Source organism: Girardinichthys multiradiatus, chromosome 24 (assembly GCF_021462225.1).
Source record: "Girardinichthys multiradiatus isolate DD_20200921_A chromosome 24, DD_fGirMul_XY1, whole genome shotgun sequence".
NCBI classification, from domain to species: domain Eukaryota; kingdom Metazoa; phylum Chordata; class Actinopteri; order Cyprinodontiformes; family Goodeidae; genus Girardinichthys; species Girardinichthys multiradiatus.
In genome coordinates, this window is record NC_061816.1 from 18,355,916 (window position 1) to 18,428,004 (window position 72,089).

The following is a 72,089-nucleotide window of genomic DNA, read 5'->3' on the forward strand; positions in this document are numbered from 1 at the left end:
GAAATAGAGTATGAAAGAACGTCCATCTGTCCGTCCATCCATCCATCTTTTTGTTCATTCATCCTCATTATGTGTGTTTTTTTTCAGATTTTTTTCTGGCACCAAACACCAACTGAAAGCCTGATTCAATATTTGTCAGAAAATCCTTATTTTTTCATTTTATTTAAATGTTAATTGCATATTTTTGCAAGAATTTTACATTTTATAGAGAACGTGTGAAATACATTTAGCAAAATATTTGTTTCAAGGAAACAACCACAACGGTGTTAAAATACAGGGGTCAAAAATGTTATGTTTGGCATCAAAGTTGCAATAGAGATCAATAGTGTTTTTGTTCAGTTTCATTTTTTGCGGTAATTTAATCAACATAAGAGATTCATTTTGCATGCATACAAAAACAGATGACACCTTCAACAGCAGTTGACTGTTTCAATGTTTTACACTTTATTTCATTTTTTTTTTTTTTTGCCCATCTAAGTTGCATTGCTACAGACATTATGTTGCACCAGAATTACAAAAGGTATGCTGGGCACACTAGCAACATTGTGCATCAGCAGAAAACACTGTTCCAGTAATAATGTATTATGGTAGAAGCATCATAATCCTTGGTTGTTTTTCTTCAGATGAAACTTTTTTTGGTAGTTTTTTTGGTCAAGGTGAATGAAATCATTCCAAAAATCCAAAACAATTTTGACCTAAAACTTGGGTTTTCTGGAAGAAAGTTGTAGAAGAAGGGATAAGTCAGTTTTCTCCATCACAGTCCATATCCAAATCAGCAACAGTTTTGGAACTAACCAGAGTCCAGAAATAAAACTTGGCAAAAAAATAAAAAAAAATCTGCACAAGAGATGATACATTTGGGAAAATTTGCATGGAAGAGTCGACAAATATCACCAGCTCAAGTTAATGGATGCTAACAAACTGCTATTAAGACAGAGTGATGAAATTTAAATCAGAAGCCCTTTCAGCAAAGTATTAGTTTTGTGGCGTCCAAACTTATGCAACAAGATTAATCTTCTCCTTTTTTAAATTTTTTTCCCCCTCTAACAGATTTGTTCGTATTTTCGTATAGTTATATAGGATATATGTTACGTCGTGGTGTGACTTTTTAAATCGTAATAAATGGAATTTCAATAGTGTTCTGTATGCTTTTTAGATCCTTTTCACCTAATATAACTCCTTTAATTCTCTTACAGCTTTTGGTTTGGGTTTGACAGGCAAAGCTTGTTAGTTGCCCCCCACCCCCGGCCTCTCTCTATCTCTCTCACTCCCTCTCTCCCCTTACTGGCGTGAGCGCATGCGCACTGGGGAGCGCACTGGTCAGTCTGAGAAGCAGCTGTTCGGGGCTGGTGAAATTCCAACATGGCAGTGGTCGTGGTCAGTGTTTCCTGCGTTAACTTGGGATGGTTTCAGCTCCAGCGCAGCCCGGCTTAACCTCGACACCCGGCAGTAGCCCCTCCTCGGGATCGATGCGACCCCAACCCACCCCTGCGTGAGGGGTCAACCTGTCGCCGAATAAGAACAAATATTTATAAAAAGGAGGAAAACACACAGGTAAGGGAGGACGGTCCGGCTAGGCATCCGCTGCGGCTGCAATTAGAACAGGGAAGCGAGCGCGCGTCTAAAGAGAGACTAGAAGCGGGGTGCGCACGCGACTTAATTCGGAATAACGCACGTGCGGTTAGCTATTTAAGAAGTTTCCACGTGCCTCAGGTGCGCTAAATGCTTGTATTTTTTTTTCTTTCTTCCTTTTTTTAAAGGGGTTAACCTGTGCCGCGGCTAAATTGGAGGACATAGACGTCTAGACTTGCTGGCCGTGTTCTGTGTGTGTGTGTGTGTGTGTGTGTGTGTGTCGGCTGCGCAGCTCGCTCACACCGGACTTAAAAGAAGGGGATAAATATCTCTTAAGTTGTGTTTGGCAACAGAGGCTAGACCTGCGTCCATGAGGCTGCAGCTGCTGCGGCGCGGTCACAACAAGTTGCACCGCTCTCTCCGCATCAAGTCTGGGCATTTTGAGGGCGTCATGGGTAGATTTAACTCCAACCTGCGCCGCACCAGTTGATTTCATTTTTCCTCCTTCGCCGCTACCTGCTATCCCGGGCTCCTGTGTCTAATCAGATGTATGTAGGTTAGGTGCCTCCTGTTGAGTTGCAAGGGCCCACTTCATACAGGGCTGCAGCTAAAACAGTAAATAAATGTATAGATTTTACCCCTTATTTATTTTTAATTACGCATTCTTTGTTGTTTTGTCTTGAAATTAATTCTAGTGGTCTTCTTTTTTACAGCACGACATGATCAGCAGCAGCAGCGTCTATGGTAAGGATGATCATTTAATTCTTTACTTGTTTTTGTTAAATTGTATAAAAATGTGTGACTTCTCAGCTGTAAGAAAAAAAGATTTTTTTTCCACTCATAGTATTTATAGAAAAATGTATTCCGGCCATACAGGCTTAGGTTGTGGACAAATCTTTTAATTAATAATTGGTGGCTACAGTATGTGTGCTGCTTTTACATTTCAGATGGCAGTTTACAGTTTGCTCATTTTTTTTTTTTTTTTTTATAAAGAAGAAAGCCTGTTTTGGGAAATTGGACACTTTTTTTTTTTTCAAATCCTCACACCTGGATGTAAAAAGAGATATTTCGCTTCATTATTGTTTCAAATCATCTAAATTACTTATACCAGGTGAATTGCATTGAAAGAGGCCTTGGTCTCTGCAAAGAATTTAAATTTAATCTGTTTTATTTCACTCAGCCTTTGCTCACTTATCATTCAAAACAATGGAGGATTAGTAGTAACATTTACAAATCAGATTGCAGGTGCAACATTCTATAGAAATCTGTATAATTATTACCCGTAGATATTTTGTGTGTGCGCTTCTAAAGAATCTTGTTGATGCTTTTGATCCGGCCGCGCTGCCCGCCTGATAGTGAGACTGCTGTACTTTTGGTTTGCAGCAGCTATTAGCTGGGACTCGACCTCTCACCTTTGATCTCACTTTCTCTGCACACACAAACATATTTATTTGCTTCTTGACACACGGTCTCTCTTGCTCGCACCTGCTGCTGCGCTCCTGTTTGTGTGTTGCACCTAAGCAGCACCACATTTCCCGCACTGCATGGTCGTCCTCGCACTCTTTATGGAAAGCCGAAAAGGTGCCATTTATGGGCTTGTTTTCTTTTAAGCTTGAAAAATAGCATAATCTTCAGGGTATGAGAAATCAACAGGTTAATGGTGAATGATTAAAACTGTTGCTGTGGAAATGTATATGGAGGTGTTGGAGATTTCTGAGATGCAGGATTTAAAAAAAAATAAATTTAATTGTTTGCAAGATTTGCATGGTCTGGTTTCAGATACCAAGGTGTTAACATGTTCTTACCATTCCTGCAATTTAAAGTCATTTTAATGAGATGCCAGTAAGCTGGAATGACTATAGTTTCTGTGCACTGCAGATCAGCTGGATAAGAGAAGCCTACTACACTTTTTCCTTACGTAGAAGGGAGAAAAGTTTGGCTGTTTGTAAATATTACTGGTTGCGACAAACGTAGACAGACATGGAGTGGAAGCTAGAAACATGGAAGTGGCAGCATCATGCTGTGGGGCTGCCATGGATTACTTGGCTAGCCATGAGCAGCATGTCATGTATTTGTCAAGTAGCTGATTGTGTTTATTGTATATTTTTGCTTGATACCAAAATATCCCCCAAAAAAATGTTAATTTATTATTATTGTAAAAATCAATATTTTTATATCAGCCGCTTTATTGTAAATGAAAGCAGTCAGATCATGTTGTACATTTTGTTTCTCAAATATTGGGTGAATATTTTCACTTAATTTTATAAGACCATGAGAATCTCATACCAGGCCATGACTAGTGGGGTACAACAGGCTTTTACGTGAATAATCAGATTTCAGTTTGTTCCTTTAACTTTGACCCTCCTTAGCTCAAGATCTTACATCTGCTGTGTGCGAGTGTAACACTGACAGTGGCAATAATCCCCGTCATTATACGAATAACGTATTGCCTCACATCTCTGGCAAACCTCCAGTACAGTTAATAGGGACAGAGGGGATAATAGGGAGTGAAGAAAAAGTGCTGCCTTTATTTATCTAAATGCAGACCCTCAAATGAACAGAGAGAGCCGGGCTGCCGCGAGGGTGCCTCAGCTTCTCCCAGAGGGGCCGTATAAATAAATTATCCTGACACTTTCTATCACTCCGTAATGTTTACCATTAAAAGCTGTTTCACCATCCCGGAGTCACTGGTGTGCGATGTCGCCAGCCCCGCGGGACTTGTGGCAGTCGTGGGGAAATATTGTGTTTTAGTTTATTTTTTATTTTTTGACACACACACACACTGATAGAAGTGAAGCCTCGTCTGTGTCCGTATCAGTGGATTTCACCCGCCTTAGCATCCTGACAAAGGGCCCCTTCAAACGAGATCCAGGCAGGGTTGTCATCTTTTAACAAATATGTTAAGTGTTATCTTTTGTGCTCTCGGCTTCCCGAGCCGAACCCGGACCCCATGGGAGCCCGGCGCATGCAAATAGAACAAATCCCTCTCGGAGCTGTCTGTCTGTTTCACTCTCCTCCATCTCCCCCACCTTCCCCCTCCTTGATTCCCCATCTTTTTTTTTTCCTCCATGTTTGCTCGACAGTGTGTCAGCCTGTCTTGTCTCCTCGATGTTTCCCTCTTTGTCCACTTATTTCCTCCTCTCTCCGTCCCAGAAGACAGAGCCTGGGCTTTGTGTCAGCTAACTGTAGCGAGGCTTGCCGTTAGCCCCCTCCTCAATGATCTAAGTTCTCTTTTCCAGAGATGGCAAGCAGCTGTCGGTAACACCACTGCTTTTGCTTCTTCGTAGATGAGCAAACGCCAGTTCCAGAAAATCCTTGACACCATGATCCTCTCTGCTTCCCCCTCTCTCCTCGCAACGCTCCTTGGGTTTTATTTAGTTTCCTGTGTGTTTGTTTGTCATGACAGGCTCTTTTTTTCCCTTCTTTTTAAACCATTTCCACACAGTTCTCTGATTTCGATTCATTCCTCCTTCACCTCTCTCTCTTAGTGCTGACAGGTCAAAATCTGATGGCTGTACTTAAAGCTCAGGGTATCTGCACCAGTCTGAGTCCAGGATAAAATAATGCTGTCAGCTTACCTTGGAGCTCCATGCAACCTCTGATGATTGGTGCCAAGATAACGCTTTTATACTTGAGAAATCTGGCCATTTTTATTGAAATACAGCTATAAGAATTTCCAAAAACAGAGGAAAAATTGTGAAAAGGATTTAAAAAAAGAAAAAGAAAAAAAAAAGGAAGCAGAACTGCAGTCAGTCGAGATTTCTATAATTTTGATTGAAATAAAATGGATCTGAGATCACCAGATTCCTACATTTTTTTCTCCATCCTGCTTCCCAACCACAAAATGAATTCCCATGTTAATTTCCAGCAATAAAACCATTATCTGCCTCTCTTTGAACTCCTGATTCCTTCCGAAAGGTTTGAAGTTTCCCGTTTTATGTAACGTGTAAATTTTGTAGGGTTTTAATGAAGTCAAAGCCGTGGATATTTTTTTTTCCTCCCTCCTTCCATCTTTTGCGAAGGGCTGCCCTCTTTTCTGAATTTTAAACAGACCCCCGCTCACCTCCCTTTTACTCTTCAGCAGCAGTCTTCGGATTCCCTGGTAGATATTAAAACATTTAGCTGGTGAAAGTGTTAAATATGCTAAAATGTTTAAGAAAGAAAAAAATCTTACACATTGGAATATTTCACGCCATGACTCCTCAATAGACATGGCAGCAAAGAGCTTTATCCTTTACAATGTGGCTTAAAATGAGAAGGTGCCGTTTCTAATTAGGTTATTGCCATGCAGTTAAATTATGCATTGATATGCGTAGGAGCTCGCCAGTCATTTGGCCTGACCACAGAAGAGGCCGTCGAGTCTTTTCTCTTTTTTTTAAAGAGGATGTACAGGAAAAGACAGAAAGCAAGAAAAGAGATGAGTTTAATCTCTGCAGCTTTTAGCAGCTTTGGAATATGTGATGAACAGCAAGCTTCGGGGACATGGTGGCTGTCTGCCGATGCCCCCACTCGCATCTGATGCTCAGTTTTAATATCCTGATTAGCGTGTAAAGAGGGAAAACTTGTGCGAGTGGTACAGTAAGCTGGTCACTCTTCTCTTTCTCGCTGTTTTTACAGCTAAAGAGTTTGTTTTTGGCTTGATGAACATCGGCAGATTGTTCTTGTGGATTTGTGTGCTTGATTGAACCTGAACGGGTGCCTTTTTTGGCTATTTTCGGTTGGCCAATCATTGTTTCGTCTAAAACTCACACAAAACTTTAAGTGTTGTTGGGTGATAGACTTCTTGATGTTGAAGACTTCTCTATGTTTTTAACAAGACAGTTTTGACACATTGTAATCCCTTTGTCTTTCCTACATTATAAATAAAACCACTTTTCTCTGTTCATCCACATTGCACGGAAGGCAAAGTTGTCTTTTTTATGTATTATCAACTGTATTTTTCTCAGGACGAAGGTCATTTAAAGTCGAGGATGGCATTGTCAGAGAAGTTAGTTTTATTGAATTTAAACTACAAAAAACATCAACCAGTCTTTAAATTTGATTAGTTTTGCTTCATAGATGACTTTGAATAAGAAGCAATCAGTTCTTAAAAGTAGTTTATTTTACTTATCCATTACCTAACTTCCATCTATCTTAAAGTATTATTCTTACACATGGACAAATTAAATTCTCTCAATATAACTTTGTTAAACATACTACTTTATTACACAGAAATTTCAAGAGAAATGTCAAAATTGATCATATCTAAATGTTTACATCTAAAACAGAACAGCTACAGCTTTCCTCACTGCTTTAAAAATGTATTACTGTACTAATAATGTTACCTCTAATATTTATTTATTTTGATGCTAAGCATGAATATAAAGTCTGCTCCGAGTGTTAAAACAGCATTGCATTAAAAAGGGTGGCATCTCCGCAGCATGATGCTACAACCACAGTGTTTTTTACCGCATGTGGAAAATCTTCCAAACAGCAGAATTTGACTCTCTTGCATGCTGTCTTTCAGCCTTCTGACTGGCAGTGCACAGAAACAAGTTGGAGAGGGGCATTTTCGTATTACACCATGCTCCGTAAAGTTAGAGAAAACTCCAGTCAGTGCTGCATTTTCTCTGGCTCATTGAAAGAAATCAAGAAACGGTATGATTGAAAAAGTTTTACCGTTATGAAACTATACCTGCTTCAAACCTTGGCAAACTGTGATCCCATTAACCAACCTATGCCTAGGCTCTGCAATGACAATGCTTTGCTGCATATAGGCTGCAACAGACCATCCAAATTGCAATCTTTTGCATTTTTCAAACAAAACATTTCAAAACTGAGGATATTTTGAAATAGAGCAGAATAGCCTGAGAAATATAATTTTTCCATTTTTAATGATTCACAATCTCTATAGTCCTGAAGCCAGTCCTTTTGGGAAAGAGAGGCGTTAGTATTCATACATGTAATTATGTTGTTGCGCTATGTAAGTGTGTGTGTGTGTGTGTGTGTGTGTGTGATGGGCAAGTTTCCCCACAGGAAACAGGCGAGAGCATTAGGATGTTGCTTGTATGACTCCACTGGCAGGACGGACACATGTGGTACATAGCTAATGATAGCACGCAGCGCATAATGAGATCCTACTCTCTGTCTGTCTCCTCTACCTGGCATCATGCATTAACCATACAAGAGGAAGAGGAGGCACGCATGGTATTGACTTTTGAGTGGGTGTCTGCTTGTCCGTTGCTGGGTTTGGTTTAGCACTTGGAGGTCAGCATGGCTGCAAGCGCCGCGCATTTATAACAAGTTATTTTTTCTTTTTTGGTTGTGTTTTCTAGTTTTATTTATGCATCTATTTATTTCTGTCTCTCCTCATCTACACCTCCTGCGCTCTGTTAAATGGTTGTAAATTGATTTTGGATGCGATGCAATGTGTACACTTAGCAAGCCAAATGGGTTCAGTTTGCGGGTTATTTTGTGTGGTCGGAAGATTATGTTATTAATGTATTCCTCACACTGTAATCCACAATACGTTGTGTGAAAGAGGGGAGGCACTGGTAGCGGTTCATCTTCTTACCCAGTAACATATATTTATCCTCTTCACTACACAATCCTTTAGGCTGCTCAAATCCCCCAGGGGGTCCCAATGACATCCCTACTAATGTGTGCTTTGGAAACCGAGTGCTATTGTATCCCTTAAATCTCACAAAGCACTGTATGATTTGCCCATTGTCGCTAAATCGCTTTGCTTGTGCCAAGTACTTGCATCTCACAGAGGCTTAATGCTTTGAGGGTTTCAGGGACAGTTTCGAGTTCCTCTTTTGTTGCTTTCGGGGAAAAGTGCCAAGACTGCTGCGCTGAATATTGTTTTGAGTACGAGGGAGGGAGGAGAAGGAGGGCCACTGCCAAGCGATTGCATTGAGCCCCGTGAATGGGCCATTCATATTTAGGAGAATCACCCAGATGCCATATTGTTGGCTCAACAACGCTAAATATTCTCCAACAAGGATCGGATTGTAACAGGTTTTTGAATTGTGAAATTGTAGAAAAAGGATGTTGGAGGAACTGGGTGGAGGGAAATAAACCCTCTATCGGAAAAGGGTAAAAAGTAAAGTAGAGACCTTTTTTTTTGTGCAACAGTGTTCTTTTTGGGACAAATGTTTTTGTTTAAGAAGCAGAGACATGGGCCAGTATGAGACTCTCACAGTATGATTAGCTGGATTAAAAATAGAGTATAAACAGGTAATTTAAAAACAAAAATATATAACATGAGATAATTGATTTTATTTGAAAAGGTTATTCATGCTTCTTCTAAAATAACCTATTGACTGAAAGAATTATCAATTCAACCTTTATTCTAATCTCTATATAGACTGAAGCAAAAATATAAAATATACACAGTGTATATTTTACACTGCGACCCTCCCCACTTGCTGCAACATGATGGCAACAAAGGTGGAAGGGGGCAGCTCTGCATCACTCTATGCTCCATACAGCAGGACACTTTCTACGGTCTAAAGTCATTTTTATGAGACACCAGAGAAAAAGACCTGAGTGACCTGTAACCTGACCTGTAACCTGAGTTACTTTTTAAAGACTTTAGCTTTTCCCTCCTCGATGTGCCGCTGCACACTTCCTGTCAGCTAGCTTAAAGAAGGCAGCTATGCTTATTTGTCACTTACAAAAAAGAAAAATTCCGCTGTAAAAAAACAAAAAAATCACTATGAGGAAGCTAAAGAAACATGGTGGTGGAAGCATAATGCTGTGGGGATGCCCTTATAAAGTTAAAGATGAGCAGCATGCCTGTTAAATAGTCTACAATAAATAAAAGAAATAAAACTAAATAAATGGTATAAGTAATGTTTTATACTGTAATTATGTTATTTTAGAAGCAGTAGGGACACTTAAATATGACGATACTGTGAAAATCAGGTATTTTTTTACACAATACTTACATGACTATTTTCCAATTTTTATTTTTAGGCTGATTTGTGGAGGGTGTCGCCATACATTAGAGGTATAGGTCCTGTGTAAGTGTAGACAGGACTCTAGGCAGACTCTAGACACAAATGTCAGGCTGTATCTCCTAGTAAAATAACAGAAATGAGGGTGTGTCGCCAACCTTTGTGACGTCGAGGTACGGGTGAGATCTGACACCCGGCTCAGCAAGCTGGGACAATATAAAGTTTACGGTGTTTTCTTGAAAACCAAGGCCATGTTAAGCAACCCTAAAGTAGCCACAATACTGTCTCGGAACTGCTCTTGAGATCTTGGCAAAATGTCATTGTGTTCCTTTATGTCTTGCATACACTGGGTATTAATCATGGCTGGATCTGCACCTGAGAGGCTGATCAAATTTATTGTTTGGCTGCACGGGACAGTAATGGGTGTTTAATTACTCAATAAAAGCCCTTTTATAGATTCCCAGGCCTCCTGTGTGTTGAGCAAATGGTATTGATCTGTCTCCGGGCTGCAACACGATAGCCTGTGAAGGAGAATTAGAGCCGCTAGCCTGCTACTTTTCTCATTCATTAGTTGCATTAGCCAGAGGGTGGTTAATACACGGCGTTGTTGTTAATACCAACGTCTCGCAGGCTTTTTTTGTGTTGTAAAGCTCTCTGCAGCTCATTTAGGCAAAAATAGATTAGATGAGTGATAATGTTGTGAAAAGTGATTAAATAATTTCCTGGAGAGTCATTTTCTGTAAACTGTGCTGTCAGTACAGGTTTGTCCCTGCAGTAACTACCGTGCAATCCACATGACTAAATGCGACAATGCCCTTTACCTGAGCTGTGAGCTATATTAGTTGGGCTGCCTTCTAGTCTGCATGTTTAATCCCACCACTTCCCCTCCCTCTAATCTGTAATCTGACTGCTCCGCCTCCTCCTCTTTCTCCTCATAAACCTAATTTTGGAGCTCTGTCCTCCGGCTCAACTTGCAGTCTCAACTCTTACAAGCAGAAAAAAGCCGAGTGATAATGACAGCCAGCCTTGGTGTGTTTCCTTGTGTTCGTTTTTTTTTTTTTTTTTTGTTGTCTGTGTATTTATTAAAACAGACAATTGTTCTACTCGTATTGCAGGTCTGCATGGTGCTTACTTTGTCCTGTTGGTATTTTTATTTTTTTTGCCTAACTGCATCTGCCTTGCATCCATTGTTCTTTTATGTTCAGAGCACATTGCTTCCTCTGTGAACCAGCCCCACTCCTCTTGATGCACAGCGAAACCACTGCAACATCTCCCTTGATGTGCCTATATCAAATGAACGTGGCCTATTACAGACGTGGCGGAGTCAGTTGGGTGGCTTTGTGGACAAAAAAAGGGCCCACAAGGGACCATGAAAGAGACATTGTCTGACACAGACCATACAGTTGCTTTGTAGATAAATGGATTTTCATGCTTATCAAGTGGGACAGTAACATGAGTGAAAACTGTGGAGAATGTGGAATTATACTCTCTGTTCGCTTGTACACATGGAGAACCGGAGCTTTAAGAGTGTGTGGTCTCGCTTTGTTTTGGAGTACGTTTTTATTTTGTGCTGGCTGCTAAAATCAAATGCTGTTAACGCACATCGTGCTTTGACTAAATAATCCTGAAACATCTGCTGCATATCATACGTTAGTTTGCAGGTCTATGTGGATCTTGAGTTCTTTCAGTATCATTGTATAGAAAGAGAAAGGAAATAAAGCAAACAAGATAACTGATCACAGTAACAAATGTAGCTTGCTTTTAATACCAGCTTGTTTATTAATCCCAAGTGGATAGCTTAATTAAATCTGTAAAAGTGTGACTGAAACAAAGTGAGAACATAATGTCGAAGAATATAAATAAACTCCCACTGTTTTAATTTCCAGATGAAAATAAAAAGCTAATTAGCAAGTCAAAGCCTGGCTAATTAGATTGTTAAACCAAAAAAGGCCAGTTTTGGTTTTTTGAAGTTTGGTGTGTTGAAACGTTTTGATTAAGAGTGTTTTGATATATTTACATAAAGTAACACTTTTCTTGATAACAATAATTTGGGAATATTTATCAACCACAAGATTTTAAGCCTTATTTTCTACATTTGGCTCTGATGAATAGGATATTTACTCTTGATGGTTATTATTATTATTATAATACAATAAAATTACTACAACGTACATACAATATAAATATGTATTTATCTTAATTTCTAGTTTTTTACAAACAGCTCTTACTCCACATTAGCAACATAAACAATGTAGCATCTTCAAGCAAATTAAGACAACTACAGTCTGTTAAAATATGAAATTCTGAGGTAATTTATGTATATAATTTATATTAAAAACTGCGAAAAGTTATGATCCCAAAAAGTTAATTTCAAAGACTTTTCAGAAACTGTCATGAAATGTTCAAGAAGTGGTCTTAGATAAATAAACTTTTTATGCGGGGGACAATAAATGTTAGTTATTTGACTTGTAAAAGTCACTTTATTCAGCAATATTCTACATTTTGTAATGTAGAATACATTTGTACCCTAAAAACAACAAGATATAATTTTACAACATTTTAAAGAAAACGGTTAAATTATGAAATTAAGATAAAAAAAATTCCAATTTTTGCTCAGGCTAATTCAGCATGTGCTCACACATCAAATCTGTTCATTTATTGTGTATAAATTCTTTTAAAACAGAAACTAAAAACTGTTTGGTCTATTAAACTCGTGCTCTGGAAATTGCAAAAGCAAATGAAAAAGCTATTTTTAACGGGATAGTGCAGCTAGTAGCGTAATCGCCAATCAAACGGTTAGAGATGCTGATGATGATATACTAATTCAGTCGTTGATCCGGAGTGTGCTGACAACATCAGCGCAGTCTTTCACAGGAACCACCGCTCCAAAGAGTCATCGAGTTGGACTGATTTGTCCGACGTCATCCCTTTTTAAAACACGAAGATCACGGTCCTGTCTCAAGCCGTCAAGACGAAGCTAGCTAGCCTGGCACCCAGTTTGTGTGGTTCTCTTTCTTTGGACATGGCTGAGCTGCAGCTTAACGTCTCCAGACTAAATAGTGTGCCATATAGAGCTTAGAGTATTCATGTGCACTAGTACAAATTATGCAGCAACACGTGATCAGGAGCCTGCTATTTCTTTACTATTTTTGGAAAATGAGGGAATTCATCAAAGTAAGTGCAGCTGTTCTGTGAAGGCCTCAGAGGTTTTTGAGATAACATTTTTAAAACAAACAGGGACACAGCAGGACAGGTCAGAGAGAAAGCTGTGGAGAAGTTTAAAGCAGGATCAGGTTTTAAAACAATATCTGAGGCTTTAAACATTTTAGGGATCACTGTTCAATCCATCATCGGAAAATGGAAGAAGCCACGTTTGCAGGAGAGCAGTGGTAACTCTGGAGAAGCTGCAGGGATTCACAGCTCAGGTGGGCGAATCTGTTGACAGGAAAACTTGGTCGTGCACTCCACAAATCTGGCCTTTTTCTAGAAGAGTGGCAAGAAGGAAGTTTGCCACAAGCCCCTCAGGGAACATTCGATAAGTGGGAAAAAAAAGTGCTTTGTTCAGATATGTCCAAAATTGAATGTTTAAGCCTTAATGCAAAACACCATATGTAGCAGATAGCAAACACTGCACATAACCCTGAAAACACCATCAACGGTGAAACATAGTGAGTGCATCATTATGCTGTTGCATTTATTTTTAGCAGGGACAAAGCAGCTGGTCAGAGTTGATGGGAACATAAAGCTAAATACAGGAAAACCCTGGAGGAAAACCTGAGGCTGCTAATGACCGAAGTCTGGTGTGGAGGTTCGCCTTCCAACGGGATAACAACCCTAAACATGCAGCCAGAGCTACAATGGAATGAAATAGATCAAAGCACATTTGTTTTTTAGAATGGCCCAGTTAAAGTCCAGCGCTAAATCCAATTGGAAATTTTTAGCACCACCTAAAAGTTGACGTTCACAGACACACTCCATGGCAGGGACATATTCCAAAAGGGTTGCAGCTGTAACAAAGATTTTATTTTCTTATTCATGTTAACATCAAAACAATTTAGGAAAACAAGGTTTTTAATAAAACTAAAAGTATCTTTTTCCTTTCACTTTAAGCAAGCTGCCACTTTTTTCTAATGTCTCATAAAATTTGAATAAATCATATTGATGTTTGTGGTTAAGAAAAAAAATCAAAAGTTCAAGGAGTGTGAATAATTTTGGCACTTTGTATATTTACCTATACTACAGTGTTATTAAAAGCATGGACCGTCAGTTATCACTACAGAATTTGTGGTTTTAATTAGCAATGTTACTTTAATCAGCATTTCTGTTTGCTAATGTTGACCTTTCTGGGTACAGAATCATTTTGCATGTACAAAAAAAAGAAACGAGCCTGAGCAAAGCTAGCCAGGCTACAGAAAGAATTAACCTCTGGTCCCAAACATATCTAGAAATATGCAAGCTTGCCCACACACAGCCACACATTAAACACTGTTCACATTCTGTTGCCTGTGGGGCGCGAATGAGAAGCGATGTCTACTCGATGCAGAGCCAGTGATCTAGGTAATCTGCTTGTGCTATGGGACAGGTCTATTGGTCCACAAATCAATTGGCTTCATGTCCGTACCATTAGGCTAACATGGTGCTGCTGAGGCGCTGAGAGCAGTAAACAGCCTGTTTAATTCCCCTGGACACAGGCCAAGTGGATACTCCTCCTGCTTCCTCCTGATCCCTTTGCTTTTCTTTCCTTTTTCCACCCCTCATTCTATCATCCTCTTACACTCCTTCCTCCTCTCCACTTCAGTCAATGCGGTTATTCTCAGTGGACGAGTGCTTACAGGAATATTGCTTGGAGGGATTGTGTGAGTGTATGTGTGTGTAAAGAGGAAAGATTTTGGCCAATGAACCCTTGTTGTGCTCTGTCCTCCAGTACTGTGTCTATACTGAGTAAGTGATCCCTTGGGATGCAGAACACACATCCAGCATCCCTCCCTATCTCTCCTTCTGTGTCTCCATCTCCCTATCACTGTATGTGTTTGTCCGAGCCTTTGTTTCTATCGGTATATCTGCTTGGCATTCTGTTTCTGTCTCTATTTCTCTTCTCTTTATATATTTCCTACACATTGTGTTTTTCTCTCTAGCTCCAGACAGAGACGGAAAACAAGTAAAGTAATGCGAAGGGGCTGCATCAAACACAAACACTCTCACGACTACAAAATGCAAATTTACATTTGGGCAACAAGAAGCTTAAAGTGCACAGCTAAACCAAATAAAACATCCGTGTCCCCTTGTCCGCTCTTGGTGTTTTCCCTGTATGGCTGTGATTAATGACTTAGCTTGTATAACGTCAGCTGGTCAATTTAAGCTCTTCTATGTTTTGCTGTGCATATATTTTGCAGCTGATCTGCCACAGTGTGTTGACTGAGCTAGTGTGTCTTGACAGATGTGTGTTTGGCAGGAGCGACTCTAGTTGGTCATATTTGCTGCTCAGTGTTGCAGATTGACCAATGAGGGAAGAGGTCTGTAGCAATGTCTAACTTTTGAAGGGAGTAACAACCTAATGTGGGGCTCCAAATTGTGGTTATTCAATGATACGTGTTTGAATCAGGACTGCACCATGTTAAGATATTTATTTGCAAAATCGATTTTGATTACAAAACAACCCACATTTTTCCTGACTTGTTTGTTTCTTAACCAGAACACAGTGTTCCCACCTCTCTGTTAGTTTTAGTGTGCCGGCCTTTAAAAATATAGATCAAGTGTGGGTGTCAAGGGCAGTTAGTCCATTCCATTGGCCTAATATATGATCAATGTGTGAATGCAGAAAAAAATCCAGCCAAACACTGTTCAGCAGGCCCTTCTGCTGTTGGAATATTGCACACACTGACAATCTGATGACTGTTACGTATCACAGTGTCGTATATTGTGCAGCTCTACTGCACAGTGGAGTTTGACCAAATTATCTGCACCCAAACCTTCCTTCAAAGCTTCACAAGAAGAGCCTTAGACATGTGCTTGGAATATCAAACGTCACAGTTTAAAGTTTATTAAAATAGATTGCGGGATTTCCTTTGCTTGTAAAAACAGCAGGTTGAGTTATGTGTTCATGTCCTAAAATGTTTTCTTATTCAGTCTTAAAGACCACCAATAAATAACCTAGAATCTGTGCTTTGTGGATGATGAGCAATGCAGTGCAGATATAAATAAATTGGTTATATTTGTTTATTTAATGTTGCAGCAGTTGGAGTAGTTGTAAAACCGTGGCCTCCATACAGATTTCATGTCATGACTACTGTGTACAAATTCATCATTGTTTGGAAAAAGATTTTTATTTTAATGCTATTTGTAGTCACTGCCATATACCAACCCTCGTACATCTCCTGTATTACATCATATCTTTTATAAGTCCGAGAAATTGTGTGATATTTTTGGCTCAGAGCTGCTCAGACCAAATGAAATTCACGCCGATGCATAACAGGTTAGTCTTGGGTTAACAATACAGGCTGGACTGAGCGTCGGCATCATTTGAAGTTCTGCTGACCGGTAAAGTCTAACAAATGACAGTGTGAAAATTTGTATTGAGGTTCCAGCTTTGCCATAACGTTTCCCAGTTGCTAGGAGACGCTGCAACCCTTGGACACATCTGGCCAGCTGTTAGCACAGGTTGTTGACAACAGTCGGGGCATCTAAGCGGCTTGATATTGTTTACAAAATGACAGTGTTTTTAGACTGAATGTCAATCAGCTTGCTGATAGCGATGTATAAGGTTTTCAATGCTAGAAGTAAAGAAGAAATAAGTGTGATCACTACCAGTTTTTCTATTTTTATGTGGGGGGGGGGAATATAAGAAGTCTCCAAAATGTAAATATTAGAGCTTGAATTTCTGTCTGTTCTGTTAGTTCTTAACTCCTCAGCCTTGACTCATCTCCCCTTTGGGACCTCTGCAGAGGAACAAAATTCATCTCGGAACAGGCCAGCACAGTCAGTTGTTATCTTATGTCCTAACTCCTCTCTTTAATAAATACAACCTTTTTTCCTGCATGCACTTTTCCTCCAACTTACTACCTGATCATATTCTGATCTTCTTTCCGGTGCACAGTATGCCTATTAAGAGTCAAGGTTCAGTCAGAGAAGCAGCACAGAACAATACATTACAGAAGGTACCAGTCGGCTTAACAAAAAGCACACTACATTGTACAACATCAGGCTTTACACATCCACACTGTTATCAGAGTCCTGGGACATGAGGGAAATTGCAAAATAGTATTAAAATCAGATTTACTTTTACTTCTGTGTGGAGAAAGCCTTCTCTCCTGAAGGGATATGTTGCTGTTGTAGTCTATAATGGGTCTGACTTGGCTACTACCCTTTACCCTATTGGCACACCCAAATCTGGATTTGTAGTGAGAAAATTGTTTTGAAAACATGAATAAATGTGATTTAAGTTTTTTAAAGCTAAAAAAATGGTCTGAATTTATAACATTATATTATCTGTTATTAACCCACATCATCCTCACTACTGTGTCATTTCTATCATCACATTGTCCCTGTCCCTCCTCCTAGGTTTTAGAATACTGGTCATAAGATGTATATCAGGTGTGGGCATCAAATAAACTAAACACCATATATTATCTATATTAGTTGCAGGGAGTTTTAACCCTTTTCAGGATGATAGATGTCAATTATTGTTTTCCTTATCTTTGACAGGAATAATACTTTTTGAGGTATTTTAGCCAACTTCATGTTGTCAGACAGGTTCTCTTTAATGCATGGCACCTGAAGACGGTATGCTGTGGACACTCCTATTAACGTAATGCTTTTTTCAAACTATTGTGGAAAATATTTTTTGGTCAATTTTGAAATCAGTTATTCAAAATCATGACTCCTTGAGTTTGAATAAACAATGTATGTATTGCACCTGAACTGTGAATTACCTTGAACACAAGCATTTCCCTGATATGTTCTTGTTAATCTTCCCTAAAAATAACCGACAAATTATTTATTTAAATATAACATTAACAATTTCTGGAAAACAAAATACTGAGCTGAAAAGTTCTGTCAGAGCTGCAAAAAATATCAATATCTTTAAAAATATAATTAAGTGCAATTTTAGAGCTAGTATTGCACTACGTAATCTAACTGGTGTCCTGAAGTAGCATTTTCAAGCTGTTCTTTGTTGTATTATTTTGTTTGGTTTTTATGGTCAGTATTTATGTTTGAATGACTTGACTGCAGATATGTGAAGTCAGGGAAATACAATCTATTGCCAAAACATATCACACATTCTTGGGTAATAGATCACTCTGTTTGAATTTCAGTCAGCTGTCCAGATTTGTTGTGTTACTGAGTGGTGCAGACACCACTGAGTAGTGAATGCTGTGTTTTAAATCTGCATCTGTGTCTTTAAATCTAAAATGTTCCAAAACAAATGAAATGACTCCCTTTGTTTGTTTGCTGATTTCTGCTGCAACTGCTGCTCATTTTGCCCCTTTGCCATTATCATACCTTTTACAGATTTGGTCGTTGCATGGACGAGTTTTTCCAGGTACAAAATGGCGCCACACCGGGATGTTTCTTAGCCCTAAGCAGGTCATTTTATCCCTCCTTCTCCTTTTTATTTTATTTCGGATGACTTTTCAGAACAGCACCACACAAGACATCAGGTAGCTGACAAAAAAGCATTCTTTTTATAAAGTTAAATAATATATATATTTCTTTTTGATGATGACATTCTTGTTATTATTTAAGGCCAAAATTGAAATTGAAGGGCAAAAACATAGGGGAATGTTGCATTGCATTGTTGCAGGAAAGTCTGCTCACTCATGAATTTTCTTTGGTATCTGATTAAAGGGACTTTAAAAACATCTGCTTTTGAAGGGAATGTGGGAGGCTGTGGGGCTTGTTGATGATGGAAAAATTCTAAACACAATTGAATTAATGGAACATGAAAGACTGACATTTTCCCCGATCTCTTCTCAGTTTGGTTTTAAACTATAGAACCTACAAGAAGCTACAGAAAAGCTGTTATTTTTATTTGTAATGGTTTCTGTGGCACTAGTGGCCTCAGTTGATGAGTTGCTGGACAGGAAGGAGGATAGAGAGACGGGGAAGACATGCAGCAAATGGCTCAGGGCCGGGAATCGAACCGGGACAACTGCGTTGAAGATTGTGAAGAAGATATGTGTCTGCATATGATGCAGCTGCTCTACCACGGAACCATGGGGCACCGTTTAAATTTTTCTTTTTAAATACATTCAGTAAAAATTGACCAAAAATGTACTTCCTTCTGCTAACTGTGAGGAGATCGTCCAGTAGAGGCTTTGCACCTGCCTGATTGACTTGCAGTCTGGACACGGGAGAAAGCGCACCCAGATCCAGCTGAGAGGAGACTGCTGTGTGAGGACTCAACCATCTGTGAGATCTTTGGGATGGGAGGGTGCTTAGCAGCTTGTTTAGAAGACTAAAGATGATGCATGCTTTCACAAGTTTACATAGATTTCCATTTTTTTCTTTCTTTGGCATCATTTGTTGACTATAGGGATTTTGCTAGTCTCTCTGAAATAATGGAGTTGTAATGGTTTATCTTTAAATGAAAAATTAAAGGATGTGCACTTCAGCCTATAACTTTTCAATCTATGTAACTAAATGTACAATAAAATAAATGATATAAATGTTATAGTTGTAATAAAGCAGTAATATTCAATTATGTTATTACAGCAGTAGTAGGAATAATAGTAGCTTTTCTGTTTTACATTTCTGCTTAAAATGTTTAAGCAAATACTTTGAAACGGGTTTTTTCTCGTGCAATGAGACACCCATCTGGGTGCGAGCATAGTTACATTGTTAGCTTTGCTGTTTTGCTTCACCAGAATATGACTAGTTTTTCCCAAGCATTGCCTCACCGAGCTTGTTTCATACATGGTAGCTGAGTCCATGGCAGGACAGAGGGCTTTTATTTACTAGAAGGAAATTCTGTGTGTTTCTCATTTCCTCGTGAGCACAGCGAGCAGTGGTTGTCGCTTTAGCCCGTAAAATCAGCAGGAGGGCGATGAATCGAGAAACATGTGCATGCAGCGAACGGTCCTGCTGCCATGTTCACCGCCCCTGAATGTGATTACAGCTACTGATCGATAGAGAATGACACGATGCTGCTGGATGTCACCTAAAGTAAGAGAGTGTATGTGTGGGTGCCTCAGAAACAGAGGATACACAAAAGGAGAGAGAGGGCGGTGCATTTGAGCCCATATGTTAGTGTGTGTTGGTCCATATGCTGGTGTCCGTGTGTGTGCATGCCCATGTTGTCCGCCTGCCTGTGTGTGTGCATGTTAAACCTAGATCCAGCGCGGTAATGTGAGATCAGACGTAGCCTGTTAGCCAGAGCCTTACATCTGCTGTCAACCACTCGCTCTAACTCTGTTAAGGACATTATTGATTGCTCATTATTACCCCGTTCCCTGAAAGATGAGCGTCCCCTATGATCACATTAAATCTCTCCCTTGTCCAATTCTCCTGAGATGCCTTCTGCTCATCGGTGCCCATCAAATTTCTCCTCTGAGATCTGATATCAAGCAGCCTGAAGTTCTTTATTGTCTTTGCAGTCTGTTTGATTTATTCCTAATAACTGTCTTATTTTCTTTCTTATTGTTTTTTTCTACAGATTCAGCTTAGCTAATTGATCTCTTTAGTCTGTGTAATGGAAATCAGCAAAAATAGAGGAGCAACATTAGAAATTATTTGTTTTCTTTTCATTTGTGGAAAAATATGCTCAAGGTTTTCATGTTAACTTTATGATCCTTGTTTAATGTCTTCATTGCTAACAAGAGGAGCTGACAAGAAAGTCATCAAGGTGCTTTATTTATCAGTTCGTCTATGTTTTATCTAAAAGAACCAGCATTCAGCTCTAAAAGGGTCGTCCCAAAACTAAATTTAAATTTAAAGCCCTTTCTGGTGTCATTGTTGCTGACGATAAACAGTTGTTGAAGGTGTCAGGCGTCCGCCGGTCCCAGTAAAGTTTAGGACTGCTGAAATCCAGCCCTCAGCGAGAGGCCATCTCATCGGCCCCCGCCATCCCCATGAATAATGCAGAGCTATCGACTGTGTCAGTTGAGCACGAGGAGACGCGGCGGCAGCCAGCTTTGTATTCATCTGCCGAAGCTGACTGGATGCCCTCACTTTGAGACAAACTGCTGGCAGACTGCTCGGACTTGAACAGACAGGACACGAATCTGCTCATAGGAGATGAGCGCCGCGGTTTGTGTGGAGGCAATATGCATCCCAAGAAAACCAAGTGTTCTTTTGAAGGCAGAAATGTGTCCATAAATCTGTTTGCCTGCTTTCATGAACATTTCCAGTCCTCAGCTATGAAAGAGATGTTAATCAGTCTACAGCATGTGCGTGCTGTGTCTGTGTGTGTATGAGTCCTCTAGCAGGCTCCTGCAGAGAGTTCTAGTCAGAATCTCCTGCCCCCACGACATGACCAGTTCAGTCTCAATGCCACCAATCGATGGTCGTATTGATCTGCTGTTTGACTGTTTAGACAACCTGTGTGAATTCCAACATATTGCAAGCCACAGTGGATTTAAAGATGAACGTGCAGTCTTCACTAACACATGTCCACATATGCACTATCTTGGTTCCAAAAAGTGTTAAAAATGTTCCATCATACCCTCGGTATGATGTTGAACTGTGTTCCTCTATCAACCTATTGCAACACACTGCTGGTCAGCTGGCTCAAGAAAGCTCTTGAACTTTTTCCCTCTACCTAAAAGAACAACATTTAGTTGTCTGAAAATATTTCTGGTCTTAAAAAATGTGGACGATCTTGCATGAGAAGAAGCTGCACAGTATGTCACAATATCAGTAGGTACAACAACGAGATTGCAAAAGACTACTTGGACGCAATATTTTGGTAGGATATATTTTATGTAACTTGTATGCAAATTCTGCATACCAGTAATATATCATTTCTGTTTGAAAGACATTCACCGCCCTGGATACCCACACGTAATATATACCTTTACTGGGCGAGATGCTAGAGCTCTGAAACAGTGGAGGAGACACTGTGATGAAGGAAAGCAAAGGGAAAATGTGGGTTAAATAATAATATCACAGTATTCAGCAATTGTATAACAATTACATGTTTTCCTTGGTGTCATGCAGCCCTAGTGTGGGAAAGAAAAAAACACGGGGGTGGATGTATGATGTTTGGGGATTAGGTAATGCCGTGTTAAAGCTACACTTGTCAAGCTATAACTGACATCTGTTAAACAGCCAACTGAAGGTTATACCAGGGCCGAACGACAAAAAGGTAAAAGGCTATCAAAATAACTACAAACAAATCTTAAAGATAATTTGGTTTAACTTTAATCAGGATGTATTTTCACAGCAGGGGAAATAAGGGTGGCTGTTTGATAAATAAAAGCTGATCAAGATAAAGTTTCTTAAGTTTTATTATAATTCCATGATACTATAAAATGGTATTCTTACTGAAGGGTATGAGTACCTCGTACTGAGCTATGTCTATCACACACTAGCACATCCTCTTTCTGATAGGTCTAGGGCTCCCCTTTTACCGATGCACATGTGAGCTCAGATGGACACTAATTAGGAGCTTACAGAGTTTCACTCTAACTCTGTAACCTAACTTAAAATGCACTCAGTTTCCTCGAAAATACCTTGGAGAAAAACGTGATTTATAGAAAACATGTATAAATGTTTGGTGGCGGCCACAGAACTCATTCTCTTGTGTCCAATAATGTATTTTAGAGAATAGCATAACAAATGGATTGCTGCTAATAATTTTATCCATAGTCTAAAGCACAAATCAAGAATTACATCTGCATAATTTTAGTTTTCCATTAAACATGTTAACTTTGCAGTATTAGAGATATACTGATCAGTGTTTCGTGTTCAAAATACTTTTTAGCCTCCCTGCCATGATTGCTCATCGTTTGTGTAGCCTAAAAAGCCCCTAAGCTTTTCTTTACTTGAAAGAAAGAAAATTTTAGCTGTTTGTAAATAGTCTGTGTTTTCAGCGAACAGAAATATCATGGTGTGGGAACTAGAAAAACACTGTGGTGGCAGCATCATGCTTTGGGGATGCCAACCATCACTCTTATGAGCTAATAGTGCTTTAAAACTAGTTTGGAAGCGTGTCTGTTAGGCAGCTGACCGCAGGTTAGCGATTGGAGCATATACCCTAACTAATTAAGCAACTATTTTTGACTGTAATTATAAATTTTATATTGTTTTAGCATCAGTAGGAATAATTATTGTTTTTCCGTTTTCTAAATAAAAGCAGTTGGATCACGTTTGACATTTAAGTTTGACATTTTTATGTAAAACGGTTTTATTCAAATTTATCATACTTTAAGATTCTCAATATTGCTCAGGCCTAATTAATTATGCTCAAGTGTAGTTTTACTATATAAAAGCTCAGAGCATGCTGTGCTTTTAATTTGAGAACTAAGAAGGGAACCAAATTCTCCTGAGTATGTGAATTTGCATGGGCTGAACTTGATACTGGGTCGATGTGCATTACACAAAATGTTGTTTGTTCTTGGCCAAACTAGTCCGAAGTTTTCTTTATTTGATTCTTGAAACACGCATGGAGGATCCAGCAAGTTCCAGGGCTGGAGGTGGAAGTTATCCCTGCAGGCCCTCAGTAATTCACTCACTAAGTCTGCATGTACGCGCACACAGACATGCAACTTCTCGGCCGGGCGTTAATCTCCTCCAACTGCTGTGGATCTCTAATCTCCCTTGCTTGCCAGGTGTTTAATTGGCTGCAAAATCCATCTTAACAAGTTGTTGAAGCTTTTTTCATTTGTGACCAAAATAAAGTTTTACTTTCCTGCTTCGAGTGGAACTTAACAACGTTCCTTTAAACATGAACAGAGCAGCCACAGTTTGAGAGGTTTGCTTAGTCTAAAGAGTCAGACCACTGTCTGGAATGTCCAGTCTGCCGGGTTCCTACGCTTTTTTAATGTCTTAAATATAGAGTTCTTTGATCTTTCTTTTGCCAAATTCAAAAGTATAAAGACAATAATTAAATACAATCTGAATTCATCTTGGATATATTTCTACAGAGGGAGGAAGATAGGGGAGGGAAGAAAACAATGAAAGGAGGAAAAGGATGAAGAAACATGAACAATGAAGGAACGAAACAGAAACAAAAGGAAGAAAAGAACAAATTAAGGAAAAGAGGTAGGATGAATGATGAATGGATGAACGGAGTGATTGGTGGGGCTCATCAGTGACGCAGGGTTAAGGCGCGTGACTTGTACGGAGACCTTAGTCCTTAACACAGCCGTCACAGGTTTGAGTCCCAGCCCGTTGACAGTTGCTGCATGTCTTCCACCTCTCTCCACCTCATTTTCTGTAGCTCCCTTTCAGAAAAAAATGGAAAAATAAAGGCCACTAGTGCCTAAAAAAATAAACAGAATTATTGGCAGATTGAGAGATAAAGAGATACAAATGGTAGACAACAGAGAAAAGGTCATTGAATACAAATATTTCCGGTTATTACCCTACTTATCCAGACCTGGAAAGTACTCAATTCCAGACTTTTCCAGACTGCATAGGAACCCTGCATCTGAGTGTGCCCTCTATGCCACCAGCACACAAACACACAAATAAGCCCACTGCAGACAGACATAAATGAATCCACAGATGGTGGCTCTCCGGCAGTCACTCCTGGACTGTCTGTCTACTTGCCAGCAATGATGACACACACGCTTGCGCACACACACACGCGCTCACAGATGCCTGGCGGCCACAAACAGTGATGCATCATTGAGCATCGGCTGGTTTTTCTCTTAACTGCTGAGGGGAAATCAGTGTGGTGTTAAGTAACCGTTCATGTGGAGCCGAGACCACACACAAATAAACATGGCACCTACACTTCTAAAAATACATTCACTGCCCTCTAGAATAGTATAATATAGAGCTGTAAAAAGTATTTACCCCCTTGCAAAATTATTCTATTTTAAAATCAGACAAAGATGAACTGAGTCAATGTCAAAAGCAGTTTTCAAATGATCTCATTTATTAGAGGAAAAAGTCTATCCAAACCAACTTGGCTCCATGTGAAAAAATCATCAACCTTGCCTCCTAGATCATGAATTAAATTTGATCAACCACAATTATTTAAAAACTGAGTTAATGTTAAAAAAAAATTACTTCTGTTTTCACACTTCATAAAGAAAATGCTATCTCAAAAATTATTTATTCCCCCTCTAATCTGTGCAAAATCTTTATTGGCATTATAGCAATCAAACCCTTCTTATTACCAATGACCAGCTTTTTTCATGTTTTTGCATGATGATTTATGCTGATGAGCTCCAAGTCTTTGAGTTTGAAAGGCCTCCTTGTCATCAATGTAATTGAATAAATGTTAGAGCTCACTCCAAAATGGTATTATTACTTCCAGTCAAAAAACAGTTGGTAAAATTAAAAGATTACTCAAAACCTAAATCTGCCAGTGGTTTGAGGAATGTTGGGCTTACCCTTGAATAGATACCGTCTCATTGGAAATGGGCTAAAAGATCTAAAAAAAAAAGCAACACATTAAGGCAAAGACATTGCAGGACAGATGAGAAACACAATTATCTAACAGTCTGGAATAAGTTACAGAGCCCTTTCTTTTGGTCTGCTGCAAACCACAGTGAGTGCCATTGTCCACAAATGGAGCAACCATGGAAAATTACTTCAAGACCTCATCGAAAACTTATCAAGGAGGTTACAAAAGAACAATTTAAAACTCTGCAGGCCTTACTGGCCTCAGTTGAGTTTTATTTTCATGATTCAACAATAAAAAAAAGAGACTGGGCAAAAGTAACCTCTGTGGGAGATTTCCAAGGTCAAAACCACTGCTAAACAAAAGGAACAAAGGCCTGTCTCACAACTGCAAATGGTGGTGGAAGTGTGATGGTCTGGCTGCTTCAGGATCTAAATGGCTTGCTGTAATTGATAGAATCATAAATTCTGCTCTGCAGCAGAAAACCCTGAAAGAGTTTGCCTGGCTATCAGTTGGAGACCTTAATCGCAACCGTGTCCGACATATGCAGCAGGACAATGATAAGAAGCACACTAGTTGCTGCAAAGTGTGGGACAGCCGGTTATTAGCTATAAGGGGCATTTACTTTTTCATATTTCCCTATTATAAATACAAAAGGTGGTTGTTAAATCATTTTTAACTTTAGGATTATATGTTGTGCCTAAAATTAAAACTTGTTTGGTCTAAAACATACAAGTGTGACAGAAAAGTAAAACAAACTGAAGAAATCTCCATGGTGATACTTTTTCACAGCACCGTTTGATTGAATAAAGTGAAAGTTTGCCCACTCACCAGACTCATGTTTGTGCTGCCCACTTCTTCTCAATAAGTGATCATTAATATGTTAATACACCTCTAGTGTCACTATTTCATCCCAGTGACAAATATCTCTTTCAAACTAACTTGGATTGTGATATATTCATTTGTTGATGCATTGTTAATGCCTCCACTCTGGTTTAGAGCGTGCTGTGTAGGTAATCGCCCACTCTGGGGCTGCTGCGCCGCAGTTTGTGATGTGGATCTTTCTGAGGATTGCATTTGAATAATGAGGGAGGCTGGAGCGTTTCTCTTGTGCAGAGTGTCTCAGCGCAGCCGCTGTAAGTGACCTCTGAATAGTTGTTTTGGATTAGCCATCAAAGTCTTCTCTCGAAGTGGCCAATAGACAGGTACTTCCAGAAATGAGTCACTTGAAAATGATCATTGCCGCCGTTGCTGTATAAGATAATGGATAACTATTACACTCCATTTTCCCCCAGCTCCTCACCCACACAACGCCTGCTCTTGAAATATGATGCATCCACTGTGCTTAGTGAGCACTTAATGTCCAAAAGCACCGTGTTTGTTGAGATTTACAACTGCGCCGGCTGGAGGGGGTAGAAGAAAGAGTATGTCGTCGGCGTATAATGTTGTTCGCTCAATAATTATCTCATTTTATTTACGAAGACAGACAACTTTAGACGAGGTTAGAGGCTTCCTCTCTATTATCTCCACCTGCCTCCCCACCAACTTAAATGATGCCCTTCATGTCGAGGACTTTCCAAAGTTTCCACACAGGAAAAAGGAGGGAGTAGAGATGAAAAAATTACACCCTGGCTCTCTTCAATTGGAAGTCGGATCAATGTCATTTCTAAAAGGATTAGACCTCCTCTCAGAAATCTATTTTAATTACTGAACACAGGTAAACAAAGTAGTGTTGGTTTGCAGGTATGGATCTGGGCGTCAGAGGGGTATTGATAGTGTGTGGCCCCATGTTAACCTCAGTGCCGCTTTGAAAGATCCCGCTTGTTCCACCTTGAGTGAAAGTAGAGGAGGACTTTTTGTGGGGAATACCGATGTAGCAGTAGAAATGTCCCTGCTGTCACCAGTAAAAATACTGCAGCCACGAGGGAAAACGGTTAACTGTTGCTGGCAGAAAGAGGAAACTACTGGATCAGTAGCTGTTTTGTGAAATTTCTTCAAGCTGTCATTGCAAAAGTAGCAGGGAGAGATGTTGCAGATGTCCATGGTTTGCACCCAGTGTTGCCTGCTAAACATTTTGACCTTTTTTTTGAATGTGGTAAATTATTTTCTTTAGAACTACTTAGAAACTTTTAGTAATGTATGCCTCACAGTGCCTTCCAAAAGTACTCACACTTTCATGTAGAATTTTTTATGATAGACATAATTGTGAAGTGGAAATAAAATTATGGGTTTTCAATTTCTTTTACAGATAAAAATCTAAAAACTGACTTCTGCATCTGTTTCCAGCTGCATTTACTCCGGTACCCCTTAATAAAATCCAGTGCAACTTCTATGGAGGAGCAGCAAGAACGCCAGTATTGATAGAGAACTATAAAAGATCCTTTTCATAGTTTTAAAATGGTCAAACTTTGCAGACAAAACGTATATTTCTACTGCGTATTTTGCCTGCTGCTGAACTAGCGTCTCTGCACTAGTTCCTAGAGACAAACGAGCATTGTGTAAAATCTGAATCACAGATCAGAGCTTCACTAAAATGCTAAATTGTCAACAAAGCTATATGTAGTGCCTCTGTTGTCAATAATAACCCTTTGAAAGGTTTCTATATGCCTTGAACTGCTACAAAATTGCTTTTTAACTCTTGTTGATTATTAATCACCACAGATATACTAAAAAGATTTATGCAAACTTTTAGTAACCTGTTACTAAGATTTAATTGTTTCACCTTTACAAATTATTTAGTTACCACATCTACATAAAGACTACCCCATTAATCCTGTTATATCATAACACTTTTAAAATAATAGTGGTAAAGGGCAACTGTAAGACTCTTATAATTAAAGAACTCCCTAGTTCTTTAATTATAGATACTTAATGGTTTATAAAGTGTTTACAGCTAAATTAATTGGTTTAATAACATTGAGTTAGGGATAAATAAGGGTAGTCCCATTGCATTTACAGTGTTTACAAGTTGTGTGTGTATTTTATATTGCTAAATCAATTACTGCTGCAGGTTGAACCCTAAGTTACAATGTCTGTACTGTGGTGTTTATTATGGTCTTGTAGTAGTTTAATAGTACGATTTAAGTAACTTTACAAGCAGTTTGCCTATAAAGCTTAAAGTGATAACTTTTTATGTTTTAAAAGTTGTTTTCTGTATTTTAACTTTATAATTAATTCATTTAAAGCTTACCAAATCAGCAGCGAGCTTGAGGTCATAGGACAAGTTTCGATCTGACTGGTTTCTGTTTCTGATGGAAGTTTATAGGGTATTTACATAAAGCACACATCTTTGAGTTTTTCCTGTTTATCTGGATTTTGTAGTGGATAAAATAAGGGGAAATTGTGCCAAAATAGCAGCCAGTTTAAGTCTTTTCCTTCCAGATGATGTGCTGGTGGGTTTCTGCTGGTTTTCTTTTCTGAGTGATGAAACGGAAGCAGTGGAGATGCTGTCGGGGTCGTGACACTGTTAGAGCACAGTTGTGGTGTTAGTCGTTACAGATGTTTTGTCTGCCAGATAAGAATACTCAGTTTGCCTCAGCGGGCCTGATGCTTCTGTGTCTTCATTCTCTCCTGTGTGTGTGTGGGGGGGTGTGTGTGTGTCTTTGAGGAACGAAACTCTGTGTGGCGGTGGGTGATTAGGCACGCTGCGCTAGTCACAGGAAATGGAGTATCTGACGGACAGGCCGAGTGCATTATAGATGAATGCCATGCGTTAGTGGCTCTGGGCCCCCGCCGAATATCTCTCAATTTCCTTTCTGAATGACAAAAGAAGCCACGCACAATTTCCTTGATCCGGAGCATTTGTTTAACTGCGCCCTACCTATTTAACCCACCCATTCAATAGTCTGTCTTGTAAAAGGAAATTTAGACTGTGTCAATTTATACAGCTCTAAGGAAGATCTGATACCCACAGTCAGGGGCACCAATAGTACGGCGCTGGAATTAGGTTAGAGATTTATTGTGCTTAAGCCAGATTTCTTTAAATTTAGATTCATCTTTAAATATCCTCTTTTTTTTTCCTTATACAGCAGTGGAGGTAAATTGTAGCTCTATAGACATTTCAAAGTTTTCTGGTCAAAGCCGTTCAAACTTATTACACGGTCAAAGATCACCGATAACAATGAATATTTGATTTTCTTCTATAAAGCTGCTGTCATTTGTCAAATACTCTTATATCGTAGCTCGGAGCTGTCATCTCTGCAGCATCCCAAACCCCTCCCTCCGTTTACTGTCTTTGAGTTAGTGACAGCTCATCTCTCCTGGTCACTGCTCGCTACCGAGACTCTTAACTCCCTCAGCTCCCTCCCTTTTCTCTTGTTGTTGTTGCTAGTTGTTACAATGCTATTTCAATAGTTGGTTGTAGGGTTGTAACAGTATGATAATTTCTTAAAATATTGTATCATTATTGTCAAAGTTTTGCTAAAATATGTAGAAAATACGCTAAAATGATTTCTCCAAGCTGAAGTTGTTTATTACTTCTTCACTACTTAAACATTTTACAAACACACACACTGACTCTAAAACAAAACAAACAAATATAGAAGAAATATATAATCAATCCAATCATATAGATAGATTCATAATGAAATTTTGGTTGTAAGTGAGGTTTGGAAACAAATGATTTGATGCAAAAATAGGGAAAATCCCGTAATTCCTTTCATTTGGTAAGATTAAAAAGTATTGCCTATAGCGAGGAACCTCCTAGCTAATGTTTCTCTCTGTTAATATGCTGTGGTCATTAGAAAAGAAGATTGGAATTGGTCAACATCTGAATCAGCATATAAGGCCTTAAAGAAAGCAAGGGAAAGCCTGGTCGGTACAGCTCTACTTCTAGAACCTTTTTGGACAGCTTCAGGCATAATAACTATAATTATCTTGGCTGTCCTAGCAGGTACAAGCAGACCCTCAGAAACAGTTTCTAGTAGGCTAAGAAATTCGACAAGCTAGTATCTAGGCATGTGCCAATTACCAATATCAAGGTGTACAAATGTCTTCAAGGTGACCTATTATACATCATTTTAAACATTTGGGATTGGCCTATACATAACATGTTAATTACATTTTTTGCACAAAATCATTCTCAGATAATGAGATTTCACCTCCTCTGTTCCCCCTTTTTTGAGCTCCTTTCAGAATGAGCTGTCACTTTTATGCAAATTAGCTGTATCTGACCACACCCCCAATCTGCACTTCGTAAATATGAAAACGAAACCGAAACTTATAAGACACAAAAATAAGTGCTCACATTTCTGTCATCTGCAGATTTGCCATGAACAATAAACTGCAAATCCTGACGTGAACTGATGTGAGTTCTCAAAACAGTCCGTGGTGAAGTGATTCGCGCAAACTAGTACTGTTTTCGGGAATGTGACTGAAACATTGCCCTCAAGAATAAAATCAAGCCACGAATCTCTGTTATTCGACAGTGGGAGAATGTGCATGAACACGTGTGGGTCTTTGCAGCCAACAACAGCACATCTGCCTTTGAGGGTAGCCATTGTAAAGCTTGTGTAAGATAAAACCATCCAGCGAGACGTGATCCTCTACTGAAAATCAAGTGGTTGGAGCTCCGCTTCAGTTGCTAGTCAGGGACAGGACTTGGGTAACGTTGCTAGGTGCCAACTGTGACGGAACAACTACACAGCTTTTGAAACCACGTGTTTTCTAGAAAAAATAAAACATTTCTTTATAGCCAAAAAATGGCTGAATGTTTTTTGTGTGTGTTTGGACTGTTTGTAGAAGCATTAGGACCCAAATGAAAGTATAAAAACGATCAGAAGTCAGTTCTGCTTAAAAGTCCCCTTTAAATCATTGCGGATTCCTAACCATTAAGATTTCCCATAATATTGTTCCTGTGGTAGAGAAAGTGCCATGGTGTTCTAAGTTTGCCCTGCCTGTCCCCCACCTGTTTCTGCTGGCTAGCTGGCTAAAGGAAAGCTTGTACTCTTTTCCGTTGCTTAAAAAAGAAACATATGGCTGTTTGGAAATATTTCCGGATGCAATAATGCATGTGAAAGCTAAAGAAGCCGCACTCTCAAGCAGACATTTTCTCAGCGTCTTACAATCGACTTCCATAGTTCCATATGAAAAAATGTAATCCCAGAGCATGTTGTTGCCACCACTGTGTTTCACATGTAAGTATGTGTTTTTCTGTGCAGTGTTTACACCAAATATACTATTTGGTTTTGTGGTCAGACCATAACACATCCTTTCATTAGCGGGCCCTTTGTGGCTTCAGCTCAATGATGCAAATAAGCTGGAGTTTAATTATGGTTTATTAGATTCAACCAAGTATTCGTTTGAGTTGTGTTCATTAATGCAACCCATTTAAATCGGGGGTTGTACACTTTGAGAGCCACTGTATAAACATTTTGCTTTGCCAGAAGTAAAGTTATGTTATAATAATCTAATACTTGGAAATTCTAATAGCCTCTAATTACAGATCTGTCTAAATTAATATCTGTTAATCTGTATTTTACCTCAGTGATATGCATTATCTAGTTATGCAATGGGAGGAATATCTTCTTTTCTTTGTAAAGCAAGTCTGCCCTGACACTGCAGGGCAACCAGACCCACCATACATTTCCCCAAGCCCAAAGAAGAATATGGTTTTAATCATTTTATTTCTTGTTGGCTGCCACTGAAAAAGGAAACATAATTGTATTTGTTCGGTTCTTAACAAACAAAGCTTGTTAATAATGATTCTGAGGGGACGGATGAACCCAGTTCTGATTCTTGTGTGTGTCAGCGAGTCACATACACTCATGACTAATTTGATAATTAATTGCCTTTTGGAGGACCTAATCACATTATTTGACTCTCTACTACAGGTTGTGTTCCAGCACCATGTAGCCTGTGGCTTAGTCACAGTGTGCAGGACTCATTAACAAGGTTGTTGAACACACATATGTACGAACAAGTCATTAAACAAAAGCTGCATACTGCACGGCACAAGTTGATGTGTAGTGATTGAGAGGTTAAAAGATGCCCTCTGGTGTATTTGATAAGGATTTGAATAACTGGCTGCTTAGATTTCCCAGGTGGTGCGTGAAAGCAGGTCTCTCTTGATGAAGTTATCGCTTGTCAAGCAGCTTCTCCTCTAACGGACAATTTAAAAAAATAAATAAATAAAAAGTCCTACATGCTAATTTGTTTTTGAAGGTCTCCTGTGTGTGTTTGTGTTAAAAAGACAAAGAATGACGCACACATTTGTCTCTCTTTGTGTGTGCATGTCTCTTTTTCCTAACACATACTACTTAATTATGACGTTACCAAAATGGGCAGTTTGCTCCGACACCCCGCTTGCAGAATCACACAGCAGACAGACTTAAAAGAGCTCATTAGCTCTCTCTAAAGAGCTGTTTACTGCATATACACACATGCACAGTAATGGGCAGCTCTGTTGATGCAGATGGACACCGAGCATAATGAGAATGATTAGGCTTCTCTATGCGAAGGCCTGGAGGAGGGCGAGGAAAACGCTGGCAGGCTTCAGAAGGTGGAAAAGATTTTTCTGTTGGATGTTGTTTCAGCTGAGTGCACCATCTCACTCGCCCCCCCCCCCCCCCTTTTTTTTTTTTCCTCCTTTCTCTGCAGCACGCTGAGCCCTTGCCTTTTTATTATTATTTTTTTTTCTGCTGGCTCACACACGTGTTTGCATGTGTCCACTTGTAAGTCACCTTGGATGAAAGGGAAATTATTAAATGTAAATGCATTGAAATTATCCACTCGGTCCTCTTATTTTTTTAAAGAGTAATCAGAAATAAATACAAAGAATTTAATGACACGTCCAAATTCTCATCTTCATGGAAGGCCACCCATTGTTGTTAGAACTGCTATTTTGCTCCAAAAGTCACCGATTTCTAAGTGTTTTTTAAATATGTGAAAGGCCTTGCAGAAATAAATAAAAAAAAACATTTCTTAGACGCTGATTTTGATCTATGTCTTTGAATCATTTGACATTGAATTCAGGCCCTCTTCAGCAACTTTCAAGGATGCTGAAAGAAAGTAAAGGTGAGCAGTGAGCCCCTACATCCAAGCCTTCACGGTCACAATAAGTGACATTGCTTAGTCGTTGCCCCTGGTTTACATCACATTGAATTAGAGGCTGAACCCCTGAATGATCCGTAAGTCAATCCTCTCTGCCATATGTTTTGGAGAAGGAGCAGCGAGTTCAAAGCGTCTGTCCTCATTTGAATAGCGTAGAGTAATCGCTATTACCTTATTTAAATAGTGCAAGTTATCATTTGGCCTCCATTTGCACTGCTGGGGTAATCACAGCATCTCTGCATTAACCTCATTACAGATGAGATTAAAGCTTTGATGGAGCCTGACACTCTTTTATATACATTATCTTTATTAATGATGGTATTAGGAACATCCTTGTTTCTTTAAATATGCTGGAGTTTATCATGTCGAACTGTGCAGACAAAAGACTTGGACAGCGTACGTTTCTGGTGCTTCCCTGCCATCCTTCCTCATCTTCTTTAGACTGCTTTCTCATCTATCCTTATCTCCTTCTCTTCTTAATAAAGATGCACTGAGAAATCGGCTGGTTACCTGAATCAAACGGTTTTCAGCTTGATTGTCCCTGACTGGTGCCTGTACAGAAACCAAAAAAATCGGATTTGTTTCTGATGAGTAAATGTAGCATACTGCGCTACCATATCATGCTTTCAACAACACTCTTCAGTTTGGAAGTTGTTAATGAGGAAAGACGACTTGGTTCTCTTTTTTTAGTATCAATAAGGTTATTGAAAAGAATTACGAGTAACTACACAGATTTACGAAGTAGGGCTGAAACAATTAATCAGATTAATCTTGATTAATCGATTATTGAAATAATCATCAACTAATTTATTAATCTGTTATCTGCCTGATTATTATTAATCAATTGATCTGTCAACAATTTTTTCAATTAATCGACTATCAAAGTAATCGTTATTTGCAGCCCTAGTATGAAGTTATTAAAGGGAAGCCACCTTCCTCAACGTGGCAAGACATGTCTATAATTCATGCAGGCTGCAAGACAGCAAGGGTGAGAAGTAAAGGAGATAACAGGAAGGCTGAACAGAGTACAGCAAAGTTTTCTGTGTTTTTTTCACATTTGGGTCTCTGTCATGAAACATGGATTTGGAAGAGTTGGCAGGTGTTAAAGTAAGAGATACATTACCTGAATAAAATACACAAACGTTGTTGTTTTAGTAATGCCAGCAGTGCTACCTATGCTAATTACAAATATCAGATGCTATATACACCTTTTAATGAACAGTTGACCTGCATCTGGAGAAAATTGTTTCCTTTTAAATTGCATCTATGTGCTTCTCCTGACTCGTTTTATAGCATCTCGCTGACTCTAAAGATCTATAAGTTGTGTGTTCTTTTCTCAGTAACAACCTCCATATGAGGAGTGCTAGTATGAAGAGCTATTTTTTCTTCGCTGGGCTTTTTGTCATAATTAAACATTTCAGATAATCCAATTTTAATATTGGGCCAAAATAACCAGTCATTAAGTTTTTCTGCCAAACATGTCGAAATAAAAAAAAACAATCCTTGAATAGAATCTGTTTTACAACATGAAGTAGGTTAAAAACTCTCAGAAAGCAATCTGTCAGTCTGGAACAGTTACAAAGCCATTATATTGACAGTCAAACATGGTGGTGGTGTTTTAGACTTTGGGCTCTTGTAGAAACTCCTAGAAATGAATGTTTGGCCACCAGTTTGTGACCTTAAGTTCAAAAGCATGTAAGTCGACCATATAGCTAAAACTATGTGGGTTTTGGAGTGGTCTAGTTTAAGCTTACAGTTCAATCTGATTTAAAATGTTGTGACATGACCTCAAACAGTATGTTTGTGGTCTCACAAAACCCTCCAGTATGGCTGAATTAGACCAAATTTGCAAAGAGTGGTCCAAAATTCCTTTACAGTGACGTTTAAGACCCATTGCCAGTTTTCACAAACACTTGATGGCTGAAAGAGGTATTTACTCAGATCATCTGTTAACGTAAATTTAGCTTTTTATAGTTTTAAAATGCCTGTTTTGATATGCTGCCACATAGGATAAACAGTTTCCAGATGTTGATGCTTTTTTTGCGTCTTTACTGCACAGTTGTAGCTTTTAATCCTGTTGTGTGATCAGATGGTGTGATTTCCTGATCAATACCAGTCAATAACCAGGTTCCGGATATTTGCAGATAAATAAAATCAAGAGACAGCGCTTTATAGCCGGCCTGTTTATCTGCAGAGAGGAGAGATGCTGTGAGAACACATGGTAATAATAAAGCTTCTGATCCAGACAGGAATACAGTTAGTTTGTAAGAGAGAGAATGTGTTAACTGATGCAGAAAACGAGGCTAAGGCTTGCTGGGACCATTACTTCATAAATGTTATCTTTGCTATCTACAGCTATATATTATTTAGTGGTGCTGAAAAGGTAATGTTAAAGCTATATATAGTTTATGTGTATATCCAAAGCAACATGTAGCTTTTGGCTACAGATGAGACGGTAAGAGCACACAGAAAACAGCTTTAAATCACTTGATCACAGAGGAGTTGTATTATTTGACTGAGATTGTCTCGCTGGATATTATCAAAATCTGCTTTTGTATGTTTTTTTTTATTAAAACACTGCCAGAAGCTCATATTTCAGACAGAAACAAGTGAATTTAGTGCATGTGAATAAATTATTGGCCTTTTAAAACAGACCAAGCAACCTTGTGAGAAATGGCTGCTGTGTGTACTTTGAAATAATAAAGAAAAAAAGTATTGACTTAGAAACATACTTTCGTAGGACTTTAATGTCAAAACAGATCATTTCATTTAAAACTTAGCAAGACCATGATAAATGATACTGAATTAATTTAGTGTATGGAGGTATCAAATCAGTTGGTTTTTGCAGAAGTATCTGTACCTTTTGAATTGTTTAACATTTTGTCTCATTACAACCAACAGCTTCAGAATATTTTATTGGTATAAGATGTGAGACCAACAAGCAAGGTAGAATTATGGAGTGAAAGGAAAATGGTACGTGGTTTCTCAAATGTTTTTGCAAATATAAATTTAAAAGGTGTGGTATACAGTTGTATGCAGACCTCTTTACTGGGATACCTCTAATTAAAATCCAGCAAACCAGTTGCCTTCAGAAGCCACCTAATTTGTAAATAAACTTCATATATGTGTAATATATTCTCAAATTACACACATTGTTTATCTGCTTCAAACATGTACTTTCAGTCTATTAACCCCAATGAAGACAGTTTTGTGTTGTTTAATACAGGTTCACCATGGCAACATACCTACTCAACAAACTATTTCAAATCTGCAGTTAGCAAAATATAACATACGTTTATATTAAATTTCTACTTTAGAATATTTTAAAATCAAATGCTGAAGGAGAAAGTTTATCTATAACATCCTGTTAAGAATAAAGAATAAAGCCTCCTCTTTTCTGTTTTTTCCTGCTTTCCCAATTTATGTATGCAGTCCTGGAAAAACTGCCCATTATTTATACTGCAGTTTTTACCATATTCTCAGTAATAAAGAAGCCATGCACCTAATAGAAAACTTCAGATCTGCTCGTGGTGTGAGGCATCGCCTCCTCGCTACACTGGGAGGGGCTCAGCAGCCCCTGCAAGACTCCCCTCGGCTAAAATGTTGTAAATTAAGACAATTAGCAGATCGCCATTCTGCTAATTAGCCACTGGTGTCTCCAGAAAGACGGCTAGAGAGGAGAATGAGAGGGGAAATGGAAGGGATCCTCCCTTATTCACTCCCTGCCTGCATTGTTACCAAACAAACACTGAGCTTTGGAAAAGACAGCAAAAGATTGTTAATGTGTATGCTTTGTTTCCCATGTGTATGTGTTTGCAGAAGCATAAATGGATGGCAGGAAGGGAATAGATTTTATTTGGCGTGCCTGATTTACTCACACATCCACGCAAACACAAGCATACAAACCAATTGTGGAGCCGGGATTGCTCAGTGGACCCCCAGCTGTGGGTCTCTCTGCATGCAACTGCCGCCAGTCAATAAGTCGCAGGAAGCAGTCTAAATGACACCGATATCCCTTATTTGTGTGCACTAAGTCAAATCAAACAGGGTTCAATCTGCCGTGCGGCTGCTGTGATTACGCCCCGTCCAGCCTTTGATAGCATCAAGGCTTTGATAGTGAGACAACGATGGAGTCACCGTGTGACTGTCAGTGTTTGCAGATGGCATTGGCTGGGATTAAAGGAAACAGTGGCTCTCCAGCCTCCCGAGGCAATAAAGGGGAGAGCCAGGTGAGCGTGTCTGGGATGAGATGCAGCAAGGAAGGAGGGGAGGGGAGGAGGCAACACGAGCACAGGCGGAGTAAATAAGAGGAGGGGCGGACACACAGAAAGGGAATGAAAGCAGGGAGATATATATCGAAATAGATTGAGTCAGAATAAAGGAAGGCGAAGAGAAATGAAAAGGGAGGTTGGGAGAAAAAAAGCAAAGATGGGAATGGGAAAAAGGGAAGACAAGGCAACGGGGAGGTAAGAAGTAGAGAGGCAGACAGAGAAGAGGAGGTCAAGGTGGAGCTGTGCAGACAGGAACTAAGCTTGAGACACAATGTGTTGTAATTCATAGCTCGCCACAGCTGCTGTGTGCATGCCTCTGTTTGTCCGTCTGGGTCAGTGGATGCAAGTGTGTGTGTGTGTGTGTGTGTGTGCGTGCGTGAGCACCACTGCATGCTCGAGTGAAGGCATAGGGTTTTTTAAGTGTCAGTGTGTATGAGCACGGTGTTTGTGTGTGTTGAATGAAAGCACTATGAGCAAATCAGAGTGTGTGTGTGGGTGTTTGTGTGTCTGTTGCTTAGTCGTTGTGCGAGGCACATTTTCAAACCCATCTCCAACCACCCCAGATGAGCTGGGGATTATAGAGTGACCCTCAATGCCTCTGTCTTATTGGTCTGGCTGTGGTGCATTAGGCTGCCAGAACCAGCTCTTTGCTGCAATATACAGAACCCTGCAAAAGTATTCATATCTCTTGAACTTACAACCACAAATATTTAGGTATTTTAGTTGGATTTTATGTGAGAGACATAGGCAATCTGCATTTATTCTGCAACTTTTGTAAGTAATATTATTAGTTATGCACTCCACAAATGTGACATTATGCGACATCAAGAGTGGCGAGAAGAAATCCATTGCTAAAAGTAAATCACAAGACTCTAGTTTAAAGTTGGTAATGGCAGTATCATGCTGTGGGCATTCTTTTCTTTAGGGAATAGAAAGCTGGTCAGAATTGATGGAAATATGAATGGACCTCAGTGAATAAAGTTTGCTACAACCAATGTAGGGAGACGCAGGAAACACTTGGAAGAAGGTGCCTGGGTCGGATGAGACCAAAATTGATTCTTGTAAAGGAATGGTTCAGATCAAGCATGTTCATCTGTTGGAATAGCGCAGTCAAAGTCCAGCCAAAATCCAAGAGAGAGCTTTATATAGTTTGTAAAAAAGAATGGGCACAAATGTCAGTCTCTAGATGTACAGAGCTGGTTGAGACATAGTCCTAAGACTGGCAGCTGTAATTGCAGTTAAAGGTGGTTCTACAAAGTCTTCAGTAAAGCTGGCTGAAACAAAATGTATGCCTCACATTTTTATTTGCAAATAATTCTGAATTCATTTTCCTTTCACTTCACATTTATACACTACATTATGTTTGTCTAAGTTTGTGGTTGTAATGCGAAAAAACATAAAGAAGGTAAAGGAGTGTGAATCTGATGATGTTCTTTCTGAATAGAAGATCTCCACTTCAATATTGAATTTTTTATTTGTTTCAAATAGATGGTGTTTTTAATTATATGTAAAATCATCTTTGCACTTTGTGGTAATGTCTCTATTTTCTCTTTCAGGCTTGAAGATGCAGTGGACCCCCGAGCATAGCCAGTGGGCCGAACAGCATTTCGACATCTCCTCTACCACCCGCTCACCAGCCCACAAGGCTGAAGCCTACAGGGCGGTGTCTGGCCACCTGCAGCGGTCCACCACCTACCAGTACGCCTGGGCCAATGATGACATATCTGCCCTCACCGCCTCCAACCTGCTCAAGAAGTACGCCGAGAAATATTCCGGGATTCTTGAGATGCCAGGCTCTTACTCCGAGGTGCCTGGGGTCCCCGCAGTGATGAACGGTCGAAAAGCTGAGTCTGAGCCCTGGCAGGATGGTGTCTACCCCATGAGCTGCATCCCAGAGGGACTTTCTGTGAGAAAGGGAGGTGTGGCTGCTGCTTCTGAAGTGGTCTCTGGTATCTGCAGCTCCCCGGGCCTGGCTTCCAGCACCCTGAGCGAGCCCAGCTACTCCAGCAGCAGCTGTGGGAGCCACTCCGCTACGGCTCTCCACTCCTCCTCCATGACCTCTCAGGAATACGGCCCCACATACACCGGATCATACCTGCACAGTAGTTACAGCTCCCAGTCTGCCCCCGCTGCAGCCCTTCCCTCCCCACTGCACAGCTCTGGGCTCCTGCAGCCCCCTCCGCCACCTTCCCACCCCACCATTGTTCCAGCTTACAATGGAGGCTCCCCCAACTTGTCTGGTTATAATTACCCCCCAGCAGGCTATCCAGCTCAGAGCGCAGTTGGGCCAGTATACAGCCCCGGAGGAGCACCCCCTCCCTCCTCATACCTCCCCTCAGGCATCGCCGCTCCTACTCCTCTCCCTCCTTCCTCTGCCTTACCTGGATACCCTTACCAGAGCCACAACCTGACCCCAATTGCCCCCACTCCCCTCAACTCTAGCTCCTCCAACACGTTGAAAAGGAAGGCGTTCTACATGACAAGCCAAGGAGAGATGGACTCATCTTATGGTAACTTTGGCTATCCCCAGGCACGGAGCTCAACGGAGAGTCCAATGTACAGGGGGGCAGACAGCAGCAGTGCAAATGGAGGCCCTAACAGCGGAGGTGGGGGTGGCTTTGACAGGAATCCAGATAAATCATCCTTACCTTTTAATCCTCAGAAACAGTCCACAATGTCATCAGAACAGCAGCAACAGAGAAAGTACGGCAGCCAGGCAGCAGGTGGGCCGCTGACTCCCCCAGCCTACGTTTCCTCCACCCTGGGGGGCTCACGTTCAGCAGACGCTCTTGCCAGCTTCACTTCCCCTTCCCTTAGTGAGCAAGGTGCTGATGATCACCGCCTCCACCTTTCCCACTCAGCACCAGGGCCTACCTCTTCCTCATCCTCTGCCTCGTCTCGCCCTGCTGAGGAGCAATTGAAAACCTGTGACCCTCACCTCCTGGACCTTGTGACCTCAGAAATTGTTCAGCAGGGCCCTCCTGTGGACTGGAGTGACATTGCTGGTCTAGAACTAGTCAAAGTTACCTTGAAGGAGGAGGTCCTGTGGCCCATTTTACGTCCAGACATGTTCAGTAGTTTAGGACTGGCCCCTCGCTGTGTGTTGCTTTTTGGCCCGAGGGGCAGTGGCAGGACGTTGCTGGGTCGCTGCCTCGCCAGTCAGTTGGGGGCAACATTTCTCCAGCTCAGCGGCTCAACTTTAGCCACCAAGTGGCTGGGTGACGGAGAGGAAATTATCCGTGCATCATTCCTGGTGGCCCGTTGCCGGCAACCCTCGGTACTCTTCATTAGCGAGGTGGACATGCTCCTGTCAGCCCACATCAGTGAAGAGAGTCCAATCACCCGACTGAAGGGGGCACTACTCACCCAGCTGGACTCTCTCCTTATGAGCTCAGGTGAAGATGGTGGCAACCAAGTCCTAGTTATTTGTTCCACAAGCAGACCTCAAGACATGGATGAAGGCCTGCGAAGGTACTTTACTCGAAGGGTACTAGTGCCCCTACCGGACAGCGCAGCTCGACACCAGATCATGAACCAGGTCCTGGCCCAATCCCAGCACAAATTCTGCTTAAGCGAGGAGGAGCTGGCACTGCTGGTGCAGCGTACTGAGGGTTTCTCTGGACTGGATTTGGCCAGACTCTGCCAGGAGGCCCTTGTAGGTCTATTGCATGTCTCAGCACAGGGCATGGACATGACAGGCATGATGCCCCGGGGCCAGATCAGGCCCCTGACCTACCAGGACATTGAAGGTGTCTGTTGTAAATTCCAAGCCAGTATATCGCAGAAAGAGATTGACACTTACACCGAGTGGAACAAAATGTTTGGCTGCAGCCAGTGAACAAATAGGCACTGCCCTTGAGAAAAAGAGGCTTCCACAATTCCTCCCCTCAGGGCATAAGCATTGTGCCAGAGGGAAAGGTCCACAGAAGGCTGACACAAGCCTGCTGTGTCCTCACAGAGAACCTGGTTTGACGTGACAACAAGCAGTTTTGCAGTTAATGAGAGAATTTTAATACAAGTGCTTGACAAGTCAGGCACCGTTTACACATTTCAAACAAGTCAGCTTCATGTGAGACACCCTAGTGTCCGTGTACATATATTGTATGTTGTTGTTCTTGAGATTTAGTTGGCTATCCAAGTGCCTGAAGTGGTGCTTTCTGAGTTCTCTTAATTTGCCTCACAATCTAAATTCATGGCATGAGCTGATGATTATTAAGAGCTTTAAACCTTCAGCAGAGAGTCTGAAGAACGGATTGACAGTTAGCAGCGGGGGTGGTTATTCATCATTTAATGTCTTTTGTTGCGGCGGTCTATTGGGATGGCGAGAGTCTGGGCCCTACATTGCGTGTCTGCAAAACAAACAAACAAACAAACAAATAACTCTCAGGAAAGCATTTGTAAATTGTACAGTACCTTGGGATATCTCAACAAAAAGCACTAAGATTTGAGAAGAGAATCTTTCACATTTAGGTGGACCTCAGTGGGGCTGGGTTAAAATCACAAAGAGGTGACAATGAATGTACTAGATGTGTTCTGATCAGTAGAACATGATCTACAGTGAGAGTAACGCATCGTGTCTTTATTTTCCCATCAAAGCAGGTTTTTTAGTTACCTGCATCTTAACCAATCCTGAAATGTATTTCCTTCGTTCTTTACAAACTGTAATACCACTCTGCTGCCTAGCTTGGGTTGAGGTGTTAGAAGCAGGCAGGTGTATTGAGGCCGGTAGGTGTTGTAGATACACATTGTTCATGTAACACAATCTAGGCTATGTGGTCATGCTGTTTGGAAGCTCCATCAGTTTATCAGGCGTTTATTTATTTATATTATTTTGTCATATTACTTGTAAAAATGTTCCTGGGTGTAGAAAAGCATTAAAGAAAATCAAATCTGAAAATATACATGCTAGTGAGCCTAATGGCTAATTGTAGCCATATGTGGGACCTTATCCTCCAACTCTTAAAATAAAATAAGCAATCTTTTAAAAGCATTCATATCCTTTGAACTTTTTCACAATTTGCAACATTAAAATAAAACGTTTAATAAGTAAAATCTGAATAGTGTGGTATGCATTTGTAGTTGGCACTCTTTAACGTGACCCTTGGATTGCCAGAAGAGTCCCAACTGTGTGTAATTTAATATCTTAATAATGCAGCTGTTCTGTAAAGACCATGCTTGTAGTGAAATACGGTGGTGGTAGCATCATGCTGTGAGGATGCTTTTCTTCAGTTAAATATTTAATATATATAAAGAATGGAGGTAGGATATTTATGTTAAAAAAACATGGCAGTACCTAGACGTGCGAAGCCGGTAGAGGGCCACCCCAAAAGCTTTAGTTACAGTGAAGATTGCTTCTGCAAAGTATTCACTCGAGCGTTGAATATAAATGCACTCCACACTTTTGAGATTGTCATTTGTAAAACATTTTGAAAGCCATGACGTTTTCCACCCACCTCAAAATTATCTGCTACTTTGTGCATGTCTATCTCATGAAATCTCAGTAGAATATATTAAAGCTTGTGAACTTAATGTGATTAAAAAATGTGAGTTCTATGGGTGTGAATACTTTGGCAAGGCTCTATCCATATCTTAAAATGGAAAGTTACCATTACCATAGTATCAAAGATGAGTTCCAATGTCACATCTATGATGTATTCAATTAATGTTTGGTATTATTTGACATCATTTCTTACATTTCTTTTATTTCTGTCAGCATCCAGGAAGCTAATGCTTAGTGTGTTCAGTTTAAGGTCTAGTCAAAATGCCACATTCTCTGTCTGTTTTGCTGCTTCTAATCTTTTCTGTAGAAATGCTACTGAAATTTAAAACAAGAAAAGGAAAACAAGATTCGTTCATCCAACTGCTCATTTATTCTTGTTAAAGATCAACTGAGTTATATTAACTGGTTAGGTTGATTCGATTTGTTTCCCTTTTGGTTAGTTACAATGCAAAGTGTGGAAATGGAGTAAAGTGAGGAAAAGAAATTGTTGTCCATACGTCTTGGATTTCTTTTTTGAACTAAAACTTGATTGTTTGCATTCAGTGCTGTAATAAAACATGATGTGGGTCTGATATAATAATAAATACTGCTATTGATAAATGATTAATAAATATTCCATGAAATAAATAAATATCCCCATGAAATAAAACAAAATAATTTAAGTTAAAAGAAATTTCCATCTTATTTTATTTAATTCATTTCAAGATTTGTTTGATTTCCTTAAAGATTTATTTATTTCTTTCATAATGCAGATTTATTGTGTGACAATTTTATTATGTAAAGCTACTTTACATATTTCCGTGACTTTTACTTTTTAACCCCGTTTTTCATTTTAAGCTCTTTTTATTTCATGTTCTTATATCCAAATGAGGGGGCGGAGTTTTGTCTTTGGGGCGGGGCTGGGACAGCAGGACCGAGCTCAATTCGTGGCTTTGGCCGACAGAAGGATGCCGCTGCCTGCCTGAAGACAGCATGGCGGAGGGTTGCCGCTGTTTTTGTGGAAACCAATGCTGATTATCAGCAAACGGCATGTCATTATTGTTATAGCGTGTTACTTTTAAATGATGTCTTTATTGGTTTTTATTTAATAAACAGCGTTAGACCCATAACATGAGGTGGCTGTATTTACTTGCGATGGAAAATAAATAGCACTATGTGTGTGTATGAATGACATGGTGAAAGAATGATGAAGACTTATTGCACAAAAAGTTGGTTTATTACAGTGCACGGGCAGCTATTCTGAATTGTCACTCACAGAGAATTATAAATAAATGCTTAAAAACACGCTGGCACTGTATGGAAGTCCTTGGCCACAAGGCCGCCACAGGGTGCCATGAGGTGCCAGACCGCCTTTAACATGCTGCCACGGCGGCTGATGCTGGTTTTGTGAAAGCCACTGCTGATTATCAGCAAACAGGATGTCGTTATTGTTACTATTGCCTGTTAGTCAGTAATTACTATCAAAGGATGATGTCATTATTGGGTATTATTTAATAAACAGCGTAAGACCCATAACATGAGGTGGCTGTATTTACTTGAGATGGAAAATAAATAGCACTATGTGTGTGTGTGTGACGTGCTGAAGGATGAAGAAGGATTATTGCACAAACAGCTTCCACAAAAACAGCGGCAACCGCCGTGGCAGCATGTTAAAGACTTTTATGGTCTGGCACCTTCTGGCAGAATCCCTTGGCTCCCTCCGACATGCTGTCTTCAGCCGGACTGAGCCACCAATTGAGCTCGGTCCTGCTGTCCCAGCACCGCCCCAAAGATAAAACTCCGCCCCCTCATTTGAATATAAGAACATGAAATAAAAAGAGCTTAAAATGAAAAACTGAAATACGTAAAGTAGCTTTACAAAATAAGTGTCACAAAATAAAACTGCATTATAAAATAAATGAGTAAATTAAGTAAATCTTGAAATGAATTAAATAAAACAAGATAAAAATTTATTTTAACATAATTATTTTGTTTTATTTCATGGGGATATTTATTTCATGGAATATTTATTAATAATTTATCAATAGCAGTATTTATTTATTTATTTAATTTTGAATAAACCGGCTCTCCATAGATATTATTCATTTCAAATGACGGTGCAATGCATAACCTTTCACAAAACCAAAACAGGTAAGGGATAGTTGGGAGTACGGGCTAAACAGTGATCTCTGTTAGACTTTAGATGATCAGTTCCTTTCTTGCGCACATGAATCAGTAATGTTTGATCTGCATTGTCTGTAGAGTAGAATACAACTGCTGCTATTGACACATTGTTCTTTACAAATCGCCACATGGGAGTGCGAAGATCACCACACATCATTAAAACCATTTTGACAAATTTCTTCACATGAGCATAATGGATTCCAGTGTAAAGGCTAGGTTTCATTTATAATTAAAAAAAAGCTTTAGCCCTAATGTTTAACCACCCAAAATAAACTACCCATGTTTCTGAAATTACTGTCTTGCAAAGGGTTTAATGCCTCTTGAGCTTTCACACATTTACCACCACACGTTTTAATGTTTTTTACTGTGATTTTATGTGAAAGAACCACACAAGGTAGTTCAACTTTTCATTTTGAAGGGGAAGGAAAAGTATACATGGTTTATTTGTTTTTCCCCATGGCTTATTTATGTTTACAGAAAAAATAAGCATCTGAAAAGTGTGGCTTGGATTTGCATTCAACCGCCTTTACTCTTGACTGATAGCCCTACATAACTGAATGGAGCTCTTTATGAAAGAGAAATTAAAAAAAAAAAGCCATTGAGAAGCCATGCAGATGGTGCTCTGGTCAGATTAGATTCAAAAAAGAAAAAAAACCTAAAAAATGTGGATTTACAAAACCAGTAGGACCAATTCTCAAAAAGACTTTCAGTTACCATGACAGCGAATGGGGTTTTTTGAAAATATTGACCCAGGTTGGCTGAATGCAACTGTATGCCACACTTTTTCGACTTCTATTTGTAGACAAATTTGAAAAGCATCCATTCCTTCCTCTTCCCATTTCTGCACTACTTTGTGTTGGTCTATCAGATAATATCCCAAAAGGGTACACTGGTGTTTGACAAATGTGAGGAAGTTTTAGGGATGTGAAAACTTTTGTATGGCACTGTCACTTTTTTTCTCCATAACTGCATTGTCAGTTTGATTTATTAGTACTTTTCACATGCAAACACACTTCATGGGGCTGTGAAAGGAGAAACTAGCACAAATCTTTGAGGTGCTTCTAGTACAGTGAGTCCCCTGGTATTCACTGTATTACAATAGAAGGTTCGTATGTCCTCTCCTTGCCTCAATGTAAGAAGCTCCACTGGGAGACCGTATTATTGTGTGCGCTGTTATCCTGACATCATTTATAGCGTCACTTTTTTTTTGTTCACTATGAGTTCAACCAAACATTCACTACATGGTTTCCTGTAGTGTGTGCTTGAGCCCACTTTCATGAGCACCATCAGTGCAGCACCTGACGTAGAGGGTAGGAGAGGAGGAGAGTTCTGCTGAGCATCAGCAAAACTGACGGCAAGGAGAGAGATAGGCGGGCAGCGTGGCAGCAGCACAAGGGGGGAAAGTAAAGTAGTCCGTCAGGAAACCACCCTCAAAACAATCTGTGCGAGAATTCCTTCTGTCAGCAAACCCTCTGGAGAAAGAGTCTCTTTAGACAGAAAAAAACCCACTAATGCACTTCAGAGCTCACAACAGCGCAGGCGTCTCCCTTCTCTTCTTGTTCTCCACAGCCGACCAACAAACGACTTGAAACACTGCGGTCAATGCTACGCTTTGGTTCTAACATTTTCTGTGATCCTCCTTGTGTTTTCTCTTATTCTCCCTACATGCCGTGCAAACCTAAGTTCCCTTCCTTTTAAATTGTGTTATTTTAAGTGTTTCTACCTCATAGCTACAGAACACTTGTGCTTTTTGATCTGTGTTTCCAAATATCAACATTTCTGAGAAAACTAATAAAAAAAAAAAAAGGTGAAGAACAGGAGAAAATGCCACCATAAAGTTTGCGCAGTCTACCTCAGATGACTGTACTTAAACCATTTAGCTGATGGTGCAACTGCAGGCTGCAGCATAGCCTAGACTGTACGTGTGTGTGTGTGTGTCGCCGGTTGTCCGATCCAAGCTATTTGCAGCACACACACAGACTCATGATGCGGACTTGGGGGGGGGGGAAAAGAAACAAATCCTCGCGAGCAATTGTGAGGAGTTGGGGTCAACTTAAAGACTTAAAGGTGACCTGGAAATGTATAATCCAATACATTTGCTTTAATCCTTTGTGAACTACTGTGGTTGTGCGCGTGTGAATGTGTATATATGTGGGCACACATTTTTTTTTATTTTCATTTAGTGTGTTGAATTTTGTAAATATAACACACTTGCACAACTTTAAACCTGAGTGTAACGTGTTTCTGTTGTACATACCTATACATACAATACAAATGCACCACTTGTTTATATGTGTGAATATGTTGCCATACTTGGAGTCAACTTAAATGTATTTTCATGTAATCTGAGGTACAAACAGCAACAAACGATTCATTAAAGACGTTTTCTTGGGAGATTGTATCTTGTTTTCTTTTTCTCGGTAACAATGATACTCTAAGGGATGAACCGGTGGAAGGAAGATTAATAACAGAATGTATTTATCAGTACAGTGGATAAATAAATGTATTGTCCTGCCAAAAAAATAGCCAAGTTGATAAATCGCCTTAATGAGCCTTGAGTTAGTCACCCTTGTGTGCAATTAGAAACCCATCCGTGTTGCGCAGGAAGCCGGCGCTGTCGCTTCTCTCATTAAAATGTAACAATTCATTTCTCTTGCCGCGCTAAGAGTGGCAAGACCAAAACATTAAAGCATTAATTATATTTCTTGCACACGACGAATTTGGATTATGCAAGCGCTCCTAATGAAAATGATGTGCATTTGCCCGCTCCATTTCCAATGTATCATTATATAGCTGCCGCTGAGGTGTGGGAAGCTGCTGTATAGCCTCTGTAATTATCTGTGAAAACTCCAAATCTTCACAAGAGGTTAAAGTTCATCAAGAGCTGCTGTTTTCTTTAGTTTCCCACTTAGAGATATGCTATAGCTATCAGAACTCAAACTCTTTGTTGCCCATATTAATGGCAAAAATAAAAATCACTCTGCAAAGGAAATGAGCCAGACTGGGTACACCCAAATGATGATTTGTTTATTTCCTATCTTGCAAACCTCCAAAGGGGGATGTTCTGACTGCAATATGTCTTGAAAGTTAATAAAATACTTATATTTTATAATTTGAGAAACGGTCACAGTGATGGAACCAAAGGGACAGTCAGAGGCAATGGTTCTCAACTAGGTCTTGGTGTCTTTGTGAAAAACGATAACCGGATGGTTTGGAAGAGCTTCGTCTGAAGTAAGGAAGTTGCTGCTTCAATCCGTCATAATAAAAGAGATTAGCCAAAGGGTAAAGGTTCTCAATTTACTGCTTCATGAACGTTATCAAGCAAAGGAGCTGAAGTGTCTTGTTCACAAGTGATTGCCGGATGTAGCAGGAGATGGACGGATTTGGGATTTGCAGTACTGATGGCATTATTCTGGTCTGCCGGGGATAACAAAGGAGCTCAGCCAAAAGGCAAGGTTCTTAATCTGTCTATCTGCATTCAAAGTTCAAGTATTTTGGGTGTTTTCTTATTAATGGCAGGATTCATCAGAAGAAAGATAGATGGTTTGGGGCTACATATAAATTAAAGTTGGTTGAGCTAGTTTGTCACAGTAAAGAAGCAACTAAACCAAAAGGCAAGGTGCTTAATTTAAAGGTCTGTATACCTCCCAACCCTCACCTTGATTGTACAAATCATGACCGGAAGTTTGAGATCCTGAAAACAAATGACTGAAATGAGGCTTCTTCATTGGGTTGCTGGGCTCTGACGTAAAGATGAGGCAAGGCGCTTTCTTTAACATCTCATCTTGAGGAGATGTCATCCAGGAGGAGGTTACACTAAAGTTGTTGCTCTTATGCATTAAAATAAGTCAATTGACATTGTTGCTACGGTCTGTCGTAGCAAAGAAGGATTATATCCAAAAAGCAACGCTCTTGATTAACCCGTTTGTCTTTATTCTGATCCTCACCTCGCATGACCAAAACTATGAGATCAAGAATAAGGGCAGATCAAATAAGTTTCCTCCAAAGGCAGCCTGGGCTCTGCCTTAGAGATAAGGTAGGGAGCTCGAGAAGAGCTGCTGCTCCACCACATCGTAAGGAGTCAGTTGAGGGAGGGTTACTTCTGTTTTTACAGCTCTGTCTACATCACAGTCCACACATTGGTCATAAGATATGCACCATAACCAAAAACCTAGATCCCAAATGCAAGTTGCTGAAATGTGTAGGATTGTAAGAGGAACTCAGTGTAGAGCTGCTGCTTCATCACATTAGTAGGTTAAAGTAGTTTGAACCATATACAATACAATCTGGACACCTCCCTTTGGAGGTCCCACTGAGAAGAGCCCATGGCATCTATATGTCCCTTCTGGCCTATACCACAGACTGAGCTGGAGAGATGTCTGGGTTTCTCTTCTGAACCTGTTATCTCTGCAACCCAATCTTGGATAAGCCGAAGACAATGGATGGGCGGAAGTCTCGGCTTACCTCAGCAGGGGAAATGACATCAACCAACAATCCCTAAAAGTTTAGACCCAAAGTGTCATGCAACAGTCCTACTTTCATCTTTAATCTTTTGCTTTTTTCGTCAGTTTAAAGGTCATCTTCCAGACACTGCTGCGTCCTCTTCACCTTAAAGGGTCCCCACTCCTAAAGCTTTGCCTTGCACCTCTGCTAACTCTTTTGCACAACAATTAAAATATGCTAAGTGATCGTTTTCCTTAAGTAGTCTTAAATGTGCAATCCATTCAAATATGAGAGGAAATTGCCCACAGCTCGAGAAGAAAAAAATATAGAGGTGGTAAAGCAGGGGGTAAAGCTGGAATAAATTATGCAAATAACACAAAGGGCTTTACTACTTGAAAGCCTAATTTTCCTATAATCAGCAGACTGTCTCCTAATATTTTTCCCCTACCTCTTATTAAAAGTGACTGTTCTTTTCCCAACCATCAGACGGCTCTATCTGTCTAGCGGCTCAGTGAAATGACTGCAGCCTGCCAGACTAAATGCTAAAGCATTTTGCTGGAGCTTTTAGATGATGGTTACATTCCCACACAAGTAATTATGCGGACGGAGAGTCCAGAAATAAGGTTTAATTATACAGTAATCGTCCGTGATGGACACTAGGAAGTGACGAGAAGCGCCAGACTGCAATCCATCAATGACAAACCCCTGGCCAGTTTTAATTCCTCCTCATTTGCATCCTAACCTCCACACCAAGTTGTGCAAATGCTGTTAAATGTTAATAGGACCTGTCTCACCACTCAAAACGAATGCTTAAGCCATTTTTTAGTCACTTTTCTGCCCCCCCTGCACCAATCACTCCTCTTCCCCTTCTTTTCTACTTCATCTCCTGCCCCCTCTTTATCTTGCTGCGTCTCTCACCCATTCCTTTCTTTCATGCCACCATCTCTTCTCTCTTCTCGCCGTCAATTCCTCGCATCTCTCTACCGCCCATCCTCCCCTCATTTCCCATCCTTTTCCCATACCTCGCAGGCCTTGCTGTGGAGGAGGCACGGAGCGGTCACTGATGCACTAATTGGGAGCAACACTTACAGTTTTATCTCCCCCCACCGCTAATAGCGGTCTGCACTGAAGCAGCTCACCTTAGCATGAGGAATAGGTGGATGAGCTGGAAGTAGGAGGTAGCGGAAAGGAGTTGGAGGGGAGAAAAAAGCCAAGGCCTCGTATGAGAAATTCCTCCATGCAGACTGCAGCAGAGACTTGGTGTAAGATTGGGCCCTCAAGCCATCATGGTTAATCCATATCCCACCCGGACCTCAGACTCAATTCCCTGCTTCATTAATTGAAAACGATGGCCTTTTTTTTTGGTGTGTGTGAATAAAACAAGGAGTCATTTAGGAGAAAAAAAGCATTTTGTCTGGTTTTGTTCCTGAAGTAGCTGCAATCTCATTATGGTGCCGTGCTGCATTTCAAACCGTACTATCATCTTTGTCTTGATTGTCTCACAGCGTCAAGAGAGATAAATACACACGCTGCTTTGCTGTGTCGATGCCAGGATTGTTTTTCAGTGAATCATTTGAAGTCTTATCAGCCTTTATGGAAATAAAGCCTTCGCTTAATAAACTGTTTCACAGGCTTTGGAAGACTAGCACATAAACACCTTTTTTCTCCCGACAACGCCATCATTAGCGCATCTTGTTCAATGCTTTACACATAATTGGAATCAACATCTATTGTTTGTGTTCTTGACCTTCCACTTGTTTTCCAGCAGACACTTGGAAAAATGGTATTACCGGAGAGAGGGAATCTTAACTAGGACAAAGCATGCTAAGTGCTTTTGCTTCGTTTTATCAGGGGCACAACGCTTTACTTTGGCTATACCTTGAGAACTCAGCATAATTTAATGATTATCAACGTGATATTGCATATTTGAATGTATAACAGGAAGGGAACATACAGTGCCTTGCAAAAACATACCCTTAGAGTAACACAAAGCAGCAGATAACTAAAGTGGAAGCAGGACAGATGGTTTCATGCTTTTGTATTGAGTCGTATTTCCTCTGATACACCTAAAGAAAATCCAGTGCATCCAACTGCCTTCAGAAGTCACCTGTGTGGTCAGATAAGACCAAAATTCAACTTTCTGGCCAATACACATTCCATGCCCATGGTGAAAGCCCGGTAGTGGCAGCATCATGCCTTGGGGATGATGTTCTTCAGTGGTGACAAGAAAGCTGATTAGAGTGGATTTGAAGATAGATACAAGACAACACAAGACAATCTGTTATAGCAAAAGACTTGAGACCTGGGTGGAGGTTCACCTTCCAGCTGGATGGCAACCATAAACATATAGCTAGAGCTACGATGGAATGGTTCAGATCAAAGCATATTCATATCCACTAAAACGTTATTTAAAAGCTGCGCAGAGGCTTGAAAATTGCTGGTCATCGACACTCTCTGTCTAATCTGACTGCATTTTTGTTATATTGCAAAGAGGAATGAGGAAACATTCAAGTGTCTAGACATGCAAAACTGGTGGAGAAATAACAAGTAAAACTTGCAGCCATAATTGTTGTAAACATTGGTTCCACAACGTTTTGACTCTGGTGGACTAAATACGAATGCACGCTATACTTTTATCATTTCTGGTTTTAAAAAATATAGAAAACCATGTATAAAGGATACATGGTTTTTAACTTTAGCTAGTCTGGAGAGCTGTTATAGGTTAGTTTGCTAATGAGCTGCCACAGGCAACAGAGACAACAATTGTCTTGGAACTGGTCTCTCATTGGTCTGGTCTTGGTCTTGATCTCAGATTAGGTGGTCTTGACTATAACAGTCCCAGACATAGAGGATGCCTCATAGACGCATTAGAAAGCAGTTTAAGTTCCCAGAAACACATGTCCATCTTTAAATACGCCTATCGTTAAATATTCTAACGTTCATATTGCTTCATTTGAAGCAATTTCTTTTGACCAAATGACCAACCCTAAGCCTTTTAACGCTTCTGATTGGCTTACTCTAATTAAAATTGGTCACTCATCCCTCCAATTTAGCTAATCCAGCTGGAGGTTGGTGGGTAAGTACTGTGCAGCTGCATATACAGCCCACTAAAACAGCAAGTGGGGTCACCATAATGCACACACATCTGATCAGGTGCATAATATTTGATGAAGACTGTTGATGTGACGGAGGTTTCCCGATGCCTTCAGAAAAAAAAAGTGAGAGGGGTTCACCTTCTGCTGAAGTATGGAGATCCAGCATGGTTTGCCGCAACATCTCCCTTGCAAATAATGGTCTTGATTATGCTAATTTATTATTATGTTAATGGTGTTCATCTTTATTAATGCATAATGTTGGCATATTGATAATGCTTTGCATTTATTGTTATGGAAATTACAAATTTGAAGTTTGGAACGCCTGGAATCAGAGAGAGGGATAAGCTTTGATTCAGAAAAAAAGGTGATCAGGATTTTCTAAATGAAATGCTAATGTTCACTTAGACTTTAACAAGTCTTTCATGTTGACCTGTCTTTCTTAACCTAATGGTACCATTAACAATTCAAGATCACAGATGTTCCTTCATTTTTACTGATGCTTGTCTTGGTCTTCTCAGGTAAAGTGTCTTACAAAGTATTCCTACACCTTAAACCTCTTCACATGTTCTCACATTAGAACCACAAACTTCAATGTACTTTACTGAGATTCGGCTGTAGCAGTAACAAAGCAGTGCAGTCTTTAGGGGTATGTCTCTGACAGCTTTGCACATCAGAGATTGCAATTTATGATCCTTCTTCTTTCCAAAACAACTCAACCTCAGTCAGATTCAATGGAGACCATTTGTACAGATTGGTTTTTATGTCTTGGCACAATTTCTCGGGTTATTCCTACACATGAATATCCTTTGATCTAAACCGTTACATTGCAGCTCTGGCTGTATGTTTAGGATTATTGTCCTGCTGGACAGTGAACCTCCACCCCAGTCTCAAGTATTTTGCAGCCTGTAACAGTTTTTTTTTTAATGGTTGTTCTGTATTGTCCTCTACCATCTCCCATGCAACACTGATCAGCTTCCCCTGTCCCTGCTTAATGGTGCTGCCTCCAACATGTTTCACAGTGGGGATGATGTGCTTAGGAAGATGTGCAGTGTTATCCCTGACCTGTCTGCTTTATTCCTTGGTCTTCACGATGCTGTTTGTTCACTAATGTTCTGCGGCCTTCTGAAGGTAGTTAACTAAACTAGATTTTATTATTTAGTCATAGCAGAGTAAAGGCACTGAATCTGTGAGCTGCTGAATCATCATTCAAATCAAATTAGGTTTAGATAAGCACACAACCCTACTGCTAAAAGGGAGTCGGACATAACCTATCCTCACTGCAGTGACCACCTCCTTCAACAGATGAAGAAATCCTTAAAAGAGCCACAGGATGGTACCTTATCGTGAGTCCCCCCACACCCCCTCCTCGCCGCCCCCTTTTGTTGTTGTTGTCAGATCAGCGAAGCTTGCAGAGTGTTTGCAGGCACTAGGGGTTGGCTGTCGTGTTGCCTGTGAGTGGCAGACAGACCGACTGACAGCTTGTGAGGCTGTCTCTGGGGGATTTCTCCTGAGGAGGTGTCGCTTAGTGAACTATCAGGGAATGTGATGCACATTAGGCTGTGCATCGGACCTCCACATAGAGATTTTTTCAGAAGTGTGTACTTTATAGGGTGACAGTATAAGAGATTCATTAGCTTCATCACCCATCAAAGCCTTCCGTGTTTCCAGAAAGCGACAGAGGTAGAAATCACTCAGTCTCCGTCTACTGACTGTTTTTATCAAACCACGCAATCTGATCATTTCCTTTGCTGCCAGGAGATTCCATCCACACTGTGTTTTCTCCACAGTGTTGAAGGGATTTCTCTCTCCTCCATCATGCCACATCGTGTATAACTGCAGATGGAGACATCCAATTAGTACCAGTCAGCCTGCGTTAGAAACACACACCTACACACCCACATCTACGTTTGGGGAGAGAAGGAAAGGGATGCAGAAAATGCACACAGCCACATGTTATTTCCACGAGTACGCTCAGAGGTGATGGGGGGGATGGGAAACGTTTGAGCACTGGTGTTGGCACTGCTGTGGCAATTTTCCTCGATCGTGTGTACTGGGAATGACTTCATTAAGAGGGCCTGCAGAAGCGTTGTGCCTGGGAATTGCGATTGCGGGAGGGACTTTAGAGAGGGACAGAGAAGAGGGAGAAAGAGGGGTGAGTCCTGAATCCTTCTTTTATCTAGCATGTGATGGAGAGATCCAAATCAACAGCTGTCAGTCAGCCGGGTTTCAGGGCCAAGGCCTCCAGCACTGAGGGAGGATGGGGCCGAAGAGGCCTGACTGATGAGGTGAATGTCACCTGAGTTCCACCAAAGCGTTATCTCTCTGATCATCCAGGCAACTGATGCTTGTTCACATTTCAAGCTCTAAATTCTTTAAATGTATACTTATTATCTCATTAATTAAACCAAAATAAATACCCACATTTGTAAAAGGCATAACACATATGTTTTTTGGCAAATACAGCAGTAACTATGGAGATATGTTTCAAACCTTTTCTATTTAGTTATGGACCATCTGTGTCGCACAAAAGGTGGTTTAAGGCATTAGAGACGTTTCAGTTACAATCATTACAATAACATGTTAGTTTTTTGTGCGTGAAATATTTCAGCTTATTTATTGACAGTCTTTCTTTTGCATGTGTTTCCACTGCACTTTATTTATTATTAATCAGATCTGATCTCTTTTAAAACAGAAATGGATGTTTTTTTTAATTCTCATGCTCATTCTTTGCAAAACAGCTGACAGTCAGATTGGTTGGAAAGCACCTGTGAGCATCAATTTATAAGTTACAGATGTTCAATAGATTTTATGTCTAGACTTTGTCTGGGCCATTCTAACACAATAATATTATTTAACCTCTGGCTGTCTCTCAATGAACCTCTGGGAAGCTCTTTAGAGACTCTTTCGAAAACCATTTCAGGTGACCACCTCATGAAGCTTATGGAGAGAACGCCGAGAGAGTAAAGCAGGTATAAAAGCAAAGGGTGGCTATTTGGAAGAATCTAAAATCTAAAATTGTTTAGGATTTTCACACTTTTTTGTTTACTATATAATTCCAAGTGTGTTCATTCACAGTTTTGATGCTTTTGGCCCATTAAGTGAGAGAGCGTATCTGAAACTTTTGACCGGTAGTGTACCTCAACCATGGCCTATCACTTAAAGTTTCTTTTTAGTTATATATTTTTATAAATTATGTAGATAAATATTCATAAAACTGCAAAAATCTCACTTATAATTTGGATACAAGGTATTTTTCAAAACTTTGTATTCCATTTATTTTGGTTCTGATTCCAGTTTACGTGAGTTGATTGATGCAGGGTATTTTCCCTTTTAAATTCTCATAACTCCGCAGTTCCTGTCATTTCATTGCCACATTTTTCAGGTACAAAATGTTGTGATCTAGAACTTTAAAGACCAACAATTTAAATTAGATTCTTTTTTCTACTAATAGTCTACTGTAAGGTAATTTGGTTATATGAGTAATACTGTGGTTCTCAATCCTGGTTCCCTAGGCACACTTTCCTTTATGTTTTAGATGTTTCTCTGTTCCAGCACACCTGATTCAAATCATTCCATTACCTCTGCATCATCCCATTAAGTGGTGCAGAAGCCTGTTTTTTCACCCATTTATGTAAGTCAGATGTGTGTCAGCAGGGAAACACCTAAAACAGGCAGTACAGTGGGTTTGTATGACTTATAATCACAATAATACATGAAAGGTCAAGGGGCATTTGTCATTCATTCAGGCTTCCAGAAAGTGAGAGAGCAAGCTCAATCAGATAACAGGAAGGCCGAACAAAATACAGAAAAGTCAGTCTGTTTTATCCTTTTGAGGTTTCAATCTTTGTCTGTTATTGAATAAGCTGGATTTGGAAATCTTGGCAGCCTTCTGTTATGATTTGGGGTTGTTTTTTTGCGGGTTTTTCCTCCTATGTTTCTCACAGTTAAGGTTTTGAATAATGCTTCTGTTAATTATTTTCCTGGACATGCTTTAGTTTTTGTCTTCTAGTTCATGTTTTGTCAAGTTCGGTTTTTGGATCTGGTTATGCTTTAGTTCCATGTTTTTCTAGTTATGTTTCTACTAGTTTGTATCCTTGAATTTCTGTTTTGCTCCAGTCACATTGTGTTCTGTCCTGTTTGTCAATTAACTTTATTCGGTCCACCTGCACTAAGCAAATCAGTCTTCTGGTTTCACCTTGTTCTTGCTCCATATATACACCTCTGTTCTGTTTTAGTGATGCTAACTACACTAACCATGCTAATTTACGATACTAAAAACTGTTTAAAATGTCAACCCCATAAACGGTTTTATTAGTAACACAAGTCTTACAGCTTGTTTTACAGCTCCTGCCATCCCACAGTAAAACACTGACTTCTAGTCAAAGACAAGGAGTGCAGAGTAGATGCACATAGATGGGCGAGTGTGTTTGCACCCAACCAAGGTCACTGCAGATTGAGAAGTTTGTCAAATGTGATGACATCAGCAGTCCGTAAACTGTTCTTGGCCTTAGCTGAGCTTCGTCTACGTCCAAACCATCTGAAATTACAAAAAAAGGGAGAGAAAACACACACGCCTGAGCTGACTGCCACCACTCTGCCAGAAATGATTGCCTCCCAGGTTTCTTTATCCTTCCCCATCTTCTCTTGTTCACCCATGCCTTTCCTCCCCTTGCACCCCTTACCCACCCTTCACAACCACCACCAACAACACAACTAATATCCCCACCCATCCCCCACTGTCTCTTTACCTCATGCTCACATGGCTGTACTGTGAAAGACAGACTGCCAGGTATGTTTGAGCTTCTAGGAAAGAGGGGATGGAAGCAACAGAAGAGGGAGAGGAGAGATAGGAGCTTGATCTGGGTTTAATGAGATTAAACATGGTTTTTATGCTCAATAAGAGGTCTATATTATGATTGATCCAAGACGGTCAACACTTTATCTAGACACAAATGGAATCCTCTGTCATAGAGTCTATTGAGTCATCAATATCCGCTGTAGTTATTTCTCTTTTTTCCCCCCTCCTGGATCGTTTACAGTGAGTAATCATCTGTCTGGTCGCTCTCGTCTCAGGGGCTTGATCGGCTAGCGCTTCTGAACACTGCCGGAAACCTGCCTGACAATCCAACAAGCCACTCACAGAAGATTGAGAGGGCCCCATTATGTCGGCTGCCTGTGGCCATATCAGAAGGCTTTTCTTCTCCCTGCTCTCGCCTCTACATAACACACAGTGGTAAATAAATCACAGCTCCGACTCTGTTTATCGATCGGCACCTCTATAAGCTTTTTCTTTTTTTTTTTTACCCTGCGTCTGCTTGTTCTTCTCCTCAGGATGAATTGTTGCTTTGTGTATTGAAGGGGTTGAGACTGTCAAAACTCTGAGGTGTGAGGTCAAAACAGAAGACTGGAAGAACAAGGAAAACTGTGACTGCACAACCCACCGTGTTGCTTTATGGTTGGCCTTGATTAGGCTCTGTTAATTAAAATCATTTAGTAATACTATGTCTTTGTATCGTCTACACCTGTGGGGAGCCTTGTGTAATCCTGAGATTTTTGTTTTTGTGCCATTGTTTCAGTCATTGTTTCAGTTTAAAAGACTAAATCGCAGTTTGTCTAGATTTTTGTCTAAATTTCAAAATCTTTTAAGAACCTGTTGATATTTTGTTCTGCATCAAAGACTGTCCATACAGCAATATTCATTAGGGGGACATTTGGTACAGTTAGTGCAAAAATTCGTGTTTTTTGTACAACCCTCATTCGGTGTTTCGTACAACCCATGTGTAAAATCTTACTAAAGAAATAGCTTATAATTCTTACTTTTCAGGGAGACGTTTCATACCACCCAATGTGTCAGTTCATTCAGGGGGACAGTCCTTATCATCTTAGCATTGAATCAGTTCTCACCCACAATTGGAATGGTACATCAATACATAGAACAGGGGAAACATCTTGTACCTTGTATGTGTCAATTTATACCTGCCCGGAGGCGTTTCATACCATCCCTGTGTCAAATTGTACTTGCCTTCCTTACATTGATTTACACTTACCTGGTGGACATTGTGCACCATTCATGGGTCACTCATACATTTCTACTAAGCTACTTTACATTTCCAAATCTAGCATTATCCATCACCGACAGAGATTCAGCCTCCATGATGTTCAGGCTTCCCGTTGTCTCCTAAAAGTCTTGCTTTTTCTTGCTCTCTCACCGCATGTCGTAGAAAATGGTTCTGTTTAAAATAACTTCCCGCATCTTTAGGCTTCCCCACTTATACTGAAAAATAATAAGTGTTAAACAGGATTTTTATTTATTTTAAAGCTGACAAAATTATTTTGGTGTTCACATTCTAAGCTGTCTGTAGCATCTTTTTAAAGCAATTAGCAGCTAGCATTAATAAAACTATGCTCTCTGTGTGTATTCCCTTGAGAATGTTGATCCTTAACCAGGAGATTTCCAAAAGGCAGCTAGGGTTCCCCAACAGACTTAAGTTAAAAGCTTAAATGTACAAAGACGAGCAACTTCGATGTTCAGCCTTCCAGTTATCTGCTGAAAATCTTGCACTCTTTGCAGAGTGAATAAAATGCTTTGAAATGCTACAGAAATACAATTCACCAGCAATAACCTTGTACTGTTGCCCGCTTTGAAAAATGCAGGAAAAATGCAAAAAGCAACACTTCAAGCAATTTTGGAGTGTCTTCAATGCGAAAACACACAAATAACTGAGAATAAAAAAAGAGTGATGACATTGCAAAGTAATATCAGCTTTAATGTCTCACCTTTTACTGAATATGGTGCAGATCTGAAAATCAGTAATGTAGCTGTATACAAGACTGGTATTTTACTACGCTGTCACTTTTTGGGAGTTTTACATGTTAACTTGCTATGCAGTCTTTTTATTTTAAAATTTTTTAAATCTGGGAAGAAATTAAAACATTTTATTCATTTTAGAACACCATAGCATGTGAATCAGTGTGGTTGAAATCAACATTCTTATCTGACCTAAGCTCATCTAAAACCCTTGGAATGTGGCCAGGAGTTAGAATTCTGGGCTATTTTTGGTTTCCAAAAAAAACTACTTAACAAACTCAGCAGCCAAGACCACATATTGCTTCTATATCTGTGAAAGAGTTAACAGTTTGAATTTCCAAGTAAAACAACACCTTATGAGTAGAAATCAGCATTGATAAGGTCCATCATCTTCTAAAACACTCAGCAAAAAGTCTTAAATCCACTCCAAATAGATTCAAAGAATAAAAAGAAGTAGGAGCCATGTGATGAGGTGTTTACTTGCATACTCTCTCCCCCTTCTGACTCATTGTATCTCTCCTCTTTCTTCTTCCTCATCATCATCATTCCCAGGTTATCCCACCAGCCAAGTGAATATGACGCCAAAATGAATTAAGGGAGAATTATGGAGTCTTTGTAAAGTGAAGCCTTTCCGAATCTCAGTGTAGATGAAAGAAGTGCTAACACTTGTACATTCATTTTTCTACAAACTCTAACCAGCTACTTTCTTCCTGCTGAAGAAACGAATTCCCACAGCATCACGCTGCCACAGCCGTGTTAAAAACTGGAATGTTCTCAGGAAGCCACACACCATCCCTGGTGTGAAACATGGTGAAGGCAGCATCCTTATACCAAGCTGCCACCACCATGTTTCACAATAGGTTTGGTGTGCTCAGGATGGTATCACATTAAACCTCAATACAACAAGGTAATGGTTGTGATTATTAATGTTATGAATACTTTTGCAAGACATTATATTTCATTCATCAGAAGAATTCAGGTAAAGTGTGAACAGCCAAGTAAAACTGGAGCAAGCCATTATGCTATACCAGCTCAGTGTGTGAGTTAGGCTAAAATGCTAATGTGTCTCCTAAGTAGACAGTGAAAGATTTGAGATCTGCTGTATATTCCCACTGTAGGTAATGTGGAACACGCAGCAGAGATGTGACATTGAAACTGTGAAGTGGAATATGAGACTGTGCCTTTACCTGCAGTAAGCTTAGTTTCATTCCTAGCTATGATATATTTCCTACCATCTAAATTGATTCTGCTTTATTCTGTTACTGTGGAGAGAACAGGTATTTAATACACTGCTGATTTAGATAGATAGATAGATAGATAGATAGATAGATAGATAGATAGATAGATAGATAGATAGATAGATAGATAGATAGATAGATAGATAGATAGATAGATAGATAGATAGATAGATAGATAGATAGATAGATAGATAGATAGATAGATAGATAGACAGACAGACAGACAGACAGACAGACAGACAGACAGACAGACAGACAGACAGACAGACAGACAGACAGACAGACAGACAGACAGACAGACAGACAGACAGACAGACAGACAGACAGACAGACAGACAGACAGACAGACAGACAGATAGATAGATAGATAGATAGATAGATAGATAGATAGATAGATAGATAGATAGATAGATAGATAGATAGATAGATAGATAGATAGATAGATAGATAGATAGATAGATAGATAGATAGATAGATAGATAGATAGATAGATGGATAGATAGATAGATAGATAGATAGATAGATAGATAGATAGATAGATAGATAGATAGATAGATAGATAGATAGATAGATAGATACCAAACATTTGTCCATCCTCTATTTTCCCTTCTTCCTGTTTATCCAGACCTGCAAAATCCTAAGCAGCAGACTTTTCCAGAATGTGTAGGAATGCTTCTCCCTCCTGGGCAGTTTTTACGGGTTTAGTTTTAAAACCCGTAAAAATAATGGCCCTGAGAACTGCAGTCCAAACAGTGGGGACCACAGAAAGCTCCAGGTTATTGGATTCTGTAATCTAAGCAGAAGAGTAACACAACATGACAATTATAAAACTACAGTGTTTTGTATGGAAAAACCAACACTGCTTGGAAAATGATGCAAGCTTAATAATTTGGCTCAGATATAGTTCTAAATGATCCAAAAACAAATGTGATCACTGTAACATGCCTTTAAAGTCCATCCCTCTGTTACCAACCAGACCTTTTGCTCACTTTTCATAACACCTTCACCTGCTGTTTAGTAGTTCAAGCACCGAAATATGTCTGCCAGTTGTTAAGAGACTAAGGCTAACATCTCCCCCTGCTCAGCAGGATTCAAAGCCATGGAGAGCAATGACTGGGATGAGGTGATAAAAGGTTACTTCTGCTGTTTTGTAATGTAAAATGCTGATTCCTATATGTATGTCTCATTCTCCTGTTCTTCTTCAACTCTCCAATTCTTTACAAAAATCTGATTACATACATATGCTGTTTTATGGAGATAACGTTTTCTTTATTTTCTCATCCTCTCATTTTACAGTTGTATCTAGAAAAGCAGCCGCATTGATTTCACAGGAATGCCCATCGATTGGGCCACATTTGCATGGGAATCCATTCCATTCAAGCCTAGAGAGCGCAATTGACCACTGGGATAAACTCTCTATCTTGCCTGCTCGCCTCTCAGAGGTTAAGGTGAAAATTAATTTGCTTGTTTGTTACCTACATTTCAATCCTGTAATTAAGTCTTCCAAATGATTAAAATGTAAAACAATGGAGCATTCAATGTGACTTTGATTTCCTGCTTTCTGTTTTGTTTTTGCACAATAACATGATCATGATCAATAATATGACATGATGAAGTTTGAAGACTGTACGTCTAGAATGCTCATTAAACACAAACTTCTTTTAGTCAGCTATCTGGCAAGGTACGAGTTTGTCGTAATTGAACATATGCAAAGGGGTCCCAGCTTTCTTGTAGGAATTATTATTGTTATAATGTCATTATATTAGAAACAGGAAACCTCAGGACACATAATAAAGTCTAGTTTGATCTATTTCACTTAAGTTAAAAACTTTTCTACCAAAGTTACCGTACTTTATCCATTCAAGAAATTTTGCTTTCATGGGATAGTTAAGAATTTTTAAAATGTGGTTCTTTCCGAAACAGTTAATGTTTTAACTGCAGGCAGAGATGTTTACTACTCTTTTTAAGTGCAAGTTAAGTCTCAAGACGTGGTTAGGTTGGTCTCCAATGACTGAAATAAATATCCATCCATCTATTTTCTATACTCACTTCTTCCATACAGGGTCACAGGGAAGCTGGTGCCTATCTCCAGCAGTCTACATGCAAGAGGGGGGGAACACCCTGGACAGGTTGCCCTTCCATTGCAGAGCAACACAGAGACACACAGGATGAACAACCATGCACACACCCATTTACACCTAAGGGAAATTTAGAGGCCAATTAACTTAACAGTTATGTTTTTGGACTGTGGGAGGAAGTCAGAGTAACCGGAGGGAACCCACTACTTGCAGAAAGACCCTGGCTGGGAGTCAAACCGAGGACGTTCTTGCTGTAAGGCAACAGTGCTACCAACCACGCCACTGTGCAGCCTTGAAATAAACATTTTCTCATCAAATCCAGTGCTCTGCTGACTCTGCATCGCTGAAGGTTAGGAGTCCAACCTGTACTGTTTGTCGTTAGGCCTAAATAACCAGAAGTCCCATTTGCCTTGGCACCTCTCAGACAAGCAGTTAGCTTCAGCCTCGTAGACCAACTAATAGGGATATCACACTGTTAATCTGTCTAGAAACACTTTATAGTTTGTTTTTTTTACAGTATGTCTTTAACACACTTTCTCCTACCTCCATAAAGGTGTAAGTAATCATTTACTTTTGTGAAAATAACCATCAAATGCAAACACAATTGTGTTTTAAGTGTTTATAAAATAAAATAAGCATAAACAATAAGTGCATTTCTGAGACTGGGGATGTTTTAAGACAGCTGAAGTCCTCTTTGGTCCTGTTCCAACTAACAGTTATCCTAAATCACCAGTATCATGGTCCTAGGATTTAGGTTTTGCTTTTGATTTTTGGTTCTGTACCTTTGGCTCTTTGTGTGTTTATCATTTGGTTGTTATGTGCTTTGTTACATTTGTTTCCTTGTTACACCTCAGTCACTTTTGGCCTTGTATTTCCTGACTCCTGTGCTAAGTCATGCTCTTTTTAGGTTATCTATTGTTTCCTTATATATGCTTGTTTTTAGTCATTCCTACCTCAGTTTCTCCTCACCACACCTGTCAGGTACAGTCACCTGTACCTTAAAATTTACTTTGTTTTGAAAAACCAACACTGCCGGCTCCTTCCTGCCTCCGAAGCTGCTACAGTTGTTCATAGAGGGAGGCGACAGAGTTCCTCATCCTCCGTTCCTGCTCTGGTCCGACGGAGCAACTCCTTTATGTTAATTAATGAGAACGGTTCCACATTTTCCGTGACTACTCTGATCGTCACCGTCAACGGACCCGCTCTACGTCATTCTCCGTTAAATTACGGAACTCCAATTTTCTGTTCCATTCCAGTCCGTCTTGCTCTGGCTGGGTCAACCATGTTCCTCTCACGCATGCTTTCTCCGGGCTCCACTTGTAGCAGACATAGGTTGCATTTGAATGACAGTAATGTAGTTAATTAATATAACTTGTACCGTAATGCTAATGGTTCAGATACATTTTGAACAGCACAAGGTACCCCCCCCCCTGCATAATGGTGCCTTTACCAAATTTCACAGTAGTAAACTCTCAGTATAATGCATGTAAGGCAAAGGCATCTGATCAGAGCACATTCTTCCCCGTATTTTAGGAGTTTAGAGGGAAAATCATAAAAATGTTTGAAAGTGACCTTACTTAAAGTGACCCTAGCAGATACGAACATGATCACGCTTGTCAATGCATGACTCAAGGGTCATTGATTGCAGCAAGTACCTACTGAACAACTTGTTTTTAAGCCTAACCCTAGTGAAGTTTAGCTCCAAAAAGTAAAAAAAAAAAAAGTTCCTTGCCTTGAAACATCCAGGCTTTCAAAGCAGAAGAAGATAACATGATTCCAGGCAGGCGAGTGTATTTCGTCAGAGCCCAGGTTGGAGTTGGTGCTATCGACAGCTGGACCGACGCCATGTGTATGCGAGGAGTTCCTCCTGTGTGAATGTACATCTGTGCATGTCCACGCGGGTGTTAGAGCATTCGCGCACCAGCTCGAAGCCTTCTGGACAGGGCCAAAGGTGAAGGGGAGTGCTAACACACTCTCCTTGTCAGCGGCAAGGGTAATTACTCCTGGCTGAAATTGCTCAACATTTGTTTATAGGCTCCCCTGAGCAAACTGTAAATAGATTGTCTGCTCAAGTCCAATGCCACCGAAAGCCCGTTGTCCCCAACAAACACATGCAGGGTTTATAATCTCTTACCTTTTATTTCACACATGGTTTTCTTTGGCGGAACCTCACAATAACTAAAATGTCCAGCTTTGCTGTGAAGTCAAGTAACTTCCTTTATAATCCAACTGGAGAGTTTCTTTGTTAAACATCTTGTTTTTTTTTCCCTGGTCACATAACTTTACGCGTGGTCAAGTTTATTCTTTTAATCGAGTATTGATCTCTGCCTCCACCTTCCTCCATCCGTGCCTACAATAGCTGAAATCATTTTAGCACGCATATGAAGAGAGGAGAGAGGGAAAAAAAGTTGAGAAGAAGGCAAAAAAAAAAAAACTAAAGCAATCCAAGTCAAGGTCCCTCCATGTAGTTATTGTATGAGATGGTTCCTGTCAAAAATGACAGTTTGAAACACTTGACCCACAGAAATGAATTCTTGGCCAGGGCCAAATGACAGCCCCAAAAAGTAATTCATTCTTTTGAAATGCTGAAGGAGGTGGAGAGTGAAGTGTGGAGAAGAGGAGTGACACAGAGAGCGATAGAGCAAGACAAAGACTTGGAGAAGAAAGGAGAGGATACAACAGGCACAAAGTGAGAAACTGCACTGAGGAGGCGAAGACAAGGAGAAGGGAGGAGGATCAAGGAATGTAAAACAATACATTTTTAAATTCCAAAGTGAAACATCCGTTTTACTGCTGCCTCTATGTATAATAAATATTTCACTTTAAAACAATTCACCCAGGGGTGTTGTACATTTCAAAGCAAGAAGCTGTCTTTGATAAATGGTGTCAAAATATCTCACTAAATCAGTCAGAAACTTTTGGACTGGATGTTTCACACAACTTTTTATAGCAATCAACTAGTATTTTCCAATAATTAACCAATTAACCTTTACTAATGTACAGTGCTATGAAAACCATTTGGACCCTGTTGGATTTCTGCTTTTTTTTTTTTTCTTCGTAATTAAATGTTTCAGATTGTCAAATAATTTTTAAGATCAAACATAAAAAAAAAATGCTGGATTGTTTTAATTCAGACATGTGAGGTTTTTCAAGCGTGAACAGCCTTTTTTGTGGTCATGCCACAGCATCCCAATATGATTTAAATCCAGACTTTGACAATACCACTGCAAAACATTTGTAATTTTTTTATTTATTTTTTTTAGCAATGCACAAGTGGACCTGCTGGTGTGCCTCAGATTAACATCCTCTGGCTTGATGAACTGATGACCGGACGTTCTCCTTCAAGATTTTCAGGTAGATAGCGGAATTCAAGGTTCTGTGAGTTGTGACAAGTTGTCCAAGTCCTTAAGCAGCAAGGCAGCCCTAGATACGCACATTATAACCAACCTTTTTGGCTGGTTGAGAGGATTATTTTTTTAAATCTTATCTTTACACCAACAGGACCCTCTTCCAGAAAGTTCTACTTTTGTCTCATATTTTCTCAAAAGTCTTCATGATTATTGTCACGATGTGTTTTGGCAAATGTGATTCAAGCCTTTATGTTATTTTTGGTCAGCAGTGATTTTCACCTAGGAACTTTCCCATGGCTACCATTTTTGCCCAGGGTCTTTCTGAATGTTGAACCACTGTCCCATGTTTTCTACACTTGTGAAAAGTGGTTCTCACTGGGGTTCACTGAGTCAAAAAGCCCTAAAATGGCTGTCTAACCCATAACAATGACTTTGTTTCTCATCTTTTCTTGATTTTCGTTTTACATTGTGCCATTTTATGTTTTTTTGTTAGATCTTTTGGCCTACTTCATGTTGTTAGACGGGTTCTTTTATACTTTAGCATTTTTGCTTTTCTTTCTTTTGTAATAATTTTTACTCATATCAATATGTATGTCCTGAAAGAACAACTCAGTATTCCAGAGTCAGCATTAATTTTTGTGCTGTGTTACTATTTACTCTAAAGTGAAATCTATTTAAAAGATGTTGTACAGGTGTAAAGATACATCCAGCTCATGAGAGGTATAATCTCAATAATTTTTAATTTTAGTGAATAATTCATTTCATGTTTTATCAGTCTTAGCATTTTAAAACTGGAACTTAAGGTGATGAATTGCATTCCCGACCAAGAAATTGTACTTTACTATAGCACTGGCAGGAAGCTCTGAAGCAGAAGCTCCACTTGTATCTTGTCAGTGACTGTCACCATTTTTATTTTTTTCCCCCTGTGCCCTGGAAAAGGCTTCCTCAGTGCTTTTGTAACCAAACGTTGTTGTTAGCCACCCCGACTAGTCTTCATTATATGCGTCAAGACCTAGGCCGGTATGAGATTCTCATTGTATTCTATCCTTAAGTTAAATTACTTTGGCTTCACTTTATTTAATGGAAATATTTTAAACTAAAATGTATAACATCATCCAAAGCATTAATTATTTTGCTGTGGCTAAAATAATAAATCGTATTACTTATCATTTTTTTAATTAGACAGTAGGAGTAGTGTGATGGAGAACCATAACTTTATGACTATCAACACTATGGCGCAACTTAAGAACTATCTGCTTATTTTAAAAAAGGGGTCTAGGGCGCAGCATGTGGTGTAGTGGTAGAGTACACAACCCATATATGGAGGCCTCAGTCCTCAACACAGCAGTCCGGGGTTCAAGTCCCAACTCCGGCCACCCATGCTGCATTTCTACCCCTCTTTCCCACTTCCTGTCTGCTACTTTGGACAAATAACCAAAATAAAGGCCACAAAAAATAATGAAAATAAAAGTCTCAAACATAGATGTAACCTTGTGTCAATCTTAAAGCTCTCACCTTCAAATCTGCGAATAACATAAAGTCACTTAACAAGAGAAAGTTACATGCTAACAGCCACAGGACAGGATTTCATCACTTTGACCACAATTAAAGCACCGTGATGATATCTTCAGATCTTATGGCAAGCAACCTCGGTTCAGTGCTACTTATTAGCAGGCATAAGACGTACCTCAAATTTTCCTGCTGATGCCTCAAAATCTTTTCTCATAAACAAATATGAGTGAAAAAGGCATATATAGAGAAAAAGGTTACAGGAGGAAAAATGTGGGACGAGAAATAAAGATGGGATATTACTTAAAAAACAATGTATGAATGAAATAGTAAATCCAGTCGTCGTTTTTATTCTACAAGTGCTCCAAGGTAGAAAATGTGCTTCTGTTTACAATAAGTGATTTGCTAATGATGATTTTGATTGTTTGCTTCTGTACACCAGCCTCCCAACATATGTTGCTGTTATTGCAAGCTGCCACCCGGGCTAATTTGTCTTAATTACACTGAGTGCGTTTGCTGCCTGCTACCGCCGTCCATTGAGACAGACAGACACGTTAGATAGAGTGGAGGACGGGGAGCGTAACATCTGTCTGCTGAGGAGACACGCACACAAAGACACATTCATAACAGTAACACAGGCTCGAAAAAACACACAAATATTAAAGCCAGCATATACAGTGAGATACAAACACACCTATGTGGTAATAAAACCTTGGTCCAGCCGCCTCACCGCCATCCCTCCGCCCTTACCTTCCATGTCCTGCTAATGGCAGCCACCACAGAGGTGAGTGTGTGCAAATAGGGCCGCAGCGCCGATGGCCATCCATCACAAGGCCCCGGAGCAACATTACACCGCTCTAATGGTCCACTCTGGCCTTCCTTATGATATTAATCCACCGCCTCACAGCGCTGATTTCATTTGTAAAGTGGTAAGGGGAGAAAAACGTTTTTATTTATTTATTTTTTTCCGCAGGGTGCTAACGGGCCTGGATGCAGACACCTTTGCTCTTGTGTGAAAACACAGCATAAATGCTCTGACGTTCACCTTGGTGCTGGGAATGCACAGGGACACGCATACATGCCCTTTTTTCCTGCAGAGAGTTTAATTATATGGAGTACCCACAATCTGGCATGCGACATACGTCAAACGAGCTCAGCAAAGCAGTAAACGAAAAATATTGGTCTTATTTGATGCATTAATCTCTAGAAGCTCCTTAAGCTGTTTGTTGGTAAATTCACACTTGATTTTCCACTGTTGCAGCAAACTATAAGAGATTTGGAGATAACCCGTTGTATTTCTGTCCAGCATATACAGAGAACAATAATTTACAAAATACTTTACCCGCAGTTCTTATAATTGCAAACATAGTGCAATATTTCAGACGTTTATTTCTAATCTTGATGATTATGCCGTACAACTAATGAAAAGCCAAAATGCTGAATATTTTGGTCTACATAATCATGGGGAAGACTGCTGACTTGACCGATGTCCAGCAGAGGGTCATGGTGATTGGTGATTGGGATTGGAAAAGCAGTTGGCTGTTTAAACATCGCTGCTTCAAAACATATTCATGGAAGGTTAAGTGGAAGGAAAAACTGGGAGAAAAGCATGCACAAACAAGAGTGATAACAGCAGCTTTCAGAGGATTGTGAAGCAACATTTATGCAACTTCATTAAATATTCAAATGTAAAAATATTTACTTAATTCCAATTGTGAGGGGAGGAATAAGTACTTTGCTAAACTGACAGCACATCAGTGTTTCAGTACCTTTTGCCCAACTTGCTGTTCTCCAACAAGAAACCTAATGGCAAAAGCCACAACAGGTGATCCATGAATTGACCAATACATTTCCTGGTTCAGTCAAATATGCACTAAATGCCCTAAAATGTCATGATATAACATCACTGTAGCTTAAACGTTTTACATTCTCCATTAGTATAACCTGAAGGCCAAATATCCCTAACTTTTTGTGAGTAATGTAGTCTTTGATTTGCATTGGTGGGCTTTTTTCAAGTAAAGAATCAAACATGCAAACATTTGCAAGTGACGGTGGTTGAATATTGTGATTGAGGGCTGGTTTTTGGTCACAATTTCAGCCTTTTTTGTTTTTTGAGTAAATTCAGTAAAGAGAGAGTGAGAGCAGGTTTTTTTGTTGATATTTACAAACAGTATATGTTAGGAGGGAATAGATGAGAAGCAAACCGATGTAAATAGATGAAAGAAATCATTCATGAATTTCTTAGGAGACAACCTCATGAAAAATTACTAAACAAATGTCAGTTTTTAAAGAATAATAAAACAATGATAGATGAACTTGAATTTAAAGTTCATTTTCCACATTTTTACTGAATTTTAAACTTACACATGTAGTGTACAACACTGCTTACATTCTAGCTGAAATCTCTGTTGGTGATGGTCTATGGATGGTTTATACAGCTCAGTTTTCCTACCCTTGTGTTCATAGCAGCTGGATTGGACTGTCAAGTTGGGGTGACTTTGAGTATCTGGGCTCTTTGTTTCTCACACTATAAATACAGCCACCTCAGGCCTTGCGCAGGTTTTACCGCCTTTGCTTACAGATGAAGTCACTAACACTGCAAAACATGTTTGTTAATTTATTTCATTTAATTTTGGCCTTGCTTTTATTTGCAAAATGCCATCTGAATGGAGTCCTAGAGACAGACTTGCATGGTTTTAGCATTAAGAATGATCTTAAACCATAAACATCAATGTATGTTATTGGGATTTAATAAAGTAAGATCGACACAATGATGTGTATAATACATGGTTTTCCAGAGTTTTACAAATAAAAATCTGAAAAGTGTGGCACGTATCTGTATTAAGACCCTCACTCAGTACAACCATCTTTTGTTGCAGTCTTTTGAGGTATGTCGCTTTCAGCTTTCCACATCTAGATACTGACCTTTTTGCCCTTTTTCACAAAATAGTGCAGGCTCAGACCGATAGTAAAGTGCCTGTGAACATCAATTTTTATATCATGTTGCAGATTTTCCACCAGATTGAGGTCTGGAGTTTGATTGGTTCATTCTAACACATGGATATATTGTGATCTAAACCTCATCTCTAGCTGAATGTTTAGGGTTGTTGTCGTGCTGGAAGGTGAACCTCTGACCCAGTCTCAAGTCTTTAGCAGCCTCTAATAGGCCACTAATAGGTTTCCTTTCAGGACTGATACTGCCACTACTAGGTTCACTGTAGCGATGGCGTGTTAAGGATTATGTGTAGCGTTGGATTTTTGTCTTGGTGTCAAGATTTGTTTTGAGACCAAAACCAAGATTAAGAGCGGTCTCAAGTACCACAACACCACTGGGTCCATGGCCTGTGGAAAACTATGAGACATTTGACACATTGAGAGAACAGATGCATTTATACTGAGATTAATTATTCACATGGGACCTTTAAAGGAAATTGGTTGATTTTTTTAGGGGCAACAGAATTAAGGGGGCTAAATTCAAATCACATCACACATTAGATTTTTTTTGGTCAAAATTCTTAAAAAGCAATGCATCCTCTTCCTTCCACTTTCTGATTTTCTGCATTATGATCAGAGTGTAAAGATGGTTAGAGGAAGCTGCTGTTGTCAGAAAATCCAAGCTCAGTTTGTCTTCTGACATATTGAAAGCAGCTACCAGGATCTCAGGCAGTACGTGGTGGGAGGGGGAGTCTGTTGACCCGGGGAGCAGATGGTAGGCTGCGGAGAAGGTCTGCTGACTGGACGTCAGAGCCAAGACACTCTTTGTTGCCTTTTCTGTTTTATTTCATCAGACCACAACTTGCACAAACTAAACACACACGCACACACAAACCACATGAATGTCAAAAGCTAAACGTGTCAACCGAAAAGGACACAGAGTAGCAAGGCTTCATGTTTTTTCTCAAATACCATAGTACATATTTTTCAACGGGAACATTTGATGGTCCGACCCTGAAGCTCAGGTACTTCAGACATTATTTCTCATTGTATGTCTCCCTGCAATGCAAACACACACAGACCACACCAGACCCTCACTTTTTAAAAATGCGGCAACAGAAACCATGCTCATGATTATGGTTTTATTTTTTTATAAGTCAAACATTAAACCAACATGACCACACCACATAGCTATATCTCTCTCCCGTTTCTCCCCATACCGTGGTTAAATAAAAAAGAGGCAGTCTGCCTGGTATAAAAATTTCATCTCTAGCTGTGGATGAACAGAGTGGCTGCAGACAAGTGGAGGAGTGGAAATGAGGAGAGCAGGGGAGAGCCGATGTCTGGCGCTGAACGTGTTGAGCCAGAGGTCAGCCCAACTCGGGTGAAACCTAGAAACAATAACACACGCACACACACAAACGTATACTATATGTGTGTCTGTAAATTGTTCTACTCACTCACTGAAAAACACTGGGATTTGAATAACCCCCCAATCATAAAAAAACAAACTTTGTGAACACTGAAAGATTTTGATGCCTTTATTAAAGACCGACTACTCTTTGAGTTCTTCTGAGCCGTCTCGTGTGATGTCCATGAAACTTCTTATGTGTTGTGAATACTAATGG

At 39.9% G+C, this 72,089-nt stretch overlaps 1 protein-coding gene across 6 annotated transcripts; it reads left to right on the forward strand.

The window, feature by feature from the left end:
- Window positions 1-626: 626 nt before the first annotated feature.
- LOC124861245 (fidgetin-like) lies at window positions 627-43,450 on the forward strand. Of its 6 annotated transcripts, none has more exons than XM_047354800.1 (4): window positions 627-1,554; window positions 2,286-2,316; window positions 18,021-18,095; window positions 38,900-43,450. In XM_047354800.1, exon 4 carries the CDS (start codon window positions 38,908-38,910, stop codon window positions 41,179-41,181), a length of 2,274 nt encoding a protein of 757 aa, XP_047210756.1. In that variant the 5' UTR covers window positions 627-1,554; window positions 2,286-2,316; window positions 18,021-18,095; window positions 38,900-38,907; the 3' UTR covers window positions 41,182-43,450. The 6 variants fall into 6 exon arrangements, with proteins under 6 accessions (XP_047210756.1, XP_047210751.1, XP_047210757.1 ...); XM_047354801.1 differs by lacking the exon at window positions 627-1,554 and adding an exon at window positions 1,624-2,187; XM_047354795.1 differs by lacking the exon at window positions 18,021-18,095.
- The last annotated feature ends 28,639 nt before the right edge of the window (window positions 43,451-72,089 follow it).

Bases quoted from the DNA above. Each gene is read 5' to 3' on its own strand.
- LOC124861245 (XM_047354795.1), top strand. From the start codon at position 2,292: ATGATCAGCAGCAGCAGCGTCTATG. The intron at 2,317-38,899 runs GTAAGGATGATC...TTTCTCTTTCAG, and splicing joins CAGCAGCAGCAGCGTCTATG to GCTTGAAGATGCAGTGGACC.